The sequence below is a fragment of the Solea senegalensis genome, linkage group LG3, assembly GCF_019176455.1.
Source record: "Solea senegalensis isolate Sse05_10M linkage group LG3, IFAPA_SoseM_1, whole genome shotgun sequence".
NCBI classification, from domain to species: Eukaryota; Metazoa; Chordata; class Actinopteri; order Pleuronectiformes; family Soleidae; genus Solea; species Solea senegalensis.
Window position 1 is genome coordinate 21,632,614 of NC_058023.1, and position 71,697 is coordinate 21,704,310.

The 71,697-nt window shown below is 41.5% G+C and overlaps 5 protein-coding genes across 7 annotated transcripts; 3 read left to right on the forward strand and 2 right to left on the reverse strand.

Annotated features, from left to right (window-relative positions):
* Positions 1-12,284: 12,284 nt before the first annotated feature.
* On the reverse strand, positions 12,285-14,788 carry LOC122766227 (volume-regulated anion channel subunit LRRC8A-like). The gene is made up of 2 exons (XM_044020918.1): positions 12,797-14,788; positions 12,285-12,557 (listed from the first exon to the last, which is right to left on the reverse strand). The coding sequence occupies exons 1-2, from the start codon at positions 14,786-14,788 to the stop codon at positions 12,285-12,287; spliced, it is 2,265 nt and encodes a 754-aa protein (XP_043876853.1).
* A 1,857-nt stretch (positions 14,789-16,645) lies between these two features.
* Positions 16,646-19,245, forward strand: LOC122766228 (volume-regulated anion channel subunit LRRC8A-like). The gene is made up of 2 exons (XM_044020919.1): positions 16,646-18,601; positions 18,985-19,245. The coding sequence occupies exons 1-2, from the start codon at positions 16,646-16,648 to the stop codon at positions 19,243-19,245; spliced, it is 2,217 nt and encodes a 738-aa protein (XP_043876854.1).
* Positions 19,246-26,450: 7,205 nt separating this feature from the next.
* Positions 26,451-36,830, reverse strand: LOC122766160 (transmembrane protein 178B-like). Of its 2 annotated transcripts, none has more exons than XM_044020819.1 (3): positions 36,665-36,830; positions 27,744-27,887; positions 26,451-27,579 (listed from the first exon to the last, which is right to left on the reverse strand). In XM_044020819.1, exon 3 carries the CDS (start codon positions 27,208-27,210, stop codon positions 26,584-26,586), a length of 627 nt encoding a protein of 208 aa, XP_043876754.1. In that variant the 5' UTR covers positions 27,211-27,579; positions 27,744-27,887; positions 36,665-36,830; the 3' UTR covers positions 26,451-26,583. The 2 variants fall into 2 exon arrangements, with proteins under 2 accessions (XP_043876754.1, XP_043876753.1); XM_044020818.1 differs by having other exon boundaries at positions 26,451-27,583.
* On the forward strand, positions 31,244-34,669 carry mrps33 (mitochondrial ribosomal protein S33). Its single transcript, XM_044020820.1, has 3 exons — positions 31,244-31,417; positions 33,016-33,232; positions 33,846-34,669. The coding sequence occupies exons 2-3, from the start codon at positions 33,018-33,020 to the stop codon at positions 33,949-33,951; spliced, it is 321 nt and encodes a 106-aa protein (XP_043876755.1). The 5' UTR covers positions 31,244-31,417; positions 33,016-33,017; the 3' UTR covers positions 33,952-34,669.
* On the forward strand, positions 36,776-58,046 carry braf (B-Raf proto-oncogene, serine/threonine kinase). 2 transcript variants are annotated; one of them, XM_044020815.1, is made up of 20 exons: positions 36,776-36,946; positions 42,761-42,862; positions 42,945-43,232; positions 44,276-44,379; positions 45,868-45,970; positions 46,066-46,214; positions 47,361-47,480; positions 48,009-48,168; positions 48,352-48,391; positions 50,665-50,784; positions 52,405-52,541; positions 52,619-52,736; positions 53,238-53,322; positions 53,412-53,588; positions 53,957-54,003; positions 54,169-54,287; positions 54,565-54,696; positions 55,065-55,199; positions 55,724-55,877; positions 56,113-58,046. In XM_044020815.1, exons 1-20 carry the CDS (start codon positions 36,791-36,793, stop codon positions 56,133-56,135), a joined length of 2,469 nt encoding a protein of 822 aa, XP_043876750.1. In that variant the 5' UTR covers positions 36,776-36,790; the 3' UTR covers positions 56,136-58,046. The 2 variants fall into 2 exon arrangements, with proteins under 2 accessions (XP_043876750.1, XP_043876752.1); XM_044020817.1 differs by lacking the exon at positions 50,665-50,784.
* The last annotated feature ends 13,651 nt before the right edge of the window (positions 58,047-71,697 follow it).

The window sequence follows — 71,697 nt, forward strand, 5'->3', positions numbered from 1 at the left end:
TGCACTCCCCTCCCCAAACCCCCGCTTTCTTTCTGTCAAACCTTTCCTTTTTCAACTCACTCCCGTCTCCTCTGTTCTCCCCTCCTCTCTTTCTGCCCTTTCAATCTGACTTGTAAAAACGAATGATGGATCTGTGCGAGTAGTGAGCCTCAGCCTGGCACTAATATTTGTCCTTTAAGTCCCAGCATGCAGTGTTCAAAGTGCAGGAGGAGGAGCGGATCCTGGAGGCTGCTGGCAGACGCTGACACATAGTCACTATCATGGAGCGCAGCGTGGTAAGAACATTTGAGTGAGCAAATGTTCCTGCAAGTATATGCAATTTACATATAAACTGTGTGCGTGCCTGTTAGTCTGTGGGCTTGGATTTGTTCTTACGACATAAACACTGACTTTGCCAGGACCAGTAGTCCTCATGGAGACCAAAACCTGGTCCCAGTGAGGCATTTCTGAGGAACTGGTTAGGTTTTGGGCTTAGATTTGAAGTCAGTGCAGTGTCCTAAGAAGAATGGCGGTGTAAACCTGTGTGTGTGTGCATTTATATCTGGGTCTGGGTTAAGACTTGGTTTTAGGGTTAGGTTCAGAATTGGTTAAGGGTTTGGGTAAGGGTTAGGCATTTAGCTGTGATGATTAAGGTACAGGTAAGGGGAATGGATTATGTCTATGATGTGTCCTCGCTAAGATAAAAAAAAAACAAGGTTGTGTGTCTGTGTGTGTGTGTGTGTTAGTGTCTCTTCTGTGCCCTGAAGCTATTATCATGTGATTATAACAATATTTCACATCTAACATAAACAACACTAATATATCAAGAGAACTGGTCACTGTAAACACTGTCTTACAGGACCATAAACATAACCTCAATGTCTTTGTATTATAATTAGATATAGTACTGTTATTCTAGTGGAATGATTATAATGTCGCCACCCATCACCAGATAATGCTATTTGTGTAACTCATTAGTATTTTATTAATGTACAATGCCAGGATTAGCTGTTGCATCTAACATATTGCTCCAACAACCAGTCAACAACCAGTGCTGCGGGCTGACAGCAATCCTCTTTTTCCTGGCGTTTATGTCTGGATGTCTTAAGATAGCAGTGCGGAAAGTAGGACAAATGACAAACCATAAAATCTGCACCATTTGCCAGTATTTTGAATTAAAAAAATGAAAATAACATTGTATTATAAGCGCGGGCCTGTTGCTCAGCCTTCTGCTACTACTGTCAGCCACATTCAACAACCCTACATGACATCTTGTGCCTCCATGTTCCGACACCAGAGTGAATGAACACGCGTTTTCTTGATTTGAAGCGGATGCTTATACTTCGCAAAACAAAAGACCTGCCTGGCACACATAAGCCCAATGCATATGCCAACAAAGACTAGGACAGGAGAGAGCTGTAAAGGCATGTTTACAACCTTTCTGGTAAGTAAAGGCCACTTCCTTTTTTTTGACGCTCTTAGGAAGCATTTCATAAATTAGATGTCACTCATTGTTATACACTGGACCTTTTAAATCATCCACAACTCTGTTTCTGATTGTAACTGAAAAACGTTTTATTTTTGTCCAAAATTAACCCAAGCCTGAGGCAATGTGGTTTGCGGTACTTATCCCTAATTTTACCTTGGTTATTTCTTAAACTACCTGATTACAGGCAAGTGCAATGTAGTGACTGTCACAATACACACTTATGAAATAAAATGCATTTTACATAAAAGAATAATAAGCCCGGCCAAGACTGCACCAAACCCAAATAATGTGTAGGATTTCTGATTCTGATTTGTCTGAATCTAGTTAGTTAGGACTTACTGGGCTTGGTTCAGGTATCCACATCTCGCTCTATGAGGAGGTATACAGTAGAGACATTTATGGTTTGAATGCAAAGTGTCAATACACCTCAAACTGCAAGGCAGTGCCCAAATAAACTAATCTGAATAAACAGGAAGTCAAAGAGATAATGTCTTTTTTTTCAATTTTTGTAAGCGTCTCTTATTCACACATTTGGCTTTTGTTTTCACACATCTAATAAGCTACAGTAAAGTATTATAGATGTGCAAAGTCTCCGACTGACTTCCTCCCTGTGTTACTCCATACAAATTACTCTCCGAGACACCAAAACCATGATATATCCTCTTCTTCTTTTCTTGTGTCCCTTTAGGGGTCACCACAGCGGATCCTGCCGTAGAGATGCTTATTAAGACAAATGTACGCAGCCAGTCTTCCCTTGCATCTATACATCACACACACACACAGTGGTGAAGATGACGTAATTTTCCGACGCGTGCGCCCTCGCACTGGATGCGCAGCGGTGATTAGCGGTGACAGTCACAAACGGAGGGATGCAATGACACGTGTTGGCCCTGCGATTGACTGGTGTCCTGTCCAAGGTGTACCCCGCCTTTCGCCCTATGTCCGCTGGGATCGATTCAGCGCACAGCTTGAGTGCCTAACGCACTGAGCCCACATTGTCACAGCACGCCATCCTGGTAAGAGCGTAGCTCCACACAGCCGGTAGCTCCCTGGGGCGCTCAGAAAACACAAGACAGGTGGAGCCTATTAAATTAGTCACGTTGCCCTATCAGTGATAGGCTTCAGGAGCCAACTAGTTAGAGAAGCTCTCTCCCAGGACACATAACATCTGCAAAGACTTTTCAATAACTACCTAATAACCTTGAATTTACTCTTTTCCTAAAACCAATTGTTGCATTTACATATGTAATTTTCATCTAGAATTCTGCACTGCCGCCAAGGATGCCTGACTGGTACAGCAGAGATCAAGACTCAAATCTGAACCAAGACCCAAGCTGCTTCATTCGACAGCCAGACAATCTAATCTGGCAATAGCAATAGTTTTTATGCCAAAGAAATATAGTAATGCAGCCAACCAGCACAAATATAAATAGCCTGCTATCAGTGCAGTCAAACTCTGGTACAGAATAAAACCACTTCTTTTCTTTTTTTTACAATGACGGGAGAAGATAATTTATTTGTGTACTTGTGTGATAGGGAAGGGGGAGGAAACCAGATCTGCCCCAATCTTGGAACTTCTCAGCTACATCGTCTAGCAACAGATAAACCTCTTGGGGCAACTTTCAATGTTTATTAATATTAAAATACTGGCTGATGTTTAATCTTTAACCGTGTAAATAGCTGATATTCAGGCCAAGAGTTCCATTTTCTGTATGCTGTAAACAGTTTGGTGAGCAACATGAGATCAACAATTCAATGGGAAAATCCAGGGCCAGGTTTGGCTAACCTCCGTTAACATCAATCTAATATCTGAATGCAAATAAATTAAAAAGCAAATAGCCAATGTATTTTGATCAGTGCGCTCTCCCTCTTTTGCTCTCCGCATGAACCGTTAACCTGCAGACAGCCAAAGCTCAAATGGGATTGGTCAAACTAGAAAGGCTTTCAAGCCTTAACATGCAGAATCTATTAAGAGTCCAGTACCGGATGTGGTCACATCCACAAATAAGCATGCATCCATCATCAATGTCTGCCAGCTTCTTTCAACCAAACTTTTCCTGAAATTCTGGCTCAAAACAGGTTCTAAATGCATTTAATTACAACTACCATCAATCCCGTTGCTTCTATCTGTGTTGCTCCTCTGGGAGGAGGAATATGTGTCCTTTATTTTTAATGATGTGCTTTTGTGGAGCATACAACTCGCTATTTAACTCACTTTGGCCTCAATTTGTCCCTTTTGTCTCCCCGAGCACTGGGCTTCAGAAAAGGGAAAGAGGGTACGAGGTTCCTGGTATCTAAGCAAGGATTTGAGCATACAGTGGCAGTCATACATCTCCTGCCAGGTATTGTGATGCCAGCTGCAGTGGTACAGAGGAGCCTTCAAAAATGGCAGATCACTCCAAACCTCAGTGGGCTGTCAAGCAATGAGGAATTTTCGACAACAACCAGGTAGGTTTGTTTTTAAATCACTAAATGGGCTGGCAACTCAATGTCTGGCTGAACTGTTGCACCTGGTGCTTTGTGTTTTTTTTGCTTTTCTGTGTTTTTACTATTCTCTGTATCATTTTTAAGCTTTTTTAAGCTTTCTATTTTACTGATTTTTATTTATTTTTATTTACATTTTGGAGCCCAGTTGGGCTCTTATCCATGTTGATGCTAAGTTTCAGAATCAGAATCAGAATACTTTATTAATCCTCGGGGGGAAATTGTTTGACCCTCAGCCGGGCATACTGACCATGACTACGTGCCTAAGTGCACAGAGTTGTAAGGTGTAAATGAGAGGCAAATTGCTGGTACTGGAATGGAAAGTGAGATTGAGAGCACCTGCATGGAATACTAGACTGACCCTCATTTTAGTGTGAATAGAACCGCAATGTGTTGAGCTTCTGGAAAAGCATAGCAGCCGTCTGAGGACAAGGCACAGGAGCCAGGCCTTAGACGTCGACAAGTTGTCCATAGCTCTGTGTTAAATCAGGACACGCGTCTATAAGAGGCTGCACAGGTTAGCCAATCAAGTCACAAGGCAATAACTCAGCTGCCTCATTTTGCAAGCTCCTCCAACCTACAGTATACTGGGTTTAAAGCTCCACTGCAAAAGCTCCATTGTCCCATGTAGATTTCTGAGTATCACAGTTGCAAGAAACCAAAATCGTGATTGTTATTGATAAAAAAAAAGTAGTAAAAAGTAAAACAAAGTAAAAAAAAGTAAAAACGCGATTGTAAAGTCCTTCTGAATGTCCAGGTTTGTTTTTAGCAGTAGAATGCACACATGGAACGTTTCATGAGCATACCTTGGTGTCGTCAGCCGGACTGCTGCTGTATGACACTGTGTTGCTTTACTCGCCCTGTGTGCTTCTTCCACCTTGCCTGCTCAGCCCTAACGTAAAAAGCGTATGTGTCTGATGTTCTTGTGTGCACCAAGAATGTCACCACAGACACAAAAACAAAAAAAACAGAGAGGAACCATGTGCAACTTAATCAGCATTACAATCAACAGTTACTAACTACAGCCTTAATCATTCAAATGTTTTCTTTGTATCGGTTGGTAGGATAGCGGTCATACAAATCAGCCTAAATGAATTCTCTCCCACCGTTGCCCAATTCATTACACAGTTTATTATTCACTGATTGCTCACTGCAGTTCATTGTTGCCATACCGGTGACAATCAGTCACAATGCATTAACCAATTGTCGATGTTTAGCAGCCAGTAATGTACTTTATTTGGACCCCTTCAGTGCATGCGTCAGCTTTTGTCTCAGAAATCAATAGCAGATCAATGAAACCAAGAGAGTCACGGCTTCTGATATTAAACTGATGGATTAACCGAGTAAATGTTTCCCCTCTTGAGGTGGCACCTTAAATTCTTAAAATAATCCACAATAGCAGGAGGCGTCTACAAGGAACACATGGCGTCTGTGCATATCACAGTCCTGCTCAGACCTGCTTTGCACGCTAGACTGTGTTATCGATCCATACGTGTGAAACTGGGGCCTAAACACCTGGCGGACCTCCTTACAAAATTAGTAAACTGCAGCTGCTCTGATGTGTCTCTTTGATATTCCCATCCATGCCAGTTCCAGTGCCCGCTCACAAAGAGATGTGCACACTCAGTCAAAGTGCTGAACAATGCCCGCACTATTATCAAAATGAAGCTCTGTGCAACTTTTAAATTATTTAATAGCTATCAGCCATGTGTGGGTCACAGTCAGAGGAAGAATAATAATTTAAAAAAACCTCAACAACAAGTACAATCAAAAAAGGAAGATCCATCTCTAAATTTCAACTATGATCCCAAAGAGGCTGCACTCCAGGCTCGCTGAGGAAATGTTCTTCCTGGCTCAGCTGTGCCACAGGAAATGAGATGCAAATACACCCCCCAACAACTTTGTTTTTCAGCCCTTTGAATTGCAATTGAATCAGCTGTTGTAGTTTGGTACAATCTCAGTGCTGCACATGGATTAAGAAGGGCCATGTTAAAGCGGAATTATTATCTTATTATAGTCATTGTGATGGTTAAATGCCTTGTTCTGGGGAGATTGGGGGCTGTCTCCACTGCCTGTTAGCAGGAAACCAGCCTTGCAAGATCAGGGCCACCGACCTGGAGTCCTCAGAATCAGGAGGTCTCGCAAAGTCTCAGGTCTTGTGAGAAACATAAATTGCATAAATACAGTGGACAACAAAGAAGCAGAGAAAAAAACGTTTTCAGAAGAAGAGTGGAAGAGGAAACGACCGAGCGAGGGGCCACACATGAGTAAACAACTGATTCACACAGAAGCACACAAAATGGATGCTGAATGACATTGTTGCTGTTATCTTTGGGATAAACTCTCTGTCTTTATGTGTATTTGCTCTTTCTCTATGTTTGCTATTGCTGCTAGACCATTTTTATGAACACTGCCCTGTATTTGCTGTGGTTGGCTGTTCTTCCATCGGCATTAAAATGGCTCAGTTGAAAACAAATGCACATGGTCTGGAGAGGGGAACGGAGTGGGGAGCGTCAACGGCGAGTTATAACGACAGTGAGGACTAGTCAATGGACGGATGGTGTCGTAAAAAATATGCACTCCAAAACTGTAGGGGGAGCTCTGTAGAGAAAAGGGCATATAAGAGGTTTATAGAGGTGCTTGCATTTGATTCAAGCACTATGCATATTTCATTACAGGTCCAATGTGTAAGAAATAGCGAGAAGTTGTGACATCTAATAATGAGCGTGCAGAGTTCAACAGACGGAGTTCTCCCCCCTTTCCCATGTTCAGGGAACTACGGTGGCCTTCATTTGCTAGAAAGGATGTAAATAATCTTTTCACTCCCCCACTGTTTCTGCTGCTTCTTCTTCTTCTTCTTCCGTTTTTGCAGTTCACCATCGTTTGAGCAGTGAGCTCCCGCTTAGAAATGCGAACCCCAAATCCCTCGAGGCCGCTGTAGAAACATGTCGGATCAGGATGGCAGCCTCTGAGAAGCGAGCAAGTGACGAGCAAATGCGACATGAAATGTTCTCCTTCATCCAGCTGTTTTTGTGAAGAGTTGTGAAGAACACATATTTGCAATCACACAATTATGCTGTAATTGGGACAAGTCCCTCACCTTCATGTTTTCCAATCATGCGGTCGCGTGGCTGTGATTGTGCGACACAGTGTATCAGGGAAGCCAGTGTTTGTTCCCATCTGTCTCACCTTGTTGTCACAGCACAGGGTGTGTGATGAGGAAGCCACCCCGAGGGCAACTTGGCACGTGTAACGAGACCCGCGAGCCGACCCGGACACTGAGGCAGTGACACCACTTGGCACTGACACCACTAAGTCAAATTCCCAGCGCCTCACACACTAACACTGCTGTTCTTCGTGTGTGTAAGAGAAATAATCCCCAGTTGTCCCCTCCCCCTTGGAGGAAGGTGAAATAGGCTTCAGCAGCATTTGGACACTTAAGACAAACATTTAGTTGCTGCATGTTAATGCCAGTACAGCAGCACAATCCTCTATAGCCAACAATGTGCTCTTAAAATCAAATCTCATCAGACAAATAACCATTAAAAGCACTTCCCCGAGCCACAACCTCCAGTGGCTCTTATGACCTCTTGTTGATTTTCCATCAAGGCCAAGGGAGTAATGGAGAGCTTCTTATTCCCATGAGCAAGCAGCAAATTATTCCTTCAACACTAGCGGAATCGTGGGGAGAGGAAGTCGTTCTGACCTTAACCTTTCCTGTGAACTGCACACGTGTGTGTGAAGTACAGTATTTCAAACAGAGGAATTAAGAAGGCCAACAAACAGGGCGAGGGGTGCTAAACATCTGGTGGAGGTGCCCTGACAGCAGCCTGCCGAGCCGGTGCTGAGATGACCTGAGTGCAATTTTCCAGAAATCTATAGCATTGATTGCGAATTAGAAAGCATTAGCACAATTTAAGCTGATATTACTCTATTAAACATGGAGCCGACATCACGTATATCGTGCAAAGAGCACAGCGGCAGTCACTGACTGAACACAAGTGATTTTATTCATGTCTATATGTGTTTCTTAATGGCCACACATGGGCAGTTTATGTCCCCCGATAGGTCTGGGCTGAACATCGTTAAGGGAAAACAAAATGTCTCAACAGCTAAGGTGACCAACTTAATGGTTCCCATTATGGCATTAAGTTGAGACGACGTTCAGTCAATGCACAATATGGTAACATAAAATAAAGAGCCACGGACAATAATCTATTACTGTAGTAATATGTACTTCTTGCACCAAGTTGAGCAGGGTAATGTGTTTTTTTCTCATCATTCCAATTGGCTAGCTCTCACTGAAACCATGGCTGCCAGTGGGGTTACAATGTTATCAGCTTAAGGTGTGCGCTCACTCTCACACACCCAATTCCATGGAGAATTTTTTTTTAGCTCGCTAAAAAGATTCCAATCATCAAAGTCACAAAATAACACACTCAACCCTATTAATGGAGGCAGCGCGGATGAGCAATCCCCGTGTGCTGCTGGGATGTAAAATCTCTTATTCTCTCTATGGACTTTGGCATGAGGAGCGACCATTTTTAAAAAGTGACACACACGTCAGTTTCTTGTTGGAAAAGGCTGACTAATGGTGAGATACAGCCGTGAACATATATTTTAAGATACTGCAGCCTAAAGCTGGTATAGATTTTATTAGGTGAGCAGTTTATTAAGAGGCTCAAATCTTTTCTTTTTTTTTTCCTCTGTGTTCCCCCTGGCAAGTCTTCTGCAAGAGTGAGTCACCATGTCCCAGGTTGGTTCTTGCCGATGCTCGGCAAAGTAGGTACTAACTATATGTCAGTACCAGTAAAAAAAAAATGAACGATCTCTTTCATCTTTCTAGGATGAATCCCCCCCCAATGCATGGTGGAATTGGCTCCAGCTACAATTATCATCTTTGTACAAACAAATTATTCTTTAGAATCTGATTTTTTTTTTCATTAACATCCGCAGCAAGTCTAAAACGTTTGTTTTGTTTTTAGTTATCTCTAAATTGCACTTCCAATCTTGCATCTTTAACTCGCAATTGCTTGAAAAAAAACATGTTCATCCGATGGTTGTTTGTCAATTTAGTAGATTATTGTGCTATATTTAGTGTTATCACCTTGATCCCTAATATTTCCTGTATTTTCTTTGCTGGGTTAACCTTGATACTTGTATTCTAGCTTTAAAAAAAGTGGATTACAATCTCCCCTTCCTTTATCTCACCCTACACACCTGACTGAATCACTCAGAGCCACAGGCCTCTGCAGTGATAAAAAAGATTATGGAAGCTAGAGCAGTCATGGCAAGGCAGCTGAATTTCCCCACCACCTCACACTATAGCTTTCTTAATCTAATCTGACAATGAAGAAACTGTATAAAGGAGCCAAGTTTTCAAAGACAGGGAGGCAAATAGAGGAGAAAACTGGGAAGAACTGGAAATAAATAGAATGGAAAAATGTTTGAGACATTTTTGCTTACTGGCCTGAATACTTTCCAAAGCTTGAATGAGTCACTCTCGATGTCCAACGCAAGACAATAGTGCTCTTTAGAGTTTGTATTTGTCCCTGGACAATTGTTACACAAAGCAAAATGTTCTTTATGAGAGGATTTCTCCCTTTAGGCGTCACCACAGCAGATCATCTGCCTGCATCTTACCCTATCCCTTGTTTCCTCTTCCGTTCCACCAACTGTACTCCTGTCCTCCTTCATAAAGTTACAAAGTCAATGTAAAGATGGCGCTTTATCGGTATTGGTACCTGACCTTAGTGACTAAACTAAACCTTCCCCTGCACTGCCATTGAATTTTTTAAAATCATTGTTTCATCATTCAAGTTTGCTCTGATGTCAAATTTTTCTTAATTGTGGAAAAATTGCTTGTTGCTAGTGCCCCACCTCACATTCTCTTACTGTTATTAATGTGGCCCGAGGTCATTCATTTTCTTAGCAGAATAAATTCAAATTTACATAAAGCATGCATTACTTTAGTCACATTCTAACAATACCTGGCAGTATAATGAATGGAAAACTCATGTAGACTCCTTACAACCTCCAGTGAGCATACAAACACAGATAATGACAAACGTAGTGGATTCTGTTGCACAGGACACAGCGTAGGGTTAAGAATCAAGAACCTGGGTCCCTTAGGCTTCAAGAGCACCGTGCGGTAGAGAGATACAGAAATACACCATGTCTGCAACTATGCTGATGTAAAATTGCTTCAAAACAAACAAAAGTAATGAAAAGAATCAGATATAATGGAGCGAGGCAGATAAGGGAACCAAAGCAGTGCAGCGTGATTCATGAGGTGACTAGTTTAGCACTCTATCTGCTGCGGAGCAGAGTGTGTTCTGCATGTGCCGGAAGATCGCGGTGCAGCGCAGCGGCAGAATTCTGGAGCACGATGTCTATCTCCACCTGTCAGCCGACAGGCCTCAGCCAATTATTCAGCTGGAGATGGATGTCAGTCAAATGTTAGAGTCGTTCCATCAGCCTGCGGAGCTTCAGTCACATGTCGGGGCTTTTAATTAAAAGCGTCTCAGAGGCTGCGTGAATCAGGTCCTGTTACATGTTTGAATGTGTCCATGCGATGGAAATAGGCCTCACACAAGGCTGAAAAAGATCACAGTGACATCTAAAGGTTGACCAATAATGGGTTTTAAAAGACCAATAGAATAATGACTTTGAATAATGGGTTTGCATCATTTAAAAGGCCCATTGATTGGCCAGTAATTCCCTGACCATTTAAAAAGAGGATATAGTCTTGCCAATGTGTACAAATATATTGAATATCCTCAAATTGACAACTCTGGTTGCAAAAATAATAGAATTGTAATAGAAGTCAATGGGAAAATTAGCCTATTTCTTACTTTAATGGAAACTATGGAACAAATTTCATAGGAGTTAAGGGACTCCATCGCTAGTTTCTGGTCTTCTTCAATAGCATATGATGTCAAATTTGGAAAGTATGTTCCCATTTGGAGGAATATATGAGGTGAATATAGGACGGTGAAATTTCCTGTCACCGTAGTAATAGCATCTCTATCTACATGTTACAAACACAACACTGTTTCCATTCCCTGAATCCATTCCTTGTTTTCAGCAAACACCAACACATACGCAGCGTCTATAGAAGTATTTGGAGTATGTAAGCATACGTATGTAAGACGCAGCCCCGCTTCCCTTATGCACTGCAAAAGGCATCCAATGTGGACGTGGCATAATGGTCATGCAGCCCTTCTTTCCTTTCTGATGACACACGGAGAACACACCAAGGCAGTGGAGGTGTGGAAGGCTAGAAACAGTAAAGATGTTACCGTGGTAACCTGGCCACTCGTTTCACACCTGTCATCATCCAGAGCCGGAAGCTCTGATGCCCAATCTCCCGACATCCAGAGTGAAGCTGCCCGCCTCCTCATCTCCACCCACGCCGTGTCAGCTCATGACACTCATGAACATCCATATGAAAACTAGGAGAACGATTTGGACGTTTCTTGACTGTTAGGGAGCAGATGACGGCGATGACGACGTATGTATACCCTGAACCTGCTAACACGAGGTGATTAACATAACTCCCAATGCCAGTGGAGGTAGAAGCCTCAAACGTTGCACCAGAAATGACGCAGGAATTTGCGTCACTGTCAAAGATGAAGAAGAAATGAACATGTTCACTCAGATCTTGTGTTCCCACTAATGGCAATCATCGCCAAAGTTGGTAAAAATGTGTGCACTGCAGTCAGTGAATGCTGATAAAACACATTTCCACTTGTCAAAAACCCATTTGAGTGCAGGTTTGAAGCTTTTTTTCCAGTGGAAATAGGGTATAGGTACTGTAAACGTGAGATGTTATAGGCAGCTTTTTTCTTAACACGCAGCCACTTGCACAACTGTCCTTTTACAGGACATAATTCCTGTATTGTTCAGAAGTGCTGAGCACTGAAAAGGCATTTCCTTGTGAGGCAGGCAGCTGTGGCCACAGAGCTCGCCTTCATCTGCTCCTCCCCCCCCGTCTTGGTACTATCTTGGCTTGATTAAATGGGCCAGAGGAAGAAAGAGAAAGAGAGAGCTGCCTCTTAAAAGCTAAAAAAAAGTCTCCACAGTCTCAGGTCACAAGTCAAAATTGGTATTAAATCCCAATCCTTTTTCAAGCATTCAAAATAAGTTTTATTACAAACACATTAACAGAGGCGTAGCTTGAGTGTCCACTTCAGGGTGAATTTCAGCACACTATCTGCACCAAGATAAAATGGGCACTTGAAGACATTAAATGTCCTTCACACAAACGAACCCGTTCATTTGAATAAATACACCTTTTTGAGCCACAAGTCTATGCATTTGCGCAAGGTCCTTAATGAGCTGCACAGCGATTCAAAAACTGCTCTTTGACAGATGTTTCCAGCGTGTCAAACAGGTTGTTCTCCACCACTAGACCACTCCTTTTCAACAGATGACACTCGCCGAGCTCCACCGGTAGACTACTCAGCAAGTTCTCTCTCAGCTCCAGCTTGCACAACGCAGTAAGCTCGCTGATGCTTGACGGCAGTGTCTCCAGGAGGTTGTTTCCAAGATTCAGAGTGTGCAGCTTTTTACACTTGAAGAGCTCTGGAGGCAAAGTCTCAATCTGAAGTGGAAAAATAGTGACGTTACCAGTAAAATGCTGATCAGATAAGGCAGGGATCTGAAATAGGTGGAGAGGTCATTAATAAAAATGTGATTTTATATGTTACTCAGTGAAACAAAAACGCGATCCTGACCCTAGCAAAAGTACAACAAAATAAGAGCGAAGGGCTACGGAGAAAAGTTTATCAAATGTGTTCACATTAAACTAAAGACACACAAAGGAATATGTTCGATTCTCACCATGTTAGCTGTCACGGCAAAGTGCCGCAGATGCTTGAGGTCACCTATGTTAGCGTCAATGCTGGTCAGTTTGTTGTGACTCAGGTCTAACAAGCGCAGGTTTTGACAGCAGAAAAGACTTTGGGACATTTCCTCAATTTTGTTGTTGTTCAGATACAGCCTCTGCAGTCTGACAAGTGTTCCAATCTGAACAGGGATGTGGGCGATATTGTTGTGCCACAGTTTTAGACACACTAAGTACTTTAGGCTCTGGAAGCTGACGATTGCCTCTATCGAGGTCAAATTGTTGTCCTTAAGGTCAAGCTCCTGAAGCTTGTGCAGACTAGCGATGGAGGAAGGGATGGGATCAAGGTTGCAGGCAACAAGCTCGAGCCACATCAGGTTGACCATTTTCTTCAGGCTGCTCACATTTTCCAGCTTGGTACCATTGTTTTGGATGCAAAGCCGATAGAGATGCTCCCCCATGTTGATGACTGCCTGCGGCAGTGTCGTCAGATTGTTTTTTAGATAGAGCACCTTGAGCATGTTGAGATCTCTGAACTCAGCGGAGCCCAAGTTACCAGTTAGATGCAGCTCACTTAAGTTCTTCAGGCTGCAGATCCATCTCGGGATCTCCTTATTGTCAATGAACGTGACATGGAGAGTTCTCAAGTTCTCACTCAGGAAATCAAGAGCTTGGACATCTATTTCAGCTGGTGTGTGGCAAAGCCACATCTCTGTCAGGTTGGAAAGCTGGGAGATCTTTGATGGTATAATTAAGTCAGGGCTAAGCACCAGCTTGAGCACTTCAAGCTCTTTCAGCTCAAATACTGTGTTTGGAATCCCACTGAGCTTGAACAGTTGCAGCCCCAGCCTCCCTTTGGAGTTTTTGGTAATGTGCTGACTAAGCCTCTCCAACTTCCACTCATTGTCCAGGTTCACCTGCCTCAGCCTTTTCTCACTCGCCTCTGACAGAAAAACAGCGAAGCGCTCTGTGTACAGAGAGTCATACTGATCAGTTAGGTGTAGCATGAAGGCAAAGTCATTCACCATGTCAGGGATGTCACTATAGCAGCTCTCCTCCCGGATCGATTCAAAGGAGTATGTTTTCAGGGATCGGGTGCACATCCAAATTAAAGTATAAATGCAGCTCAAACCATACATCACTCCCAAGATGATGTAGGCCACAACCAAAATCCCATACGGTTTTGCTAACGTGTTGATGCAAGACAATGTGTTGTATCCTACGACGTTCAAAAAGCACACTACATCAAAGTCAATAAACCTTAAATTGATGACTGGGTAAATAATTACGAGTACAACATTGACTATTTTGATGATTGTCTGGCTTATATAGACAAAGTAGATAACTTTACCTTTCTCTACTTTGACTCTGAACTTCTTCACTTTCTCAAAAAGAGCCTTTGCCTTTTCCCCATCTTTTTTACCTAAAATCTTAGTTGCAATTTTCGATGTTGTTCGGTGATGCCAGTTCACGCCTACTTCGTCATTCATCAAAACGGTCATGTTTTCTGAAGATGTGGGGCCGCTTTCTGCCACCACAGTCTCAGACAAAGCCTTTGTGGTCCACGGGGAGTCAACACACTCGAGAAGGATGGAGACAAACTTGTCCAGGTTTGAGCTCGTGCAGGGAATCGTGAACAAGAATTTGCTGCAAGCCATGAAGATGAGGGTGTGGAAAAACAGTACATAAGGGGCATATTTGGCAAACCAATGCAATGTGGCCTCATAGCAGAAGGGACTGGCATAGTTTTCCCAAGAAAAAATGCCCTCATTCTGAAAATCTGTGGTCGTGTTTGTGTGGGGAAAGGTTTTGCATTGATTGTTGTCCACCCACTTGCAAGGCAGGCAGGTCATATTGTCCCGTGTAATTTGCAGATAAATACCAAACATTGGAATTATCATCAAGAAGAGTGAGATGTAGTCCGTCAAAACGTCCCACCATGGCTTCAGGATATGTTTCTCTGGCTTTGTGTCGATAGAAGGAAGCATGGTTTAACTAAACAGACAACTGGAATAGATGCATTTCCCCTCTTCTTCTTCGGGATTTAACGGCAGCTTGCATCCATTATGTTGCATCTCTGCTAATTTGCTGCACAAATGCGTCACAATGAGCATGGATGCTGACTTTGATGATGACTTTGACATCGCAGACATCATGAAAGGGGAAGAAGAAAGGCAGAGGAAGAGGAAGCAAAGAGATGAAGCAGTAATGCAACATTTCTGATGCTAACTACATTACATTACATGTCATTTAGCAGACGCTTTTGACTACTGTACAACACCAACAACAAACCAACAATACAGATGCAAAATCCAAAATGGAAAGAGTCTAAACTACAGTAGAAGCAGCTGGTCAACATCTACGGGCATGAGAGGTATTAGAAGTTCATATTCTCTTGTATTATTATTATCTCATGTGAACCACAGATGAAAGACTGTTTTGTTGTTCCAGATGACATCATGGATGTCACGATTTTTAATTTAACTGCATTAAGATAAAAACAATATCCAGTGCTTGAAGTGGGCAGTACCTCAGTACTGGCACATTCACCCAAGCTGCCACAGTTCCATTCATTCTCATGCACTGACTGCATAATTTCTACCCTAATCCTAACCCACATGGTAGTCACAGCAGAGACTGTCTGGTGTCCTGTGTGAAGCTTAAGTTCGGTGTCTAATAAATGTGTTTCTTATGGTGCTTTTCCGCTACATAGTTACAACACGCCTCAGCATGACTCGAATCTACTCGTTTTTTTTGGCTACCCCTGAGCAAGGTCCCCAACCCCCATTGCTCCCCGGGCGCTACTCAGTGTGGCAGCCCACTGCTCCTAATTCTAGGATGGGTCAAATTCAGAGAATAATTTCCCCTAAATGGGATTAATAAAGATAAATTAATTATTATTTAATTATTTTTCATTATAATTATTTTATTAATTATTAATTATTATTGAGGAGGTGCTATACTAATGGAAAACAATACCAAACTGAGTAGAGTCCAGCCTTGCCGAGCCGAGCCATGCTGTAACTGTATAGTGGTCTCACATGCCACCTGATCACTTCAGTAAAGATATGTCCAGATATTATTCGACTACATCATTTAGAATTGCACAGATCAGTGCGGTCGATCACTCATTTGCGCTTCTCATATCCGATGCTTCTCATGCTGCTTCATCCAGGTGGAGCTAAGCTAAGGTGAGTATGCACATTGTTCCTAACTTTGTCATCTAGGTCAGTGTTTCTTAATCCTGATACTGGGGACCCATTGCCCTGCATGTTTTAGATGTTTCCCTGCTCCAGAACACCTGATTCAAATGAATGGCCCGTTATCTGTCTGTCTGTGCATTTATTTCTTCTTCTGGTAATAATTTCTGGCAGGCTGTATACACTGAGAGGTGTAATGTTGCCCCTCCACAGTTCAAAGTTCTTAATCAGAGTTTGAAGGACTTTATAACATTTTTTATAATCTAATTTCATCACAGTTAAGAGTTCTTCAACACTGCTCAAATCACCCCCATCTCCCTTGACCCCCCACCCCAAGTATTTTGTTGCATTCAGTGGTTAGCGCTCATGCTATTGTCTTTGATGTGCGCTCTAGCTGCCTTTCAACCGCCCTCTCAACTAATTTCCATGAGTTGAAAGAAAAACTAAAAAAAACTGCAACTCTAAAATAGTCAAATATTTTGATGAAGAGAAGATACATTGGACTGTGTTAAAGAATTCTAATCTGTGTTGCCAAACTTTCAAATGCTGGAAATTATTGGAAGAAGAACAATATTATTAACACCACTACTAATTAGTTAACTACCAGTTTTGGTTTGTCCTTGTTTTTTTTTTTTTAGATAAACCATGCTTCCGGCAATTGACACAAAGCCAGAGAAACATATCCTGAAGCCATGGTGGGATATTTTCACTGACTATATCTCAGTCTTCATGATGATAATTGCAGTGTTCAGCATTTATCTGCAGATCACACGGGAAACTGTGACCTGCCTACCATGCAACTGGGTGGACAACAAGCAATGCAAAACTGTTCCCTTCACAAACGTGACCGCAGACTTGCAGACTGCGCGTGGCATTTCAAGAAGCAGATACATCAGCAACTTCTGCTACGAGAACAACGTACACTGGTTTGCCAAGTATTTCCCCTATCTGATGTGTGTCCACACCATCATCTTCATGGCCTGCAGCAAGTTCTTGTTCACCATTCTCTCCACAAGCTCAAAACTGGAGAACTTTGTCTCCATCCTGCTCAAGTGCGATGACTCCCCATGGACAACGAAGGCGTTGTCCGAGACTGTGGTGGGGGAGACAGATCCCACGTCTAAAATAATCAAGTCCAGAATTGATACTGTTCTCAGTAAAAAAGACGGGGAGCAGGCGAAGGCTCTTTTTGAGAAGGTGAAGAAGTTTAGAATCAAAGTAGAAAAAGGTGATATAGTCTACCGTGTCTACATATGTCAGACAATCATAAAAATAATCAATGTTTTACTTATAATTACCTACCCATTCTACTATATAAACTTTATAGACTTCAATATTGTGTGTGAGGTGTTTATAGGAGGGTACAGCACATTCTCTTGCATTTACACTTCAGCAAAACCTTATAGGATGTACGTCTGGGTATTCATCACCTTGGGAGTATTTTGTACTTTGATCTGCTTTTATACTCTGTGTTGGATGTGGACCCGGTCCCTCAAAACATACTCCTTCGAATCAATGCGAGAGGAGAGCAGATATAGTGACATCCCAGACATGGTGAAAGACTTTGCGCTAATGCTACACCTGACGGAACAGTATAACCCTCTTTACACCGAGCGCTTCGCTGTATTTCTGTCAGAGGTTAGTGAGAAGAAACTGAAGCAGGTGAACCTGGACAATGAGTGGACATTGGAGAAGCTAAGTCAGCACATCACCAAAGACACCCAAGAGAAGCTGGAGCTGCATCTGTTCAGTCTCAGTGGGATCCCAAATGCAATATTTGAGCTGAAAGAGCTTGAAGTGCTCAAGCTGGAGCATATGCACAACTTACATATTCCGCCAAATATCAGTCAGCTTTCCAACCTGACGGAGATGTGGCTTTTCCACACATCAGCTAAAATTGATCCTCCAGCTCTGGCTTTCCTCAGTGAGAACCTGAAAACCCTACACGTTAGCTTCACCGACATCACAGAGTGCCCCAGGTGGATCTGCAGCCTGAGGACCCTGATTGAGCTGCACCTAACCTGTACCATTGGTGCCACTTTCATTTCAGCCACTGAAATGCTTAAAGACCTCAAAATGCTCAAAGCACTATATCTAAGGAACAGTCTAACCAAGCTGCCATATACAGTGCTAGATGTGTCCGCCCACCTCCAGAAGCTCTCCATCAATAACAGTGGTACCAAGCTGGACTTAAGTTTCGGAAAACCAATTTTTACAAATCTGAGGGAGCTTGAGCTTGTTTCGTGCAACCTTAAACACATTCCTTCCATCATCTTCAGTTTGCACAATCTGCAAGAGATTGACCTGAAGGACAACAATCTGACCTCCATCGAGGCAATCCTCACCAACAAGTACCCAAAGTGGCTTGTGTGCCTGAAAGTGTGGTACAACAATATCACCCACATCCCACTTCAGATGCGGAAACTTGTCAGACTGCAGAGGCTGTATCTTAACAACAATAACATTGAAAATGTCCCCAAGGAACTTTTTGACTGCCAAAACCTGCGCTTTTTAGACCTGAGCCACAACAAGCTGTCCAGCATCAGTGCTAATGTAGGTCAGCTCCAGAAACTGCAGTACTTTGCTGTGACGGCAAACTGGGTAAGCATCAAAAACACTGCCTTTGTTCACTGTTGTTTTAGTGAGTTTATCTCATTTCCTGTCTCCGCAGTAGCTCTTTATCATGTGTGAATAAGATCAGATCAAACGACACAAGCCTTAACCTTAAAATTTTAGTCCTTAGCCCAGTCTTATTTTGATGTGTTTGATTGCTAAGGTCGGGATTGTGCTTTGTTTCATCAGGTAACAACTAAAAGCAGTCCAGTCAACACAATCTAAACAGCTACCTCTTTTTGTTATTGTTCTTTACACCTATCTCAGATCCCTGCTTTATCAGATCATGGCATATGGATAATACATAGAATTAGCATTTTACTAGTAACTTCTACCACTCACTGTCGTGATTCTTGTCCTCTCCACTTCAGATTGAGACTTTGCCCCCAGAGCTCTTTAAGTGTAAAAAGCTGCATACTCTGAATGTGGGAAACAACCGTTTGCAGACACTTCCATCATGCATCAAAGAGCTCACCATGTTGACTGAGCTGGAGCTGAGAGAGAACTTGCTGAGTAGTCTACCAGTGGAGCTCGGCGAGTGTCGACTGTTAAAAAAGAGCCGTCTAGTGGTGGAGGACAACCTGTTTGACACGCTGCAAACAACAGTCAAAGAACAGTTTTTGGCCGAGTGATAGGAATCACAACTCCGTTCAGCCTGTCTCACTCGTGTTGCATGGGTCCGAATTTAGGAAATGTTCAACTTCCCAAGCAGCAGTGCAAGTGTCATAGTTAGCCATGACAGAGAGCACCTTTGGTAGCTCCAACACCAAGCATCAGGCCCAACCACCAAGTGTTACATGTATGTATGAGTCTGCCCTGAGTGTTCATTTAAGTTTATTTATTTAAATTAGAGATGTTCCAATACCGATTCCGATACTTGTGCTGTGGGTATTGGCCGATACATAGTACCGATACTGATACCAGTGTGTTATAAAAAAAATATATCATACTACGCCTGCATGACTGATGATATGATTATCATTGGCGGTAAGGTTTGGTTCAGGTTAAACCCTCTGTAAAACATGAACGAATACAGCAAATGGACATCATTTATTTTTACCAGTGATATGTTATTTAGTTTTTCAGCTTGTACGTTTGTTTTGACTCTGGTCCAAACACCGCAGCACTGGCAGAGCTTCATGTTTCAATGATGACTGACTGGGAAAGGACGCGTGTGACATCATTTTTACATGACTCCAGATTGTTAAAATGAGTCTCTGAAGTAACGCTAAACTTTAAAAACAGAGGCATACATGAGCAGGACACAGGTACGCTGGTTAGTTGTAGCGCTGCTCTTTCCGTTTAATAAAAGGGCCGCTCCGGTTTGACCGTAGGCACGCTAACGCAGCTAACAACGCTAACGGAGCTAACTGGTAAATACTGCCAAACCGCCGACATGATGAGCTAATGTTAGCTCCTTGTCTATAGGTGTCGGGTGATCAGTTCTTCTTCACACCTCTAAAACAGCACAGCGCAATTGTTTCAAGAGTGGTAAAGAAGAACTGTGTCAGAGCTAAAGGAGCTCTAATAAATTATGTGGTATCGGAACGGTGCATGGACTCCAGTACTCGCCGATACCGATACTAACATTTTTGGCAGTATCGGAGGCATTTCTGATACTGGCATCGGAATCGGAACAACTCTAATTTAATTGTGCTATATACTGTATAAGGAGTCACATGAACATAGCCTAAAGCACCCTTTCCCATACAGAGGTTGCAGCACAAAAAACACAGACTGACAGGAGGGCTGGGCAATCCAGAAAAAAATGATATCCCAGTATTTTAAGGCTGACAAGATATGAGTCCCTTAGTATTTTACATAGATTTTACTTAAGTTTCTGAATTTCTGCACCTTTTAATTTGTGTTTCAGTCTCATGATGTTAGTCAAGAAGTTAGTTCAAGGGTGGTTTTAACACATACTGACACATAATCAGCGTGCTGTCACAAGCTGGCAGAATCCTGAAGAGTTTTGGTTGTCGTACCCTAGTGAACAGCAGCTTCTTCCTCATGTCTGTGTATGTATCATATGCGGTCACATTCACGAGACAACATTGGAACAGGAGCCTTGAGTGCATCATTCATTATTTATGTTAGATAAACCACCCTCGAGTAGGTATTATGCTTTTTTGTGTACATGCAAAAACAGTAAAAAGGTGGTCACCCCGCGGCTGCATATTATTCAGTGTGGGCGTATGTGTGTATGTGTGTGTGTGTGCGCGCGCGCGTCTATTTCTATGGTTGGTCTGTTGGAAGAGAGTCATCAAAATTTGATGTTGGCTGTTGTTGGGAAGCAACCTACATCATGCTTCCTCGTCCTCGTTTTTTGTCACTCCCTCCATTCTCCAAATAAATGTATAACAGACAGATAACAGATATTATTGTAACCCACTTTTTGTAACACTACTGTCCTCACATGCCCGTTCATTTTTATACCAAGTGCACAACGCCTTGACTGTCTGTATTTGACCAAATACCAATTTGGACTATCCAAGTAAACCAAGTAATCCCAAATCTGCAGAGAGGATCATCACTTGCATTAATATTTACTAAGATGTATTTTTGGAAGTCTTGGACACCCCGTGCATACTCAATGTGGTTAAGGTCTAGACGCTGTGGAGGCCAATCTATGAGTAAAAAAAAAACATGACTCATGCTTCCTGAACTACTATTTCACAATTTGTGCCTGATGAATCCTTGCATTGTCACGTTGGATGTGCCTCATCATTCAGTAAATTTAGCTGGCCTTTTTTTTTGTTGTTGTAGAACCTAGAGGCAATCCCTGATCTCCAAGGCACCAAGCCCCAATATATGCAGGCAGTGTAGTTTGCATTAAATGTTGTTTGTTTCATTCCAGGTGACACAAAGGATGTGAGAATTATCTTCAAATTGCATTTCCCGTACGTCATTATATGACAACCCAAGAACTGCATTTCGAGGCACCTCGGAGTATTTCCTATCAACCCTGAGTGTCAATACAGTCAGCGCTGCATTGCATTGTTGTTTCATTAGCATAATACGTAGAAAACAGGCATTCAGTCAGTCAGTCTCCTCGCCTGGGCTGCAGGCTGCAGTGGCACTAATGAACAAGGAGTGCTGCCATATGTGTCTGAATAATTTACAATGTTTCCAGGAAGACGTGAGAACCTCAGTGTCTGTTGCTGTGGCCACAGGAAGAAAAAAAAAAAAAACTCACACGCACATATGACCTCACTTTGGTTTACACTCAGTTAGGACAATTCCATTGGCACAGCATTAAACAGGGGTCCCTCAGAGAGCATTATATGTGTTAGAATTATATTATTGGAAGCTTGCATAAGTGTCAGTGTCTTAATTCAGCATTTAGCAGCTCCTCTCTATAGACACTTTGCATAGGACACACTGCTCAGCCAGAGTTTATTCTCCAAGGCGAATGACTCCATCAAATGTCATGCCCTCTCCAATTTTCAAATAAATAGTTTTCTAACCAGCATTTAACTCCGTCAAACTGACCTTAGCTGAGTTTGTGGTATAACGCGAGGACTCTTTGCATTTTCTATCGCACATCTTTCATACCATTGCAAGATGACACGCTGCTGCTGCCACAGCTGTCGGGAGCAACGTGAGGGTTAAGTGTCTTGCCCAAGGACGCATCAACATGTAGAACTACTGGAGCTGGGGATCGAGCGTCGAAAGTTGAAGATGAAACACGGGCCTAAATGAAAAGAGAGATGCACCACGGACTTCCAGCAGCAGGTCAATGTAGAACCTTCTTCCATGCGCTCATTAGATGAGCAGCTTTGACAGCAGGGTCATTTGCAAAGAATCTGCGAGGCACCTTTAACCTCCTGTGGTGTCTAATTTAGCCCTCTCCACAACAAAGGACCCCTGAGGGGCAAGGTAATCCAATCCAGGGCCTATCCCTGTCCTCTCTGCTGAGATGGAACCGTAAATGTCTTGATCAGAGCCCAAAGGTTCTTTTTCTACTCATAGAGCTACAGTGGATGGTGCAAGATGAGGAGCTCCTGCCTCCTCTCTGTAATCCTCTCTTTACATCCTTGGCTCTTGGCTCTTTGACTTCTCATCCTCCATCTCAATGCTACTTTTTTTTGCACCTGGTTTTCTTTTCATAGGATGCCTCGACAGCAGGAGGCCGACTTTACTTAGAAGGTCCACTTGCGATATCTGACACCAAGCTTACATAGACCACCTGTTTGAATTATCAGCCTCCGGTTGTACACCAGTAAATGAATACCAACAACAAGCGGATGAGGATATTGATGGCGCTCCTTTGGATCATCTCTGTGTTTGTAAATCAATAGTGAATTCTGGAACTTTATACAAACGGGTAATGTGCATTTATGCAAATGTAAGTGTAATATAAAATAAATGTGCTATTTACTCCAAATGCTTTAGAATGTATGTGAAATAAGCACCAGTCACTTTACATGTGGTTCTCTCAACCACCTTGAAACTAATGGTCTCTACATACATTGTCTTGCTACATCACATCTTTTATTTTGTTAGTAGTCTTTATTAAATGGAACATAAGACATGCTGTCTCTCCATATCTGTACACATATACAGTATGTTGTCTTATTCCACCACCGCGTCGAGGGACTACAGATGGCAGTAATCTGGCATATTTACATGTCGTGTTGATGTTCATTAATGTGCGATGTCCCCAGGCAAGGAACGACGAGGCAATTGTATTTTTACGGCACATTTCATGCAGTGGAGCGATGTCAAAGAGCACAGCAGAGACAACGCAGCGGGAAAGGTTAGAATGATTTTAGGGCATTGCAATAAGCACATTTTTAAAACAGTTTCGATTGGGATTAAAAACCTTTGAAATTAAACCATCTCATTAATATGTATCCAGGAATTCCGACGTATAGACCATATATCCGCCATTTTTTTAGTCAGTAGTTGTTCAAGGGGCACACACACACACACACACACAGATCGGTGCGCAGTGGGGGAATGTCACCACAGACACGAAAATGAAACACAGCTACACTCGGAGACACAGAGAGAGAGTTGTGTGTAGCTGATAGGCTTAATGAGCCTTGTGAACTCATTTGACAATGGCAAAAGTTACAGCTTTAAAGTGATGCATGCACATGAGTGCTACATGAAACTTCAACATTTAAATCAATAACATGGAGGATTTGGTGGGGGTTTTGGTGTGTGTGTGTGTGTGTTGACCTGTTTCCACTGCTTCTCTCCCTAACTCCTCCTATAATCTGCAGGAGGATGCAGTTTGTGATTATGCGAGAAGCCTCTGAGATGAGGAGATGAATGGGTTACGCTGATCCGGGCCATACTGAGCGCACATGTCAGAGAAATGGGCTAGCTTGGAGAAATCACTTCCTTCACCGTGAATTTAAAAGGGAAGGTGACTGATCTACTGTATACAGACATATGGGATGTGCTTTGGGCTTATGGGTCATTCCTGACACATAACAACAATTCACTATATTCTTATATGAGAAATACATGACTTTAAATAACAGCACGATGCTCATAACTGGATGAACCCTGTGATATAATTTTAGTGGCAACTTCGCATGTCAGGATAATAGGCCACACTCTTCCCACTTGTGTGTCTGTGATTTAATTTATTTAGGATATTACAATAGGACTACAACTAACAGTATATGTTTGGCACTTCTCAGACCTTTTACCTCCTCAAATCCATACAACTTTTGAATTATATACTTTTTCTGCAATGCATTTCTAACAAACGGGACGCTCATCTTTAAGGGGAAGTATCACTGGTGCGTCATCTCACTGTCATAAAGAGGCAGCAGTGGCAAGACTCAGGTAAGGGCATAGGTGGGTAGGTGTCATGTATGAGCAGCTGAGCATTAGCTCTAGTTGCTGATAGTAGATCACATGTCTGTACATGTGATGACAGAGAGATAACAGGTGCTAATCCTTATTGACCAATGTATGTGATGTTATTGTTCGACGCGCCGCGATGACAAGGCATGTTGCTGATGAGAGCAAGGGAGCTGGAAACAGATCAGACGTGTTCTATGGAGGCATTCATCTTGTCACTGAACACACTAACTGAGGGCTTGCCCATCATTTCAGAAAGAGGCCATTGAGGCACCCTCAAAGGAGGGCACAGCTGCAGCACACACAGACGCACACACACATGCAGAGGGCACACACGCTGCCTTGTCTTGCAGCTTAGACTCAGAGCAGTGACTTCCATCAGCCTTTGAACACACAGACAGCCTGTGCTGTATAAATAACTGCGAGTGCATCAGTGGAAACTTCTATTTGACTTTTATCTGAAGCAGATTTAGAGCTGCAGTGGGTAACTTCTTTGGATTTCTGATGTGGTTAATATTCTGCCTCCGTTTGGTCTCCTTCATCTGAGAACAGGCTCTGTCAAGCAATACTATCAGTCCTGTTTGTGTGTATATGCCACTAGAGCATTTATCCCATTAAGCTGCTGAACGACTTGTCATACTCCAACCTATTTGCAGCTGTTTCACTTCACTAGTGCCATGTTGGTGTAGCTTGGTGTCTGTCTTGACGTAAAACAAATAACTTCCTTCTCTTCCCCCGCCTCCCATCTGTCCCCCAAGTATCCTTTCACCCAAACAGGCTGAGGCAGAGGCTGCACATCTTTGAGTCTGTTTCTGCCAGAAAGTTATTCCTGTTAAATTGAGTTGTTGTTCTTTTTCTCCCAACTGACGCCAAGTGCTTGCTTATTGTGTGAAAGGTTTCTCTTCTCCTCTCTCTATGATAGTGCCTTGAGATAATGTACTGTATGTTGTTTATTTGGTGCTGTACTGATCTTGAAGAAGTCCAATGGTCTGCAGACATGTGCTACACTCAGTGTTTAAAGAAAACATGGAAACACAAATGAGGACAATTTCCTGGTGAGAAATCACCGCGACTAAAATAGAACGTGAGATTGAGTATGCACATGCTCGACTGACGCATGCCGTTGTATATTTATGAACAGAACCACAAGCATGTACGTACATGGGGAAATCTGAAGTGTCTCTCTGCAGACACTGAATGCCACTTACTTCCTACCGAAACTTCACAATTTCAATGAAGGTATATCAACAGTGACTCGTACTTTCATAACGCAAGGGGGGGTGGAAAAAAAGGAGAAAAAAAGAAAATGGTTGACAATTCTTACGATGAAGCTACCAAAAGTATGAAAGTTATAGGAAGGCAATATCACATAACTTGCCAACTTTAGTTTGAATGACCTTAATTTATGATTGTGTGAGTGTCTAATAATTCAATAAGAAATTTGTTTCAATCAGACAGTTCCCTTTATGTCTAAAAAAACAACACATTTTGTGGTTCTGCAATCAGTTACCTTCGATTTCAGTTTTTGTTTGTTATTGTAAGTTATTGTAGTGTTCAGTTGTTTGTGTCTTGCTGCCCATGTATCTGATGCATATGGCCCTTTTCCACTATGGTCCCAGCTCGCCTCAACTCACCTCACCACGGCACGGCTAACTATGTATTCAAAGTTGCTAATATTGCTAAAGTGGTGTTGACGGAATGTCCACCAAAAAACAATATATATATATATATATATATATATATATATATATATATATATATATATATATGTTTTTTTTTTTAGTAGGCCAACTTTCTTTTTTCAGTGTAGTTATAGGGAAAAAATAGATAGATACCCTTTGCTTGGGGACAAAACCCTTGGAACAATCTTGCTTGCATCCATTTGGTTGAGGGGCCCCTGTGTTTCCTTCACCCTCCTGGGGCCTCAAAGTCTCTAGAAAGTCCCCTGGGTACATGACACAGGACTCCACTACATAACACATAAATGTTTGTATATTTGCCTCCTGCATGAGGTCACTGTCACTCTCTAGGTGAATCTAGCCACACATGTCAGGTCTGCACACATACAGATTTGAAAGCTGAGCGGACGCTTCCTCTGTCTGACAGCCTCAGAGACACACACCAAGCCTATGCTGCTATTCAGTGTCCTATATTTTGCAAAACAGCACGATAACAAGCTGTCTACAGCCACAGGCTGTCCATACCCATGCACATATGGATGAATGTGTGTCTTCTGACATGAGAGCAACACAGCTCGATGCCCTTGTTCGCCCTTTGGGCAAATGAATAATCATGCAGAGCAGCCTTGAATTGATTTGTTTTCCCCCCCCTTCTCGTGATAAACGACATATAATGTCATGTGTCTGCAATCCTCTGGGTCTCTGAGTCTTACCTTTCCGGATGCGATCTTCGATTTCCTGGTCGAAGCCAAGTCGGTGGCACTTCCTCCACAGCCCCATGTTAGTAGAGTTGTACTGTCTGCTGCACTCGTCCGCGGCGCTCATGGCAAACAGCTGCCGCCGGTTCCGGGCCAGGAGCAGCTTCTCTTCCCAGCGGGGCGCGCTGCTCCGGCTGGCCCGCAGCGGCAGGCTGTTGTTGGGGATGTAGATGAATCCCGGGTCCTTGCGGCGGCTGGAAAAGCTTCGGCACCGCTCCTTGTACCTCCGGGCGTCGGTCTCGTACCAGTGGTCGGAGCACATCGCCACGGCCAGCATGGCCAGGGCGCAGAGAGAAAGCGAGAGCCCGGCGTAGAGCAGCAACTTCCCGGCAGCCATGCTCGCTTGTCACAGCCGCATCAGCACCTCAGAAGACGGACAGCTCCTCTGCGGCTCCCCCCCTCCTCCTCCTCCTCCACCACCACCACCACCACTCCGCCTCCTTCTCCACTCCTCCCGGAGCTCAGCGAGCAGCTTCAGCTCACATCACCTCTGGAGAGAGGCGTCGGGACCATCGACATCATCGTCACTGACGAGGCGCTTGATTGAAGAACAGAGCCCAGTATATTCCAGTGGTTTCCCACCACAGCGTGACCACGTCGTTCCCTGCGCGTGTTTATGTGTGTGCGCGACGGTGCAGCAGCTCGGCGGAGATGAGAGAGACGAAGGAGGCTTATCTCATCATCTCAGCACCGGATCCACATCCATCTGTCTGAGCAGGGCGGGAAAAAAAAGAAAAACATATGCCCAACCTATGAAACTACTGGACTGACAGCAAAATCTATACGTCACAGTAAACATGAAGCACCACAGTAACAACCCCACCCCCCCTACAAAAAATGATTGATGGATAGTTTAAATAGATGTTGTACCTGGAGAAGCCAAACAGATGCAGACTGCGGTCCAGCAGAGAGAGAGAGAGCAGCATACACACACACACACACACACACGCACACCACGTCTGACCGGATGACGACAGCTGCTACAGGCCTGTCCATGGACCAATCAGCAGCAGCCTGTGTGTGAGTACAGGAGCGGAAATATCATATATGACATTCCGTCGGTGTCTCCTCCACATTCATTCAGCTGCGGTCAGCAATTATTGACCACCACTGCTCACATTGAACGTGATGATTATTAATCATTTGTGCCACTATAATAAGATAATCATTCACACCAAAAATGCATGCCAATGAAATGAAACCAAATACACAATGCAGCAGCCACACCATGTATCAAAAATAAAATACTGTGTTTTAAACCATTGAACCATAAAAAGACGAGTAGAATCAAGCCGTGCCGAGTCGTGCTGGAACTGCGTAGTGGAAAAGCACCATTAGATATCAAAAGGTATCTAGATCTCTTTAAAATTACTATGTTTTTTCTTCCTAAAGTATCTTTATTTATTTTCCAAATATGTAGTAAAAAAAATGTCACAGCACAGCTGCATAATTTAGTCTACAGTTGAAACTGTCATTGGTTTCTAATTAAGCTACTGGGAAGCCAATAATTATGTTAAATTCTCATTTTTTCAAGTGGTCGGAAGTGACCTTGTCATGTTGTTCCCAGCACAGCACTAAGCCATTTGAAAGGATTGAGAACAAGTAATATAAATTAGTATACCTCCAAAGACTAAACATAAAATCTGCAGTTCATATGTTATCACTCAACATTTTACAGATTTTAAAAACACAAAAAATGCACAACATTGAAGTATTTTGATTGAAGAGATGAAGGCATTTCCATCATCTCAACAGAACACAAATGAGAAAATAATATTTCGATTTTGAAATGTATCAGAAACACTGCCTGTCCCTGAATAACTCATAATGCGTGCTTTACAGATGCAGAAAATACATCACAGAAACAACATCACATTAAAAAAAACACTCTCAATAAAAGCATGATTTAAAAAAAAACAAAAAACAAAAAAACAAGTATGGGTTAAGTATCATGCTTTTAACAAATTAGCTGTTAATGAGTCATTTGTGCTGATGCATTTGACCACACGTTTCAAAACAGACATTTGCAGCCCTCACTCACACCCCAGTCACATAATGGTGGTGGCTGACAGCTCTGCTTCCAGCAGGTTCCATGTGCTTAAAGAAACATTTACACCATATTTAGGATTTTTCCAATGGTTTTCCAATATGGGATCCAATGATTTTGGCTGGTATAAGATAAGATAGCCCTTTTTTTGTCGCACAATGGCGAACATTTACGGTGTCACAGCAGCAGAGACATTAAAGGTGAAGGGAATACATAGTACACATGCATTTGTATGCATGTAGGGGAGACTAGGTGTGTACTGAGCAGAAAGTGTCAATAAGCACCAGCTTCAACAACTGAACATAGGCCCAAAGAATGGCCTTCAGGTCTTAGATTAACATTTGAAGACAAAAAAAACAACAACAATATAATGTGCAATTGTATATTGTTTATCCCTCTCTTGTAAGTCACTTTGGATAACAGTGTCTGCTAAATGCTTAAATGTAAAAAAAAAAAAAATCCTATATTTTCTTTGACGTATGCTACACGGTGCTAAATCTTCAGTACTTATTCTAGTGCAATAACTACTGAAAAGAGCATGTGGAACATGAATCAGGTAATTCCTAACCTGTTCCTGTAACCATCTTCGGTCTCCTCTATACAATACAGAAGATATTGACTATTTAATGATAACATATAGAATAGACTATCAGTATACAAACATTTGGGTAGTGTATTCTGATAAGTGGCGTGTGCATGACCAGATTAGGTCATGTAAAAATATGGGGGGGGGCAGCTGCTTCTTCACATTGACCTACAATAGAGTTGTAATTTTATTTTCAGTGACACATTAGACCTTAAAAACAGTTAATTTGGGATATCAATAGCCAACAACATACAAAGGCTTTCTTGCATATCTTCAAAAGACACAGCACTTTAAAAAGCTGCTAGAAAACGAAACTTGAACTTGAACAAAAACATGTGAAGGTCCATATAGAGGTCCAAATGAAGTTCAGTCCCGAGAGCCAGGCTGCACTTTGGACAAGCCTGTGTTAAGGATACTAGTGGTGCCTGCCCCACCGGTGCCCTTTTAATTTCCTTCCAATTGTCACTTCTGCCATATAAACCCTCCCAAATGTTACAGACTGGGCCTTTAACTGCAGGAATAAACTCTGAATTCCAACCCTGCTTGTGGCAGACGTGTCCTTTATTCCCTGTTTGCATGTCCCCACTGGAGTCTGTGTTCATGGCCCGTTTATTCCTAGCGGATGCTGTCTCAGGCTGGATCACTCAGCTATGCCAACATCCTTTGAGAGTCAGTGGCTGCAGTTTTGTTGTATCTGGCGCCCCCTTATGTTTGTAAATTGTAAAGACACAGTAGAAGTACACTAACAGCTTTATCTTTCAGTGAATCATTAAAACGTGGAAAATGTGTAAAACAAAAGTTGGTTTTCTTAAAAAACGAAGAGGAGGAAATAACAAAACAAAAAAAATGTATTCAAAACAATACACATTAAACACACACACAAACACACACCACTTTCTCTATTCTCGACTATTTGCCATTTACAACATGCCATTTTTCTCAGATGGACTTGAATCCACCATACAATCTAGGCCACACAAAAATCACACCCAATTTTAATTACAGAAAGTCTGCAATACATTTAGTTCACTATCAACTACAATATAGGTTTTGAACAGTATTTTATCACAGATACAGAATCATGTTGAGCACTTTAATGATCCCATTGACATCTATATGTAGGCCAAGGTGTGTCAAGCACACATAATTTCAAGTGTAAAAAAAGATGCACATGACACCAAATCATTAAATACATTTTGAGATTAACACAATAAAATAAAAATAAAACTCCACAATATTTGAGCATAAACAAACCAAAATAAAATTCAACATGAAATGAACAGCCATTGAATAATTTCAATCATAAATTGTGTGCTTTTATGTATTTCATTTAAAAACCTGAACAACTTATGACAATTATTTTTTTACTCAATTTCCTTAACGAGGGTTTGAGTTTGGTTTAACTGAATAAATTATGTATATTAAACAACAACTGAAGTAAAGTAAGAACTAGTGCAAAAAACTTTTTTTAAAAAGAGTCGTTCGTTGAAGAGTTGTACAAATTGTATTTTCCAGCGGAACGTTCGCGCTGCTTCTCTGTGTTCGCACGGCCCTCTGAGCCACGAACTTCAACTTCCGGTCTGTTCTTGCGTAAAATAACATTTAAGACACCTAAAATAGCCGCATGTCTGTATTAAATGTAGTTTTTAGTTGAGGAAAGCATTTGCATACGTAAGTTAATTTTATTCAACGTGTATATAGAAAAATAAAATTTAAATACACAGGAAGTGGAAGGACCGAAGCACCACGAGTCATGCGCACTGGAGCCTGAGCTAGTATGGTGTGAAGGTTACCAAAGAGATTGTAGTTTCTACATTACTTCAACTAAATGGAGGTACATTTGTCGTTTTAGAAGGGTTGAATACAGTTTAGTAGCGGACATAAACCATCCCTCGGTGACTACAGACTCAGGTAAGATGTCATGTTGTTACTGTTAAGAAGACACGCTGTCATTCGTGGACTTACTACACTGCTCACAGTGCTAACAGCTAGCTGTAATGTGACAACTAACACCAAATGTAGTCATTTATTTGTGGCATGGATTCCACACATATGTTAATTTTACCACACATGATCTATTCGTTTACAAGATAGATACAGCAGCAAAAAATTAAAAATAGCACGGTTGAACAATTAGCTCGAATGTAATGTCATTCACCATTATGTGAATACATTTTATCTTATTCAATTTTCTAATTAGATAAATCAATTTCCATGTCATTATTGCACATTAATATATGGCTATGCTTCCCTTCCAGAGACTATCTAGGTTACCATCATTTTTTGGAACCGGAAAGACAAAACGATGGGTTGAAATGAATACATTTTGTATCTTAATATTAAATATATTATCATACAGAGGGTGGTTAGAGGCAGTGGGGGTTGTCTGCATAGCAGCTGTAGAATCAGCAGAAGGGGTGCATTTGGTGAGAGCATGGAAGTGCCAGGACATTAGCAGGCTCGCTGCTGCAAATTATCCAGACCCTCTCAAAGTACACACACACCTCATTCAGACCAAGCCCCCTCGGACAGTCTCTGGAAAATCAGACTTAAGGGCATGTCTGAAAACAGCTTATGTTGGCAGATGTGAAAAACCAGTATGGTGAAAAAGAATGGCCATTTTTTTAAGTGTCTCCATTATTACTTTTAACAGACATTGTCACATCAACCCAGTCCAACTGATCTTCACTGACTCCCTATTTGTTAAAGAGTTAATTTTAAGATTTTACTTATCGCTCATATGGAGCTGGCCCTTACCTATATTTCAGAGATGTTGACCTATATGAGCTGCCCTAGATCCTCAGGTAGGGCCCTCTGAGCAGATGAGGCTGTGATGTATTTTAAATCACTTCCTAAAACCCATTTCATAGGCTGGCATTCTTGTGAGTTATTTATTATTGATTTATTTGTATACACCCATCTCTGACCCTTTATACAGACAGTTATTAATATTTTAAATATCTAAACCTTTGTTCTCAATTCCTTTTATTTTAATCTCTTACTACCCTTATTATTGTAGTTTCATTCCATGTTGTTAATTTTGTTTGTCTAATGTCTGTCGTCTTGTTTGGCTTTCATTAATCTGGTCTGCGAAAGCACTTTGTAAACTCTGTTTTTAAAAATCTGCTATATAAATACAGTCAGTATATACAGTATAAACATATTACTGTGTAAAAATGTTAGTCCACCATTAGATTTTTTGTTTCAGCAATGCTATAATGACCATACAGTATAACTATTTTTTCATTGGAACATATAGTTAATCTATAACAGTCACACTGTTGCCAATGATCGCACAATATACACACAAATATGGACTGTAGAGAGAGCACAGGTAGACTGACATGTGTCTACCTGTAATGTTTGAAAATCGTCATACTGTATTCCTCAGGAAAATGTATTCCTTTTTTAGAAATATTTTTTTGTGTTTTGGACCCAAATGTTTAATCTTAATGAATCAATTAAATAATTTTCCAACTATGAAACGGCCTCCCTGTCCTGTTCTGCAGCTATGGCCGGTCTTTCCAATTACGCTGTCCGCATGGCCAGACTGAGTGCGCAGATCTTCAGCGGGGTTGTGCGGCCAACAGACTCCAAGTCATTGAAGGTGGTCCAGCTATTCCAGGAACCTCCCATGGCCAAGAGAAAGGAGGTGTATGACTGGTACCCAAAACATAAGATCTACTACGCCATGACCCAGAAACTCCGGTTTATGGGACTGTTCAGGTAAGGTGGAAACTCCAGACACGGGTGGTGACTTGTGGCTTGAACTTTGACAATATTCTCCTTTTGAAGAATTTAATTAAATTGTGAATTTATTTAAGTCGGTAGTGCTACTGGTTATGTAGGAATAATGCTGCGTTCACACCAAACACAAATCTTTATGTATGCAACATTATCAGCCGATTGTCCTGAGGCGTCATCAGCTTCAACAGCCGTTCAACCCGAGCCCACATCGCTGGCATCATCTATTATTTGCTGACTATTTACCAAGCTCTCTCCTTTGTTTTTGTCCCGGTACGTATAGCAACTTGTGTCATAGAATTTCGGTTGCCCACGCAGAAATTACAATTTTCTCATGCATCTGAGTCTGGCCGCCAGCAAGTACGTGATGTCATCCGGAGAACCTCAAACCTGATAAGCCAACGTGAATTTCATGTCTACTCGTGTATGTGCGTTAACTTTGTATGTAAACTCTGGTGTGAATGCAGCATAAGGGAGGGGAATGCTAACAAAAGCAACACACAATATCACTGATAGCAGCTTTAAAAAAAACGCACGTTAGAAATGAGTAAACATAATGATGGTTTTCGTAACTTGTTATTGTTTGTCTTTTCAGAGATGAGCATGAAGACTTCAAAGACGAAATGCGTCGCCTGAGGAAACTAAGGGGGAAAGGGAAACCGAGGAAAGGGGAGGGAAAGAGAGCGACCAAGAAGAAATAAGCATCTGCATCTTTGTACAGGACTTTTAGTTTTTTTGTCTGGAGACGCCACGACACCAGAAGACTGCATACACCATCCTGCCCTGTTGCTTTGTCTAAACCTTTACCTTTCATGAATACTTTATTCTTAAATGTACATCAGAACTGGGCGATGTGGCCAAAGCCTTTGTCACAATACAAATGTCCATATCATTGATAATTATACACAGTTATCACGATAAATAACAGATTTGTGATCCCAAGTAAAAGAAAAAAAAAACTGTTACTGTTTTCGGACAGAAAAAGACAAAACGTGTGTGTTACATGTCAGTGTGTTTGCACAGTCTATAACCATTATATCAATTGAATATTGCATTTTCTTATATTGTCATTGATGATGGTAGATGCAGTGAAAACATGCCGATCACCAGTTGACAGTACAATAAGCCCATATTGATTATTTTCCAAGGCTCGTGGAGGACATGGTATTTTACTGCAGGCAGGTATCGTACTGGACCGTTATTAGCTGGTGCTAGTTTGACTGTCAAAGAAATGGATGGCAAGTTATGTAAAGAGGTTTTCAGAATAAAATCACAGTGAGAAATATTGTTATGAAGCTCAGACTCCTGTTTAATAAATTAACAATTGTGTGTAATGTGTAACGATATCACTAGTTTCTTGGTCAAATACCTTGTATACAACTATTTTGTACATTTGATAAAAGTGTCCATTACAATTTGTTATCTTTGCAGAGACTAGTGTCAACAAACGATATATATTTTCTTATTCTAAGAGCAAGATGTATGGGTCATTAACTTTGTGTAGTATTGCAGAATTTCATAATCATGCTGTTCACACACTTTGTCTTTATCTGTGTCTGTCAAGTTTGCATATTGCACAAATTGGGCAGCCCTAGACTATGAGCATGGGTTGCGCACACCATTTATAATGATTCTTGGAATAGGCATAAATTCTGAGGGTCACCTTTTTGATTTGCATGAAAGAGGCCTGATAGGTTCTTTTTCTTTTTTGAGGAAGCTTCATTATAAGCTATAAGAATGCAACATTACCTTATCCAATCCAACTGTATTTGTAAAGCACTTAGCACACTTGACCCAAGTGATGTACAGATTAATAAATAAAAGATGTAAAATACATAAAAGCTCACACAAGGCAATATATTACATCTAAAAAACAACAAAAATAAGTTAAAAGATAAAACATGGGTGGAAGTAACAGCCATACAACAAAACACAAAAAGAACTAAAATAAAATAACCTTCAGGCAGGTTTTGTATTACACTTCACCTAGTCTAATTTGAGCCTTTATGCTTAAAATAACAATAGCACTTAACCATACACTAGGGCTGAATCGATTACTAAATTAATCGTCAACTATTTTTATAATCGATTATTCAGTTTGAGTGCTTTCAAATTAAATTATTAAATTAAAATAATTTAATTTCTGTGATTTTTCAGCTTCCTAAATGTGAATATTGTCTAGTTTCTTTGCTCCATATAACTAAGAAATAATTCAAACGGAATCATTTTGGTTTGTGGACAAAACAAGACATTTCTAGGTTTGACAAACAACACTGATCAATATTTTTCAACATTTTATGACATTTTATGGACCAAACGATTAATCAAGGAAATAATTCTGACTTAACGCCTGTCTAGCAAACCCTTGGACAGTTATGCAATTAACAGACATATGCTCCTTGCTTTTATGTATACTGTTTTTATTTAGAAAAAATGAGTGTAATTGAGTGTTGTTGATGTCATGACTCTGTTTTGTCTTCATGAACAAAAACATTGTATTATTTATTTCATCTGAACGTGGGCTTGGTCAAGCAATCCTAGGGGGCGTTTGGGTGTAAACAGCTGCCACATTTATCCCATTAAACAGTTGAGGGACAGTTTTTTTTTTGTTTTTTAAAATAGGAAGAATTTACTTGCTAAACTTTTCATGGATGCTTCTTAGTGTTTCTTCTAAGGCTGCAACAGTTATTTGCTGCAATTATTTCATTAATTGTTAACTAAATTAATAATAAAAAAGTTCTGCACTACTGCATCAAGTTTTAAAAATTTGAAAAGTTTCCATTTGTGGTTATTAGTGTATGTGATTTTGAGACTTTGTTAAACAGTACTTTAAAAACAACTAAACAATTATTCGATCACAGTCTTGTAGAGCTGTGGTTCACAACATTTTTATGACAGACTAGCTACAGACATTTTTCATAAATTATCTTATACCTCTTCCTCATATATAATTCAGACTCTGGTATATCACAATTAGATTAAGAAATTCCTCAGCTCCACTCCAATCACACACCCTGGTATATTCATCAGAACAGTAATTCTGAATTACATAGACTGAAGTACCACTAGAGGAAACTTGTGTACCACTGATGGTACACGTACCACAGTTTGAGAATCATGGTAAGAGTATTCTGGCTTAGAATAAATTGAGGACCAGAACTCTAAATTAAAAGAAAACTGCATTCATATTCAATCTCCTTGAAGAGGTTTTTTTTTTTTAAATAGCATCACGTGGTTTATTTTAAGTGAATATTTTTAACCTCAGTTAATGAATTTCACGTTTCCGCTATGCAATGGAAATTACACAGCGGGAGTGCATTTCAAAAACCTATAATTACCCGAGCCATTAAAATGAAACCATGATAATAATAATAATAATAACAACAGTGATTACATATTTTTATGGCAGCTTACCAATAGTAGTGGTGTTGCCGCTGCCAGAGCAGTCGTGCGCTCCTGCGTCTCTGTCTCCCCCTCCTGTCCTCAGCACCAGCCTGCGTTTCCCTCTATTATTTTCCACTCACTTTCTCGCAGTTCAAAATGGCGGCGTTGAGCAGCGCCGAGTCCCCACCGCCCGTCTTTAACGGAGACACCGTGGAGAGGGAGCCGGGCAGGGAGCGGGGCCTGGAGGAGCCGGGCCCCGGGCTGGACGCGTCCTGCTCGCCAGGGATGCCCGGAGGTCCACAGGACGAGGAGGTAAGCTGCTACGGCGGTGGGTTAGCGGGTGTAGGCTAGGCAGGGGACACGGGCTCTGAGCGCTGGTAATTGGATGTAAATGTTCAGGAAACACCGGCTGTTAACATGGACCGTGGGGGCTGCAGTGCAGGGGGCAAAAGACGGTGGGCTAAATGTGAGCTAGCCACCCGGGTGCTGGTGGTCCCCACAGCCCGTGGGCTCATAGCGGACACAGTACTGCGACAGAGCCGAGGGAGCAGGAGGGGAAGGCTTCATTCGACCGAGCCTCTTGTTTATTTCGGGCCTGCTTTATTCCATTCGCTCCTGGCTTCATTTCCCAGGCTCGCTGCAGCTGCAGCCTGGTGCGCCAACAGAGCGAGCGAGCGCGTGCACGCACACATGCACGCATGCACATACATACACACACACACGCGCAATTACAAAGACACACAATTACTCTGCTGTACTAATGCAATTCTTTTGCAATCTAATGTGGCCCTAGCTAAATATTTGCCAGAGGTTCTTCACCTCATAGCTGATAATGATGATGAGGATGGTGATGGAGGTGATGGAGCCAACTGAGGAACATAGGCTACTTTTTTATTTTTAATCACAGACTTTACAAACACCCAGACTGTGTTCTTATCAGTTAAAGATGCAGTGTGCAACACCTGAGAGGAATTATTAGTGGCAGAATTGAATATACCATTGGTAATTATCTTTATGTGTAGTTGCTTTGAAATAAAAATATGGTTTGATTTATGTAGCATTAAAATAAGCGTGTTATACTGTATGTACTATAGGCAAGGCCCTTGCTTTAAGGAGGCTGTCATCTATAAACTAGGACTGCAATTATTAGTCGGTCAGTCGATTACTAGTTTGTAACTAAACTACTCGTCAACTATTTTGATAATCTGTTTAGGTGTTTTTTTCAGTGATTAAGACAAGTTTCAGATTTTTTTCAGCTTCTGTAACTTAATATTTTCAGTTTTCTTTGCTCCATATCACAAAGAAATCATCAAAATGTCAAAAATCTTTATTTCCATGTTTGTGAAACACACTCGTCAACGTTTTACGGACCTAACAAGTAGTAAATTCATTGAGAAATTAAGGCGGCTTAATCGATTATGAAAATAATCATTCGTTGCAGCCCTACTATAGACAAATTAGAGCAATGTCCATCATAGATTTCAACCGTATTTGGGAAAGGAAGGGGTGATAGGAGGAGCCTTCTGTTTAGGGCCCGACATTTAGACGATGAATCAATTACTAAATTCATCAACTATCTTGATAATTGATTAATTGGTTTGAGTGTTTTTTTTGTTTTTAATGATTAATGTAAGTTCTCATGTTTTTGCTTGTTAAAAATAAAGTATAGAACAAAAGTATCAAATACTTTTATCACCGAAACAAAACGACCGGAACAGGTCTCTGTGATGACGCGTGCAAAAATTGCGGCCAGTGATGCGTGTCTATACCCGCTTAGAGTGTGTCCAAGATCAGTTTGCAACGCCAATAAAACGGTTCCAACAGGATGTGAGTTCACGATGGAACAGCTCCTATTAAATGCTGGAACGTCTCTTTTGCGCAAAAGCGACACTTGGCTGCATACAGCGCAGATTATGAACTCCCCGCGACATTCACTTCACACCAGAGAACCTTCTCTCTCTTCTCGCCCCCTTTGAGCAGTTCACTAAAGAGATCAGCTCATCTGATGCATCTGTTATTCCCTTAATTGCGGCACTAAAGCGTCTTCTACACAAAGGTTGAGACGGACCACGAAGTGAAAACAATGAAAAGTGCGCTCTTAAGACTCTGTCAACACGTTTTACTGAGATCTACTCGGATCCCCTGCACTTCATCGTGAATGTACACGATCCTCGTCTTAAAATATTTTCATAGATTCTTAATTGATTTATTCTTGACAGAATATTAATATATACAATTGCAGTGCATTGACTTTAGTGAGGTATGTACGCACAGTCCCAGCCATAACAACAAAATTAGATTTTAAAAATCAATCATACAGAATTGGCATAATAATTTCGGCCAACAATTTTAATTTTGAGGTTTGGCAAACAGATTTCTTTTTTTTCTAAACATCTAATCGATTACTGGAGAAAATAATCGACAGTTGCAATCTCACCAGTAGATGTCACATTTTCTTCCACACTGGTCCTTTTTTAAAGTTGCTTGTGCAGCATTTTGCCTCATAAGATGACAGGGAAACAAATATTAACTGTGTAAATATTTATTGGATGTCTTGAGCAGAGAGTGATGTCACACGCCTTCTGTTTGTGTTTTATTGGGGCGTCTGTCTTGGTAGCTGGTCCGACGGTTGCATTTGCGTACCACAGGAAATGTTACACCCTGTATAAAAATATGCTGCATCCATTCCAAAAGGGTTTGTTTATCATGTTAACGAGAGCCCATTTGAACATGTCCCCTTGTCATTTTCACGTGAAAGCTTCAAGTTTAGGCGGTATATAAATAATGGATGTAATCTTTGGTCTGAAAAGTGAAGCCTAGGAAGAAAGACTGAAGTAGAAGTTAGCTATTAGTGGGCGACTCCGATAGTTGCAAAAAGAACTCTATTTGAGTGGAAGTCTGTGGGAAAATGAGGCTCCCTCTCATTTCATTTGAATTACATTTTTCCTTAGGATTTAATCATCTCAAACACGAGTTTCAGGTCTTCTTCGATAGCAGATGGTGTCATGTTTGCATTTAGAGGAAAATAGACAATCAAACACATCATATATTCGTTGTCAATGTGTGTTTGACAGCGTGTATCATCCGATGGGTGCGTGGTTGCAAAAAGTGACATTGCGGCACCGGATAAATCACAAATCACAGGATTTTGTTTGGAAACCCTAAGACTATGTCTATGTTGATGTTCAGTCTATGTAAACAACGTGTATGGCGTGATTATAATTTCACAAGCTGCTTGGTAGTGGCATAACTTATTTCAAAGCTTTCAACTGAAGGCGACCCTCTGAATTTGCCTGGCTCAGCTGAACAATTTAAGTTCACGCTTTAGTTCAGTAGTCACTGCATTCTAGATACAATGTGATTGAGCAGAAGACCTATTTTGGCTCTTTCACTGACCTTTAAGTATAAACCCTGGGTCAGGTAAGCTGCATAAAACAATTAATTGTGCTACAAAGTAAGGCTGAGCAGTATGGCTTATACAGTTTTGTTTTTTTTTGTTTTTTTAGACATGTTTCTTTTTTCGGATAATATCTTGTTTATTTTTTGTCTTTTTTTGTGTTAGAACAATGAAATTTACTAAATATGGTCCTATCTTATATCTTATTTTGTGATGCATATATTTTTAAATGCATATATTTTGTTGAATCCATGTATTTATAATTAATATTTATAATATGTAATTCATAAATATGATGATTATCAATGCAACACCCTTTAAAAACAGGAAAACATGCCTTATCACAAGATGACGATATCCAAACTCTAAGACCATATCTTGTCTCCCATTTTAAGGCCCCATTTTAAACCCCCCAAACTACTTTTAGCCTCAGTGGTTATGAGTTTATTTGACGATGTGTCAAGCCGGTGATGGCATCAGAAGTCGTCTCAGGACTCTCACTGTCATCACTCATTCAAGTCAATGGAAGTGATCTTGCTGTAAACATGGGTTCATTTTATCAGTCAAAGTCGTGTTCACGAAACAAGCAGTTTGTCGCCACGAAGGGTTTGCTTACCCTGAATGGAGATCTCCGTCACTCCTCTATGCGTCTGTGGTTAGACCAGGACATGCGACACACGGGAATTCATACACATAAAGTAGTTTTTGCTTAATGTTTTTAAAATGTAAATAAATACATGATTAAAAATAACCTGTAAGTCCATATCATCAGACATATACTGTATAGACAGAACCTAACCTCTAGAATTAGTTCCCACATTTAATATTGAGTTACATGTTATGCAGTTTCGGAACAAAATGTTATTTATTTAAATGGTAAAAACGATAAATAGTTTGTATTTATATAGTGCTTTTCTAGTCTTGATGATGGCACATGGCACATCGCCATGTGAACTAGCGGAGCTGGGAGTCAAACCCACAACCTTTGAGCTGCACCACTGAACTACCGTGTTTCAAAATATTAAAAAACAAACTATTTCAGTATGTTAAATGTGAACGTTTAGGTTCATGTGTCCCTCTATGACGGTAAACTGACAATGTTTGGTGGATTAGACATAAAAGTGGGGATGCACAATATTGGACTTTTTGGCGATATCCAATATGCCGATACCTTGGGAGTGTTTGGGGTGATAACCGATACCGATATACAGTCCTTTATAATAATTTATTAGACCACCTGTCATAAAAAAAATTGTTATGAAAAATGTTTATTTGGTAAATAACAAAAATTAATTCACCTTTTTATACCCAAATTTGAGCCCGCTGACTGGGCTTATAACATTCAACCACTAAAACAAATCTTTCTGTTCAGGAAAGAGGTTATGATAACAATAATAATTATATTTTAGCATTAAAAATACAATTTAGGTTAAAGAGCTTCTACATACTGGTACTGTTTAATTCAGGGCAGCTGTGGCTTTGGGTGGTGGTCTAATAAATTTGTTTAGCACTTCTTTATTGTGCCAATAATATTGTGCATCCCTAATTTAAGGTTTGGAAGCAATGACCAACCATTAGGTCAAGAATATGATTGTAAAATTAACCAATAATCAACATTGTTAGCATCAGCCCTAATATGTGCTTCTAATAGGTCATGAACTGATGATCAGTGACACAACAGACAGGTTGCTGCAGAGGTTGAGACATTCTGACTTTGTTAGCTTCCAGTAAGAACCAAGCTCTGAAACCACTGATCCCATTAGGTAACAACAAATGTCAGTTTTTTTGTGATCCCCAGTTTGCAACATAAACTTCTCTAAATAATCTAGTTTCCAGTGTTGATCTTGAAGGGTATTAAAGAGATAGTCTTTTTTTTTTGCACCGTAGTAGTAAGAGATACTGATACACCATTGATTTATCAATCGATTAATAATTGATTAATCATTGCAGCCTGAGTTGACAGATTTTTAAGGCTTTGTTTGCCACGTTAATCCCCAGGGGTCAGAACGGCTGGTCGTAGAGCTGCACGACAGTGCCCCCACAGGCCCGCAGCACTTCCATTATTGAATATGCAGTTGCTTTGGGATTTGTGTGTTTTTGGTTTCGCGTCGTTTTGTTTTTGCAGCATGTTTCTGTTGATGCATGGGTTTTGGCTCTGTACAGAAAACGTTTATTTCTCACGTTGCATTTGTTTCTGTTTCCGTTTGTGAATATGCAGCTTTGTTTCTCCTTCTGCATGTGTTTTGGGTTGTTGCGGCGTATCACAAGGTGACAGTCCGAAACTAATTATTAAATACGCACGTACCAGGTCATCAAAAACATCTAAACTCTTCTAACTTACATAAATGAGTAATAATAGGCTGAATAATAGAAATACTAAAAAAATGAGGTCCATCTCTAAAATGTATCAAAACTGAATGCAGGGTTAGGTGATGGTGAGCTGTTTGAGAAGATGAAGTTTCCTTACTTCACCACCAGAGGCCAGGCTCAACTGTTTAAGCCACAGACTCCACTGTAGTGAATGGCAATACACTTGGCCAAAGTTCATTAACAATCCGATTGTTGTTCGTAGAAATACCTTTTTGAAACGAAGCAAACAACTGTCGAGTTAGAAAATCTACCTCCAGCGTGTGACAGCTGCTTTACTATGGACACAGCTTACTTCTGTTAGGGGGCTAAAACTTGCAATACTGACCTCTTGCCATTGTTGTATTGTGTTCTCTCCACAGATCTGGAACATCAAACAGATGATAAAGTTGACACAAGAACACCTAGAGGCTCTACTAGACAAGTTTGGAGGAGAACATAATCCTCCTTCCATTTATCTAGAGGTAAGAGTGCCGTGGCTTTTGTGAATATATTGTAGTTTTGAAGCAGCTAAGTCACGTCCCTCTGGTGTGTCACCCCCATCAGGCCTATGAGGAGTACACCAGTAAGCTAGATGCCCTGCAGCAGAGGGAGCAGCAGCTGCTGGAGGCAATGGGGAACGGCACAGACTTCTCCTGCTCGCCCACCACCACGCCAGCCCTTCTGGAGGTCAAGATGGGAGGTTGCAGCGCCGGTGGTGGAGCCCAGGCCTTTCCCTCAGCCCCGAACACCCTAGCCGTCCTGCAGACCCCCACAGACACCAGCCGAGCTAACCCTCGCTCACCACAGAAACCAATCGTCAGGGTCTTCCTGCCCAACAAACAGAGAACAGTGGTAAGTTTGACTTCCACTCTGTCAGGTTGCAAAATAACCAAAATGTGTTTCATATTAATTTACAATGTTTATTTTGAAGTTCTTATTTCATGCACAATATTAAACCGACATTTTGATGCACTGCAGCAGATTCAATCCTAGTCACATTTAAAATAACACAGACTGAAAAAAGTGCATGTAATTCAATGGATCTCTATAGTCAGTTTTCCACTAAACAGTTGACAGGAATTGCGATATGATTCACGATATCAGAGGGAATGGACATTTTTAGGTCATTATTCTCATTTCTATTACTGATATTTGTGCAAATATGCAAGAAACAAAGATGTTAATCTAATCTAAAATTATATTTTGACACACATTTTGGCTTTGACAAATATTGTGCCTCTTGTTATTCGAAAATTGCAGTCGACAAAAATTTGCAATGAGCTTTTTATGGAGTCATTGGCTCATGGTTCACTTACTTTTTCCAACCTCCAGTTTCACAGTTTGAATGATTTATACAATATGGTCAAAAGTTCTCTGAAAATCTGTTTATCTTTCGTTAAAGGAGACCGTGTTTATTCATCAATGTGACTTACATGTTTTCTATGGGAATTAAACATAAATACAGAAATTTCACAATGACAATAAGCACAACTGTATAATATATATATTAGGAAATGGAAAAGGTAGGAAACCATATGTGATATCAGTTTGAACTCACATTTTAAATCTCATATTTGAATATAAATTTCAAATTTCAAACAAAAAGTGACAACCCTACAATCTACAGCCAACCAACTGTAAACAAGAATGTGATGTATGGTTTCAATCAAATGACACACAGCCTCGCTTGCTATATGAGGTTTGAGCACATCAATGCACATACAGCAAGAATCCACAAGAGGGGATACCTTTTGGTATTGCAATATCATTAATTTGTCAATATCTTTATGTCCCTAATGTGAGTAAGGAGATGAGTTGACAGTCTGTGCATCCAGCCCACTCTGCCGTATGATGTCACTTCAGTGAGCGTTTTGTGTGTGTGGTGCTGCGTTCAGGTTCCAGCCCGCTGTGGGATGACTGTGAGAGACTCGCTGAAGAAGGCTCTGATGATGAGGGGCCTTATCCCAGAGTGCTGTGCAGTGTACAGGATACAGGATGGGTAAGTGTGTGTGGTAATAATACATAGTGTGTCCACTGTAGGGGTGGGAATCACAGGGTACCTCATGATACAATATGATTTATGATACCAATAATATCACAATAGGATTCTGTGATAATCAATATATTGCAAGACAATCACGATGAAAAAAAAAACCAGACAATTACATCACAATATCTGTCTCGCTGAAGAAAAGAAAACGTCCGTCAAAAGGCGCATTGATTATTGTATTGTAGAGGAAGGAATAAGGAATATTTTGATGTCTGCTCATCCCTATGATATGTTAAGACAATTTGACATCGTTTCAGACTAAAAACTGATGTTTTTCTTAATCTTTCCCTGTCTCCCACACCAAAGTCCATAAAGGAAATTGGTGATTTTACATCACAGCACACAGGAGTTGTTGAGCCACTGCTGCCTCCATCACTAAGTCAAAATGTGTTATTTTGTGACTTTGTTGTTTGAAAGCCTAAAGTAGTGGTTAGCACTCTCGCCTTGCGGTTCGAGCCCCGGTTGAAACAAGGGCCTTTCTGCATGGAGTTTGCATATTCTCCCCGTGTGTGCGTGGGTTCTCTCCGGGTTCTCCGGCTTCCTCCCACAGTCCAAAAACATGCAATGTGGGGATTAGGTGAATTGGACACTCCAAATTGACCATAGGAGTGAGTGTGAGAGTGAATGGTTGTTTGTCTCTATCTGTGTGTGGCCCTGCGATGGACTGGCGAACTGGGTGTACCCCACCTATCGCCCGATGTAGCTGAGATTGGTACAGCACCCCCCGCGACCCTCTGGTGGAGGATAAAGCGGTAGATGACTGGTAGATGACTCAAACTTATCAAACAAGGCAGCATTAGGGCAGCAGCCCACTGGGTCCCAGAGAGCCAGAAATACTGATTTTCTCTATGGACTTTGGTGCAGAGGAGTTATTGGTTTACAAACTCCTGTTCTCGCTTGGCAAAAATGCAGTGGCATTTTATCTATGATTTCATAAGATATCATATGGATGACATAGTTTTTTGTTCTGGAGCCTTTTTTAGTGATTCAAATCAGTTTATCACTGAAAACATGATGTGTACCTCCATTTCTTTGCTTACTGTTCCTGAGTAGAGCTGCTGCCTCCTTCTTTGTTTATTTCATTTCCTGAAATATCATCAGTCTTTTTTCCAAAGGGGTTTTGTATTCCATCTTTTTGCCCCCAAATCCCATCCGTCACAATGTATAAATGTACAAACAATTGAATTAAGAAGACACACTCTAATACTAATACTGGTAAAGAACTGATACCGTAGCATGTTGTTGTGATATTTAGTTGAAATCTATTCTAGAATGAATTCTATCTATTTTCAATGTCATTTAATGTTGTGGATTTTTGATTTTTTTGGGATTTTATTTACCCCTGCTTTGCTTCATCAGAATGCTGCCAAGTAACACAATGTAAAAAAAAAAAAAATGAAGGTTTATAATCATGGGAACATTAACTTCCTATTTCAGGGAGAAGAAGCCCATTGGCTGGGACACGGACATCTCGTGGCTGACAGGAGAGGAGTTACATGTAGAAGTGTTGGAGAATGTTCCACTCACCACACACAACTTTGTGAGTGTGTCTCTCTTATCGGCACTTAGCATGCTGACTGACTCCATTGCCAAGCCTTGTCTGGTTCTGACTGTAAGCGTGTGTTTGATTGACAGGTGAGGAAGACATTCTTCACGCTGGCCTTCTGTGACTTCTGCAGAAAGCTGCTCTTCCAGGGTTTCCGCTGTCAGACCTGCGGCTACAAGTTCCACCAGCGCTGCAGCACTGAGGTTCCTCTCATGTGCGTTAACTACGACCAGTTAGAGTAAGTCAACCATGACGGCCCGGGTCATACTGTCTGTGTTCATGGGAGCAGCTTTGGATTTCCACATGTGCATACATGCTATACGTAAGATCCAGGTTTAGTTTTCCATGCAACTCGATTCGACATTGCATTCACCAGGAGTTTGCCCAAGTTCTAAGTATAGCAGACCTCTCCATATGACTTCAAACAAGCTTCCATGGTAACCGTTTTTTTTGGGGGGGGTTTTGTGCACTCTCACAGATGTGCTTGTATTTGTCTGCATGTGGTCCGCACAGACCACTGTGGAAATTGTGAAATTTAAGTCACATGGACCCTAACAGAACTTGCTGGACATGTGAATGTAGAAAGTATGAGCCAGGCCTGAGGCTGTAACCAGTTTGGGCTTGGACTGTCCGGAAAATGGGAACAGGAGAATGTCTTTTGTGATCTTGTAACTAAAATAGAACTGTCCTGCTTTTTATAAGCCACAATGTGCATCTCGGCAGTTAACCTTTTACCATAATGTGAATCAAGTGATGTGAGAACAAGCCTTAGTGTTGAATCTGCTCCATCACAGTCTAAAGCCAAAGTTATTCAAAATGCTTGAATTTTAGTCTTATTTTTTAAGGATTTAAAGTACTTGAATTTTAGGGAAATTGCTAAGAATAACAGCAGCATTTCTGGTGCAACACATATCTATTTGACTAAATTGTTCACTTTTTAGATTGGGGAATACTAAATATATCAGGTTTTCTCTTAATGAAAGCCGCTCTGCCTGGGCCTGGGCATGTGATAATAAAAAAAAAAAATCAGATTTTGGTTGTTTCTAGTGTAGCACTATCTCTCGGCATAGTGAAATAATCAATTTGAGCATGTTTATATTAATTTAAATTGACCACTGGAAACAGCTGAATATGCATCAAAGAAATCTAAACCAAAATAAGATTTAGTACATTTTACTTTGTTCACCTAATGACAAGAGCTCAGGACGGAGAGATCACATCCCAAAATGGTAGTATTTTATCAACCTGCAGATGAAGCTCAACAATGAAGTGTTTTTCTAGCAATCCTGCCTACTGCAGCTTTAATTACTTAAGGCATCCTGCTATTACACCAACAATGTTCTTGTAATATTGGAGTGTAACACCGATGATGTGTCTCCCGCAGCTTATTGTTAGTATCCAAGTTTTTTGAGCACCACCCGTTCACCCAAGAGGAGGTTTCCTCAGAGGGAACCACCCCAGTGTCCGAGGTCTGTCCGTCACTCCCTCCATCTGACTCCATGGGGTGAGTTGTCCACACTTGCAGTCCACTTCCATGTCTGTTCAAAATCTGTGTCTGAGGTGTCCCATGTTTTGAAAATCCTCGGTTGTGGGGCAGGGGTAGGTCTTACCCACTAATGTTTTCATGACGACTCGCAGGGTAACTTGGTGCAATTAGTGATCCATGGCATGAGATACTATCATGATACAGTACTTCTGGTGTAATTGGTACATATTACAAGATACACAAGATTATAATCATATAATGATACATCATAATGTCTGTACAGCAGTAAAATACAAAATGCTCCTAAAATGGAAAAGAGTATTAGTGAAGTTGTTTTACCAGTGTATGCCATTTTCACCTTGTCAAATTCTTGGGGCAGTTAAATATGTTCACTTTATTCTCATATCTGTGAAAAGCGCAGTGAAAATGAACTAGTAATGCGGGTGAGTCAAATTAGTAGAAAATCCGTTTAGCAGCATATTTTTATTAACCGTCTCACAACGATGTTTTGCCGCCCTGATAATGTGTCCCGTCCCTTCTCTCAAGGTCTATGTGCCACAGCTCTGTATCGCCGTCCAAGTCCATACCCATCCCACCCAGTTTCCGACCCAATGAGGAGGACCACCGCAACCAGTTTGGCCAGCGGGACCGTTCGTCCTCTGCCCCCAATGTCCATATCAACACCATTGAGCCTGTCAATATTGATGTAAGTCTACTCAACCTACTGCTAGAATGATGAGGATAAATGTGTTTTAGCACTTGTTGAGTAGTGATACTACTAAATGTCATTACTATGCCAATACATTACTTCCAGTCAAGATGTAAAATGAATCCACAAACAGCCATTTATACTTTAACTTATGATGCATTGTTTCTGCCTGTATTTCAGGACCTGATTCGAGATCAGAGCTTACCAAGGTCAGATGGAGGTACGGTTAAAAGAAGCAGACTTCTGTGGCTTCTGTTCCCACCATCCTGCGTCTTAGTCTTTTGTGTGTGTGTGCCTGTGTGTGTGTTTATACATGCATGCTTGTGTGTAAGTTTTGAGCCTAGGAGTAGATTTCTGTTTAGTCCTGCAGCCTGTCATTAAGGGTAAAAATATTTTTGAAATATTTGCAGATCTGTGGATCAGGGTTTTTGGAAAGGACATATGGTGCCTTCAAGTGGGACATGGGAAGTTTTGAAAATGACATGCTTAGTGATAAAAATAATAAAGAAAGAGAACATAAATAATTCTGAAGCTTTTAAGACTAAAATTATGTTGCGCTCAGTAGCTCCTCGCTGCTCTCTGTACTTTCATTTTGAATTGTAAGAGTTTTTATTGAAAATATCCATAACATCCTAAAACTAAAAGTGTAGTCATAATGAAGTTGCAGATATGTAGTTATTTGTGTGCTCAAGCAGTATAGATATGTTATTTAAATTTGTCCAATGTTTTGTTATTTTCTGAAAAGTAAAACCTGTTTAGTGTCTCATTTGGTCCACATTATATTAGTTAAAATGCTTGAGACATTATACATTTAGCTCTGAGTTAAAACTTATTTTGTGAATACACCGTAGACGGGGCAAACCTTTGAATTTGCTCATCTCGTTTACCACAGTAAACATGATCCCAATTGAAGGCACCAAAAACCTTCACTTGTGCAGACCAGCGTAAGAGTTGTTCTGCCAGGTCAGGTGGAAAACACATAGCTAATTCATAATAATTACAAAAGTTTGAATGGAAATAAATTACCTGGAGAGTAAATGTAAGGGACATCGTAGGCCATTTCCTTCCTCTATTCCTATCACTGACATGGACTAACATCCATTTCAAAGTAGTACCCGTAAAAATGATTCAAAATAATCATAAAACCTTGGGCTGTATGTATACACTTGCAGATACCCTGACAAAACAGAGCTAAGCTATCATGTTAACACCTGCAGATACCCTGACAAACAGCTAAGCTATCATGTTAACACCTGCAGATGCCCTGACAAACAGCTAAGCTAGCATGTTAACACCTGCAGATGCCCTGACAAACAGCTAAGCTAGCATGTTCTCACCTGCAGATACCCTGACAAACAGAGTTAAGATGGTAACACCTACATATATACATATATATATATGTGTGTATATATATATGTATATATATATATATATATGTGTGTGTATACATACATATACCCTGACAAACAGAGCTAAGCTAGCATGTTAACATCTGTGTATATACCCTGAGAAGCAGAGCTAAGCTAGCATGTTAACACCTGTGTATATACCCTGACAAACAGAGCTAAGCTAGCATGTTAACACCTGTATATACCCTGACAAACAGAGCGAAGCTAGCATGTTAACACCTGCAGATACCCTGACAAACAGGGCTAAGATATATACCCTGACAAACAGAGCTAAGCTAGCATGTTAACACCCGCAGATACCCTGACAAACAGAGTTAAGCTAGCGTGCTAACAGTGTAGTGCGTTTAGAAGGGAGGCTCCCCCAGCCAGGAGCTCTGCCGTGTCTAGGGTTGCCAACTTTGTCACTATGAAATAAGGGACAAAAGGTGACAAGTATGGTTTTGTGTGAATACACACTGTATTGTTTTATGGCATTTGTCATAATGATAGCAGTTTTGCAGAGGAATAAAATAGCAGTGACTCAGAATGTGCACCATCTGTGTGTGGCCAACTGAAAATTCCCTCCGACATAAAGTGCAGAAGGCTTTCGTTGAGTCACCACTGACGGGCTTACCCCACGTCTTTTTAACTTCCCATAATTAGTTGTAGCTGCACAGTCTCTTCTTTTTTGCAGGTTTATCCATTGTAGTTTAACTGGGAGGAATTTGCGCGTTTTCTTACAGTATACTGATCATGTGCGACTGATGCGGGACTCATAGCCCCACCTCGTCTCCTGACGCTAGGTGGGACGCCGCCTGTCATCATCACACTGTGATTGGATGATGACAGGTCTCGTCGATAATTCTCAAGTGTCGCGATCAGCGCTGCTGCTGTCCATCATTCAGTGGTTAGCTCAGCGTAGCAGTCAATAAACGGGACAAGAGAGGGCACGTATGGGACAAATACATTAGGCCCAATATATGGGACGTCCCGGCTAATACGGGACAGTTGGCAACCCTAGCTGTGTCCATGGACAGTTAGTCAGAGGCGAGAGGGGCCCGGGTGAGTAGCAGTGATGGTCTGTCTGTCTCTCTTTGCCCTGCAGCCCCCCTGACCCACCCCGCCCGCTGCTTGAGGAAGCACCGAACACGGACCTCAAGCCCCCTCCTATACTCCTACCCCAATGACATAGTGTTTGATTTTGAGCCTGAGCCTGTTTACCGAGGTAGTTAGGCCTCTGCGTGTTACCTGTGTCCTTCACCCATCTAACTTCCAACCTTCCCCTCACATACTTCCTCCACCGCCCTCCCCCACACACCAACACCCAGCCCTGTGTCACATCCACGACATCCTCTGTGTGTGCCCCGCCCCCTTCCACTTTTTCTTTTCCCCCCTCTTTATGTCCACACTTGCTCTCTCTACCACACACCAGACATCACACAGTGTACACAGAAACTTGCACTCTCACCTGATGAGACACTTTTGATGCTTTTTCATTATACAGTTCTAGCACTACTCGGCTCTACTCTACTAGACTATACTCGGTTTGGTATCGGGCACGTTGTTTTCTGTTACTTCATAGTCGACGTGGACGGCATCGTCATAGCACGGCTGCAGGAAACTGCTAATTTGTTCATTAAATCGTTGAGTACTTCCTGCATGACCAAAGCACACTCTTGTCTGACACAGTCACTGAACTGAAATACGCAGTGCTGTTGCTAAATATTGAGATTTTCAGAAATTCCCTTGCTTAATGTTGGAAATTAACACCTTTCGGGAATTTTAAGTCTTATTAACTGATCTACAGTTCGGCGTTGTTCGTGTCGGACGTTGCACTTACGACCCTTCCAGTGACGATAAGTGGCTGGCAGTCTGTTGGCGTCACATTTTAGTATCGGCTCAGTTTGCCTGGAACCTCGCCAGAGCAAGTACCAGGTGCTAAAAACAACAAGTAGAATTGAGTAGAGCTAGAACTGTGTATCGGAAAAGAAATATATAATACTATGGATGGTGGTTTGTTTGCTAAAAAGTTTTTCTTTGTTCAGTTATCGGTTCAACTTCAGCGAAGTCTTTATCAACACATTAAAGACTGACTTCATGTTTGTGCACTTGTAGGCCTGCAACTAACAATTATGTTCTTGCATATATACATGATACATGGCCCACAATAATTACCGCACAGTGACTTTGCGATGTTAGATATATTACAAGACAATCATATACCTATGCATCACAGTATCTACAGATAAATTGTTTTTCAATTATGTATTAGCGCAGTGATTATCAAAGACTTTATCTAATATTTAATGTGTATATGTTGTGAATTGTATCCATAGAATTAAGTTGTAATTTATTTACAACATCTTTTTGCTCAAATTTGCTCTTGTCACCATTTATATTATGATTTGGGTCACCAAACTTGGCCATCTATATAAAGCGGGTCCCCATATAAGAAGTTTGGAAACTGTATTAGTGTATCTTCTATCACTATTATGCTGTGCAATCAGTTTTAACTTTATAATAGTGAGTTTAAGCCAAATAGTTGTCTCGTCTCGCTTTAAATTAAGTCACATGACTCCCTCTGAAAGGTGTTGTTAGTAACAGTGATGTGTCTGTGACGTCAGGAGTATGAGACCATTAACCACCATCCTGCAAAGCACCCCACACTCACTGTGCATGTGACCAGACTCACACAGACAGACACGCACACACACAACTGATACAGACGCCTCAGTCCCTGTCCTCTCCTCCTCTGCTTTACCTCCTCTTCACTTCCACCTTGTGTGTTTTTCTCACTCTCTCCTATCTCTCTCTTCTCTCTGTCAACCCCGTGATCCCGCTCCAGGCTCCACCACGGGGCTGTCGGCCACGCCACCCGCCTCCTTACCCGGCTCCCTGACCAACGTCAAGGTTCCACAGAAGTCGCCATGCCAACAGAGGGAGCGCAAGTCGTCGTCCTCATCCGAGGACCGCAATAAGATGGTAAGACGTTGATGCAGTGTTTAATTGTGCGGTTAAATGTGTGTGTATATGTGCTTACTGTGTTCTCTGTGAAACAGAAAACCTTGGGGAGAAGGGACTCGAGTGACGACTGGGAAATCCCAGAAGGTCAGATCACTCTGGGTCAGAGGATAGGCTCTGGATCGTTTGGAACTGTCTTCAAAGGAAAGTGGCACGGTAAGAGCAACAGCCGCTTATAACAGTGAATGCCACAATCCTCAGTGATCAAATGAAGTGTTATTTTTAACCAACAGGAGGCAGCAACTCACCTGCTTATTCTGCTTGACTAATAAGAGGATAAAAAAGAAATCAGAGCAGTCAAGATCTCAGACTGCATTTAAAAATGGATGTAGTCTTAGTGAAGTGAAGCCGAGGACGTTGGGCAAATATAGCAGTTAGGCACCAGGGGGCGACTCCACTGGTTGCAAAAAGGAATCTGTCTGAAGTAAACAATTTCCCATGTGATTGACAGCTGGTATTGTCCAATGTGACTGGTTGCAGGCGATGTTTGTGAGTTTCCGGCTTTGCTGCAGATCTTGAGGATCCACTATAGCAATTAAGCTGTTTTTTGTGTTCACTTTCTGACCTTAAAACTGGCAGTACAGTACATGCACGATGGGTCCCACAGTCCCACCTTACACCAGTGCACAGCTTAAACATTTCCTCTACTCCCGTCAGGTGACGTGGCTGTGAAGATGTTGAACGTCACTGCGCCAACACCACAGCAGCTTCAGGCCTTCAAGAATGAAGTAGGAGTCCTCAGGTAACGTCTGCTACAAAAACCAAAACACACACGGATACATAAAGGTCCAAGGTCTAGTTGTGTTAAACTGCGTGTTTTTCCTCACCAAGGAAAACGCGTCACGTGAACATCTTGCTGTTCATGGGCTACACCACCAAGCCTCAGCTGGCCATAGTGACCCAGTGGTGCGAAGGCTCCAGTCTGTACCACCACCTACACATCATCGAGACCAAGTTTGAGATGATCAAGCTGATCGACATCGCCCGGCAGACTGCGCAGGGCATGGAGTGAGTCCAAATACACAGACACACTGGACCTTGCACAATCAACCTTCATCATACTTTCACAAGATGCACACATGAGTTGGCCTTAACCCTCCTTGTAGTATCCACGTGACGTGCGGTGTGACCATACTAGTAAATCTTAACCCTCAGAAAGCCGTATTCATTTGGGAGAACTAGGAAAAATGTCCTTTCAACAAGTATCGTTCACTGATGTGTGTAGAAATGGTTTTAATCTCTAGTTAGTGCAACATCGGCTAGTTTGTTTGTCACCAGCTTGCTCACATTACACTCGGTTGAAACACTTAAGAAGCGGCGTCAAAACTTCACCGCGTGTTATAGGGTATTCTAATCTCCTTTGTCTCCCTCCTCAGCTACCTGCACGCGAAATCAATCATCCACAGAGATCTGAAGAGTAACAGTATCCTTTTGGAAACGTTTCACCAAGTCGACGCAACCTTTAGGCCTCGTCTTTGCTGTTCCGTCGCCATGTCAATGAAAGTGTATGGCTTTTCTTTCAGTGCAAATAGGCTTGATTGAGATCATGAGATGCTAGAGGTGTTTCCATGACAACCTCTCCTCCCAGATATTTTCCTCCATGAGGATCTAACGGTGAAGATCGGGGACTTTGGCCTGGCTACAGTGAAGTCACGTTGGAGCGGCTCCCACCAGTTCGAGCAACTGTCTGGCTCTATACTGTGGATGGTCAGTTTGCTTTACTCCTGTGGCAGTTTAGTTTGGTGTAAACAATGTAAACAATGCACATGGCCTCGTTCCGCCATAGATTGACATGTTATGTTTTTGAAAAAAAGAAATTGTAAAGGATATAAAGTTTGAAACTCATCCATCGTTCACACCACATTGAGCTTGTCGACTCTGAAATAAGCCGCGCTGGCTCGGTGCACATGGGTTGGCAGCTGTTTCTATTGGTCGTGTTCTGTGGGTCACGTGACAAAAGCTTGTTATTTTCGGTCTCGCTCAGGCTCCAGAGGTGATCCGGCTGCAGGACAAGAATCCCTACAGCTTCCAGTCAGACGTCTACGCCTTCGGCATCGTGCTGTACGAGCTCATGTCCGGAGCGCTGCCCTACTCCAACATCAACAACAGAGACCAGGTGAGAACGGATACACCGCCAAAGAATATGTGTCGTTACAAGGAAAACAAGAGAAAAGGTCATAAATAAGGAAAGATCTTTTTAGAAGGAAGATTATACCCCATGTATTCATTTCAAGGTTTTAATTGTTGGATATTTAGTGCCAGATAATCTACAACAGGGCTGTTTCCACATTAAACAACGTAACCTGCAGTTTTACTGTTCATTGACTTCTGAGTTTGCTTTCCTTCTCGTTTTAAAATGTAATTATTTCATCTAACGAGAAGTGAACATTCTGTTTGTGCAAGACAATACGTTTTATATGCAATATGTTCAGATCATCAAGTCACTTCACAATGACGCATGTTGTGCGTCTCCTCCCGACACAGATCATATTCATGGTGGGTCGAGGTTACTTGGCTCCCGACCTCAGTAAAGTACGCAGCAACTGTCCAAAGGCTATGAAGAGGCTGATGGCCGACTGCTTGAAGAAGAAGAGGGAGGAACGACCCCTTTTCCCACAGGTCAGAAATAAACACGAGGCAACAAATGCATGTAATTTGGGGACACTAAAACAGGAGAAGCCTCCATTTCCTTCCCGAGAGCTTGCCTTAATAGCATACACTTCCGTACAATTCATAATTATTATCACTGGGATTTAATTAGTACTTATATTTTTTTATTTATTTACACATTTATTACTCTACAACTGGTTTGCTCCTCATTTGCAAACTGAAATAATGTTTCCTCAGCTCCCTTTTGTGTGTGATTTCCATTCTTAATTATCTACTCGGGTTTCTATATGTGAGAGTGTGAGAGTTGTGTGTGTGTGTGTGTGTGTGTGGATGAAGCTATTGTTGGCGAACAGTTTCCCAGTTAAAGCCTCTTATTACCACCGAGCACAGAAGGCTTCCCTTCTTTCTTTTCTTTTCAATTCAAATGCTGATCTGGTGCTTTCAAATCCAGCTCACAACATGTGTCCTGCCTTTAGTTGCTTGTTTGTTTGCTTGCTTGTAGTAGTGAATGACGGTTTCTGTATTCCCGTCAGATCTTGGCGTCCATCGAGCTGCTGGCTCGCTCGTTACCCAAAATCCACCGCAGCGCCTCGGAGCCTTCGTTTAACCGAGCCGGCTTCCAGACGGAGGACTTCAGCTTGTACGCCTGCGCTTCACCCAAGACCCCCATCCAGGCCGGAGGCTATGGTGAGCTCATACACGAGTACTTCTGTCTTAGCAGCTTAAATCAGACTGTAAAACAGTGGTTCAGTAAGGTATTAAATCCAAGGTGTTGCCTTATTGTCTGAATAACCACATAAATGTCATAAGATCTGCTTTTGGCCCCGATTTACATGTTTAAAAGTGGAAATGGTTCAAAATAGCTTGACCTGTGTTTACACACGTACTCATTGTCTCCCTGTCTTTCTTGTTTTTTGTACAGGGGAGTTTTCGGCCTTTAAGTAAGTGCTGCCGATCCCACTCCACTCCATTCCTTGTCACTTTTCAGTCTTGTGTCCATGCGGTGGATTCATTCATCACCGGGGGGAAAAAGAAAAAAAAAAAAGAAAAGAAAAATTAGTCTCAGAGAAACGGGCTGTTTTCTTCCTGTATCAACGTGAAGAAGGAGAAACCGCAAGCTGTCCAGCAGGCACACAGCCACAGCAACAGACACAAAAAAAACTGAATTAGGGGGAAAAAAAACTAAACCCAAAAAGCAACTGGAATGAAGACAGTGAAAAAAAACAACAAAATAAATCCATACCGTAAACCATTTTCCTGCCCGCTTTGAGGGGACAAAGATGAACGCAAAAAGGAAAGGGGAGACGGCAAAGCAACGTCAGGAGAAGTTGAGTTTTTCAGACGGCTGCATTTCAAACGGATGGCGGCAGAACGCGGCCTGTGGATGGAGACGCTGCTCCTCCGTCTGACACGTTGAAATGGAAGTTCAGGCATCGGCCTGTTCCCAGCAGGAGCTGGAGGTCACTCAGCGGGGGTTAACCCCCTCCTGAAGAGCGATGACTTGAAAGATAAAATCTATTTTTACTTTTTTTTTCTTTTTTTTTTTTAGTTCTCAAGTTAACTAGCGCTTGCTAGGAATGAGCTTCTTTTTTTTCTTTATTTTTTTTCTTTTTTTAATTAAAAGTAAACTTTCCTCCAGGTCATGCAGCACAGTCCTTTTTTTTCCTTTTTTCGTTTTGTGGGCTAAACGCTGACCAAATTCTGCAAAATACTGTGCTTTACCTTCTTTTTTGCCTCCAACAAATACGACACCAGTGATGAAGAGGCTGCCGCTCGTAATCTCTGCAAAGATCTTTTGTACGCGAAGGCGGGAGAAATAGGTTCGCAGTGGAAAAGTTTTGGGAGCTGTGTGGAGACGAGATGACCGGTGGCGATGTGAGAGGGGTTTCTTATTCCCTTTAAAGAACCTGGTCTGGTGTCGTTTTTAACGGAAGCTTTAGAAGTGTTGGATATTCCTACATTTTCAAGGGACTTTGTATTTATGTGAAAGCAAGAGAAGCGGATCTTTCTGTAGATTTCCAATTTTGAAAGTGTTGGGAGTGTTTTCCACATTCAGTGGAGTTTTGTCCATGTGACAGCGTAGTCAAAGGCTACATCCATACTAGCACACCTTCATTTGAGAACAGGCTTTTCAAACGAGAATGACATGAGTTTCGGCTCCCACATCACGTGACCATTCAGGCGTAAACAGGAAGTTGAAACCTGAGAAGAGCAGCAATTTCTTTGATTTGGACTGAACACGAGGTCACATTTAGAAGGGTGTATCAGAACTTTACGACCCACGACTATGTTTTTGTCGCTGTTTAATTGCTTTAAAGTCGAAATAGTTTTGGTTTTTGTAGCCTTTTTGCAACGTCCTGTTTGCGCAGTATCCCAAATGGACACATTAGCAAAGTCAAGCAAGTCGTATCGCCCACAAGAACTTGATGCATGAACCAACTTTTGAAACATGTGTTCATAAGAATCTCATCAGCTGACGTAGTTGGCACTCTTTATTATGTTATATTCTTTGTGGTAGACAGACACCGTCATAGTTCCAGACTGAAGTGCAGCACCAGATTTTTTTTTTTTTCAATAAAATATGAAGCCAGAGTTTTTTTTGTTTTGTTTTTTTTTTAATTTTAGTGCTCAAAAGAAAAGGTAGTGTGGATGACTGACGTATCCGTAGCAGAGCTGATGCCTTTCAAATTGAAAATTGAGTAGTGTGGATGTAGCCTAAGTCGAGCTGCTGCTCGGGGCTTATGCTGAGCTCAGGGGCCGATCACACAGAGATACAAACGACGGGAAAAAAACACCTCGGGAAAACAACAAAAAAAAGAACCAGAAGTGCTCCTTTGACTGTGCAGACAAGTAAAAGATGGGGGGAGGGGGGCTGGAATTAAGTTGACAACTAGCTGATACTTGGGCTACACACGGTGGTGTAGTGGTTAGCACTCTCGCCTTGCAGCGAGAAGACCCGGGTGACCCTCTGGTGGAGGATAAAGTAGGATGATGATGATGATGACTAGCTGATACTTCAGTTTGTTGAGGAAGGGAGGGAAAGTCCATAATGTAAAGCCGGTCTCTCTGCTTGATTTGATTAGACTGCCTGGGTCAAGTGTGATATTAATGAGAGCCGAGGCTACGCTGAAAAGTTGCAGATTCTTGTGCGTCCAGTGATGCGCTGAAGTGATCATGAATCCATTACTAAATGGATTGTCAACTACCTCGATTGTTGATTAATGGGTTTTAGTTCTGGATTCTTTTCCTCCACATACCAAAAACGCAAAACGAGACATTTAAGAAGGTTTGGGCAACAGCAATGGACATTTTATCGAGGTGATTCATCGATTTACGAAAAGAATCATTAGTCGCAATTGGTTTTGATTAACAATGATGAACTCCGTGTGATCGGCCCCTAAGGATTGTGTACAGGAAGTTGTTGCACAGCATCTCCCCAACTAAGCTTTTCATTCATTTCTCATTGTCATTTCTGATACTTTCCCCACCTCAAATTTATTTTGTGTCACCGATGTATGCATGTCATATTCTTCTTTTTTGGATAAATATTGCACTCTGCTTACGATGGGGACCTTATATATGTCGCTGCAGCGTGACACGCGGTCTTGTTCCGTCCCATTTCGTTGGAACCTCCTCTCCACACATGCACCTGCATTCCAGCGCGTGTCCTTAGGCGCTCTACACATTTCTTGGTTTTGTTCTCGTCATCGCCTTTTTTTTTTTTCTGTACAGGCAGGCCTGCAGATACTTTATTTCTTATTATTTATGTGAATCTTTTTTTTTTTTTCGTTGGACGGATTCATTCTTCAGAACTGCTTTCTTCAGTCTTTCTGAAGACGCTTGTTTTAGTCTTTGTGACTCGTGTACTTGCACTTTGTAGAGATTGATTGAAGCAAACGAGCGACTTGCCTTGACTTTTTTTTTTTATTATTATTATTATTATTATTGTTGAAGAAATAAATAGCGACACACAGAGCTAAGAACTCCAAAATCCACCCAATGAGTCACATGCAGGGCCTGTCGTGTGAATCCTCTGCTGGAAATGACTGTGTTTTGATAAAGACTTCCAGAGGTGAGGATGTCACCACACCTAGTGTGAGGAGAACTGAGAAGATGAGAGCGTTGGCTTCGATGGATGGACGTTTATTTTGGGATCGTCCGTCCAAATCTGGACGATCTGGTTCCTCATATTTATCACGGAGCGCGTACGTCTTTTTTTGTCATAAACAAACAAAAAAATCCCACCCGTGCTACCTTTTCATGGAACAGTCCAACCCATATGAAATCTAAGGATATCTCCTACACGTCCATCACATCTTTCAGGGAGACCAGTTTAGCTTACCTTGGTGGGATGGGTGGTCGTTACCATCCTGGATCTAAACCTCTCTCAGATTTGGATCTTTTTAGTCACTGAGCAGCTTATGAGACGTTAAAAAATGAAGCCTATTGATGATGATGATGTGCATACCTGTGCAAGTTTTTTACACAAGTCGCTATCACATGACCCCAGTTTAACGATGGAAAACAAAAGCAGGAGGAAAGAAGACCAAATATGGATTTAGCTGGATATTTAGTGTTGTAAAGGAGGCTAGTCTGGCATTAAAATGTGCCTGTACCACTTGTGATCAGATCTCACTTCTTCCCCATCGCTGTATATTAATGCATACGGATGCCGTTTATTTTGATAACAATACGACTTTGTAAATCGCCAAGATTGCCCTACACGGGCTCTTCTCTTGTCAAAGTGCGTCTTCTCCTTTGTTCCGCGTTACGTAACCTCCTTTCTGTTAATGCTGAGGAGTTCCTTTCGATACGTGGCTTCGCGAAACACTGTCGCGAAAATGAGCGGAGGGACGACAATGATTTTAACTTTGAGTCACTAACTACAACTACTTCCAACTTCATGGTCAGGAACTTCTGAAAGCCGATATCACGGCTAGGCTGTGCGGAGGTTTGGGGTCATGTGGTAGGCAAAAGGTTCTGAGATGAATCGTTGGAATTCTCTCTTTGAACTGCTAAATTCTAAAACATTTAATGTGTACTGTAGGCTACGGACTTAATAGTTCATGGATGCACATCTGAAATCACTGGGCCAGTTCCGCACAAAGGGCAGTTCGGAGTCTGGAGTGTGGCAAGAATGTAAAGTGGATGTGTGAAGATTGGAAGCTACGACTCTGAACGACATCCTCAGAAGAATCTAAATTCTTACGGAAACGAATATTTCTCTCACATGTATATTTTTGATATTTGTCTCGGTTCCTCTTCCGCAGGTGTCCAGTAGAGTCCTTCGAAGACCTGTATTATCAGATTTATCAGAGAGGCTGTTTGTTTAGCTTTTTCGCCCGTTTTCAGACGTGCTCGTTGTTAACGTGACGGGCCCCCGGACTCGTAGACATCAACGCAAAGACGTCTCGCCGTAATAACTTTCTACAGACATCCTTATCGCCGCTGAACTTTCTGCTGTAGGAAACTGAAGCTCCCTACTCTGCTCCACCTTCTACTCTTTTTCATTCCCCTTCTTTTCTTCTCCAACATTCCACACTCCTCATCCACCTTGCCTGCACCTTAAACCCAACAACTGAGAACTATCATGAAAAACCACACACACACACACACACACTTTACAGAGATTTGTTTGCTCTGTTTTCTTTCGTCTCACATGTAAATAGTTGTACAAAGGAAATACTGTCAAGTTTGCTAGGAGGCATGGAGACTACACATGTAACAAAAATGATAAAACTGTTTAAAATAAAGACCCAAAGATTAAAAAGACATTTTTTTGATAGGCAGACTTCTGAGACAAAAGGTTGGGTGTAAAAACTATTTAAGGCTGTATCATAAGAAGAAGAAAAAGAAAAAAAAGCTTAATGTATTTGTTGTGAATATGGAAAAACTGATATATTAAAGAAGTGCATGAAAACCGAAGCGGGGTTTTTGTGTCATTTGTATTGTGGAGTCGTGTAGTTGTGTCTTGCGCCACACGGTGGCAGCACCTGCTGCAGTAATGTGTCGTCTACTGTCTGCTGTGCACATGCAGTCCATTCACAGTTCAATGTAAACAAGCGGTTTGAGTCGGAATTGGAGGGCGAACGTTGAAAGTGGATGGAGAACTTTGAACTACTTCGATAAAGTAGAAGAAGTGTTGATATATAATGAAGCCCTCGTGTCGTTTGAAGGCAGAAGTAACCATAACTGTTACAAGTAGGGGCGGAGCCTAACAGAGTTTGTCCACTCCACATCCGCTTACACGTGCAACCATGCGCCAATTGGACAACGTCAACCGTCACAGACTCACAAGACATGGAATTCTTAAATGTTTGAAGGCCCCCTAGTGGCCATTTTGAGCACTTTATGGACCTTGCCTGAGGGTATCACCTACAGTGCACAGCGTGTGGTTATTACATAGGTAATAAGGTATAAGAATAAGTTATTCATTTAACAATTCTTGTTTCAACAGAAAGTCAACATTAAAAATGTCCCAAACTCGCCAAATTAAGGGACATTTTTGGCACCATCAAGGTTAAATGATGTGGTGCATTATGGCTTGTCAGGCTTGTGTTTCTTGTGTTTGTATATTTTTGCCTGCTATATTTATTGTGTTTATTTTGAATTTAATCGTTGGACCGATAACTCCTAAAATGATTTGTTCTTTTTCCCCCCTGTGGTTTGACCTCTTCTTTTTTTTTGTGACCATATTTTTCATATTGTTGGTTCTATTTATCTTTTTTAAGTGGTAGCGAGCATTGCACACAATACGTGGGGCGGGTAATACAGACGGAACTAACAAGGGGAACAAGGCGAGGGATAAAGACAGAGAAATCAAAACACCATAATTATAACCTCTTATTTTGTCATCTTTATGGGACAATCGATCATTATATTTAATCAAATCTATTTCCTTTATTAGTGTCTGCTGATGATGTTTGATCAGCAGTTTGTCGGCCCACTGCATTAAACCAACAAAGTGGATGCTGTGGGCTCCTAAGAGCACTTGACATGTCTCACAAGACAAGGCAATTGTGGTGTTGTTGGTAATCCTAAACATGCAACATTAGGTCAATAGCTTGAAAACTAATTTGACTGGTTGTGAAGTGTCGGTGGTGCAAAGGAGGATCAAATCAAATTCTTCTCCGGGCTCCGTAAAAGCTTTGTTTTTAATGGCGCACTCCATCGCTGCGTAACACGAACACTTCATTTAATGGTCTTATTATTTCCTGGAAAGGTACGCACACTTGTGTATTGAAAAAGTGGACTTTAATCTGTGCCCTCTCTGTTAATTAGTTGAAATGAATTGCTGATGTAACCCAGCTGAACACGCAAATGTGAAATTCAGAAACCTTATATTAATGGCTCCCGAATGAATCGGATTAATTGACCCTTTTTAACTTTTTTTTATATATATAAAAAAAAACAGATTATATCTGGTTCAGCTTATTATGTTGGAACATGGGAGGTTAACACAGGTACCCCAGTTAATGATGGTATTTGTTGCACCTATGAACTTATTATTATTATTATAAGTTATTGCAGAGGCCCAAAGGATCGGGGTAGGTGGACGTGTTGAGATCAGATTCAAGGCTGTTTTACCAGCAGGTAGCTGTGCTAAGCAAAGCAGACGATTGCCTGGAGCAATTAAATATCAATAACTATGTTTCTACTGCGAGAAAACTATGTGCATTTCAATTGCAGGAACCAGGAACTGAGTGAAAGTGCTGAGTAAATGTTTTACCCATGTGTGTACATGGCTTTCTGAGGCCATGTACACACGTAGCTGGGTGTATATATAGAAACAAACACTTTCCCACCCAACTTTTGAATAATAACATCATACACACCCACACCATTTTTTAGAGAACTTTTCGTCTACACAAACCTGTGGAAAAAGTGGAACTGAGTAGGAGTTTTACTAATAATTTAACAGCTTCGGAGTCATTCGCCGCGTCTCATTTCAGGGTCTAGATTCTGTGAAGTGTGGATTCGTCATCCGTTAAGCAGCTTAACCAGGTTTATTCGACCTGGTCAAACCTGTGTTTGTTTTAATAGTTCATGTCCAAAATGATCCGCTGTTAATAATCAATAATTATAGAGTCGAGCATAACATATTGTTGTGGAAATGATGTGTCGTGAACTACGGCAAAGCAGAACAAGGGACTCAAACGCAGGATTCGGGACACGATTCAGTCAGTAACAGAGTTTAATTCTCTGTTTCAGGTTCCTGTCTACCCCGCCCCCTTCCTCGTCTGCGTGCACCTGTGTGATTTCAAAATAAAACAGGGAGCCAAGACATGGAACATGAAGGGAGAAACAAAACAAGATACTTAACAGAAGTGACAGATCCTGACATAATGTTTCTGTTAGATAATATAATAATATTAACGTGGGCTACACGGTTGGTGTTAGGGTTAGGTTAGGGTTCGAGCCCCGGTTGGAACAAGGTCCTTTCTGCATGTAGTTTGCATGTTCTCCCTGTGTGTGCGTCGCTCTTCTCCGGGTTCCTCCCACAGTCCAAAGACATGCAATATGGGGGTAAATTGGACACTCTAAATTGACCCTAAGTGTTGAGATTGGCACAGCTCCCCCCGCGACCCTCCTGTGGAGGATAAAGCAGTAGATGATGGATGGATGGATGGATGGATGGAAAAAGCAAGACCAGAGCTGAGTTTGGCTCAGATCCGGCGAAAACTGGAGGTGAAGACAGGTGGGTATTATTAGCAGGTGGCTGACTGGTGGCAATCAGTCTGATGCGCGGCAGGTGTGTGGGGAGGTTGGCACTATCAGGAATGTAGGTCAGCCACGCTCAGCAGGCAGCAGGGAAAAAGGAAAAGTCTCTATGTACGATTTAAACCCTTGAGTCCCGAGCCCTCACAAACTTAAATGACGTCAGAGTATAAGCAGGAATGGGACAATCGAGTTAAACAAAATGTCTCAGTACGGAATGGTTTTGTTGAACATTCCCATGATGCACGTAGAGTGACGCATGTTGCGCGAAACACTGTGATTATGGCCTGCCGCTAACAGGGCGCAAAGCAAATTCAATTAAATGAAGTATAACAAAGCCTCTAAGAGCTCAAAATACCATATAAAGACAATGAATAAGTAAAAGAATGTCTCACACACAATTACTGGACCGCTCCAGTATTGCACATAGCAATGCAATGAAGCCTTATTTCCCTATATTTCAAATGTTTCCCTATATTGGCTCGAACAGTGTTATTTTATTTTATAATGCACATTTAAAACGTGTTTTTTATGAAAAACACTTTTTTTTGGTACCGATCGCTGCCTGCCTGTATTTTATTTTGTTAATTTTTACCCATGCCCTGTGCAGGACTCTGCATGTGCCAAACAGACAGTTGCTGCTGTTCATTGCAACATGCAGCTCCAACTTACTAATAAGTAAGTAATGTAAGTTAAGAGACCGATATATGATACATACTGTAACTTTCAGATGCACTGGCAGAAGGTATAGCTGTCTCTCTATCTTGACTTTAAAGGGTTTTTTTCAGGGTTAAGACCAGGTTTTAGGGTTAGGGTTAGACTTGTGTTTAGGCACTGAGTTGTGATGTTTAAGGTTAGGGGGCTAGGGAGTGCATTCTGTCTATGATGTGTCCTCACTATAAAATAAATAAATATAAGGTTTTGTTGGAGTATAATTGTTGTTTGTAGGTTTGTCAACCATTTTCTTTGACTGATTTTACCATTATCTGGCACCATGGTTCTCAAACTGTGGGAGCTTGGGGGAAAAACTACACAATAAATTAGATTTGCCTTATCTCTCGCTCCATCTTAATCTTATTTCACGATACCAGTGAATGAAGTAAATGTGAGGAAGAGGAGGATGATGAGAGCGCAAATGATCTTATTGGGAATAAATCTGCCTCCTGTGAAAAGTCTGTTGCTGAATTTTACTCGACCTATTTACACCACTGTATTTTAACGTTGGCGATAATGGTGGTAATTCGATAGCTCAATATTTTCTCAGGTGGTTCTTGGTATAAAAAGCCTTTCTATATTCATAGATATGGAAATGCATGTTTTTTTTGCCTCGACCATCTTTGCCGCTGTGACACTGTACATTTCTCACATTATGGGACTAATAAAGGCTTATCTTATCTTATCTTATTTTATTCATGGGATAAGATAAGATTTTATGATAATTATTATCCAACCCAAAAAGTTTGAGCAATAAGACACGGAAAGGTTTCTTTGGGGGGGAAAAACAATGCCATTCCAGAGCATGATGTGAAAGCAGTTCTTCACTGATGCTGCAGGAGTCACCAAGGAGCCGCAGTCCAAGTGTGAGTGACTGTGAACACACACACACACACACACACGCCCAGACATAAACACTTATCCGATAACTCGGAAAACTTGGCTTGTGAGTGAAATTGTGATCCAGGAAAAAGAATTAATTCCACATCATCTCAAATCCATTCACCTGCATTAAATACTTGTCAGACAGAAGTTATTACTTAGGTGAGTTCATCAGTGGCTGCGTCAGGATCTCTCTCTCACACACACACACGCGCACACGCACACACACACACAGTTTGAGTCATGCGGCGTAGCAGATAAGCAGCTTAGCATATGAACACACTCAACCCTGTCCTGCTAGAAAATTAAGTTTAGATTCCACTAAACTGCTGCAGCAAACATGTTTTCCTGTGGGAAAATGAAACAAAAGCGTCAGAGGCATTGTTCAAACGAATCACTGAAGTGCTACACGTGTTAACAGGAATAAAGGCGGTTATGGAGGGATGACGAGTGTAAAAAAAAAAACTCAGACTGGTTCACATTCACCAGATTCATTTCAATGTAAATAAACATGTGTCTTATGTCAAACTGTAGCTGTTCCTTGGTAAATAAAAAGCAAAAAAAAGTGGAATCAGTCATTCCAATTAAGGCTCCATGATCCTTAATGCAGTCATTTTCTTTTTGCTTTGATTCTTCAAGCAATTCACATCTCGACTTGAAAAAGCCAAATTATGCAGGATTGTTGCCCCAATTTAACAGCTTCATTGTCACTGTGATGGTTAAATGGCTTGTTGCAGGTAGATTGGGGACAAGATCTGGACTCCTCCGAATTTAGGAGTTTAGGAAAACATCACGGCACCACACACACGGCCTATCCAGGCGCCAGCTATAAGATCAAGGCAGCATTATTTTTAGACATTCATCACGACGTCAAGAAAACTGTTGTCGGAGGAAGCGACAAAGAGGAAATGACTGTCTGACCGAGTGAGGGGTCACATAGGTAAACATCAGACTCAATTCAAATGGCGAGAATTGAAAAACACAGGAGAATACAAAACGGAGGCTGACTGGCATATTCTCCACAGCAGTAATATGTACTCTGGAACTATAGGGGGAGCTGTGTAAAGAAAAAGCAAACAGACTTGCAAAGGTTTGCTTTAAAAATGTCATGGAGCGCAATCATGACCATGACAAACCTATAGGTGGCAGTGTACTGGAAGCTATAGCCGCGCTAGCCAATGAGAATCCGGGAAAAAACCTTTAAACGAAATGCCTTTTTTTTCATTTTCAGTGCCCTTTTTAAAGCGTTTTTAAAAAGATACCAGATACCCTGCTATGAGTGTACGTAGCCCGTAAACCACACATGTGCTTTAAAATTACAAATACATGTAACTGTAAAAATGACCACTCCACACATGGAGGAGTTGAAGTCACTTGAATGGAGTGGAACATGGAGAGACATACCTTGTATGGACAGACCTCTACCGCCACCCTCTGACTTTATTCACCAATGCACCTTGCTGTTTCTGTCTCAAGACTACCGTCACAGCATTTGCTGCCGTATTGATTATTTTTTGCTATATTGATTTTTTTTTTTTTTCTTAGCATAGTCCTAAGCAGCAGACAAGTGGCCAAAATGTGTGATGTCACTGGGATCCGTGGCTGGTGCCATGTTGAGGTGTCACCTGCAACCAGACTCCTATTGGACCTTACCAACTGTCAATTAAACATGTGCCTTACTTTATCATGTCTTTTCCTCTAAATGGGAACATAATTTACAACATCAGGTGAGACCAATGAGACCATTAACTCCTCAGTAAAATGTTTATTGGTGTAAATCAAGTAAGAATTGGGCTCATTGTCTCATAGACTTCCACTCGAACTGACTTCCTTTTGCAACCAGCAGAGTCATTCCTTTGGTTTAGTATTTTTATACATTTTTACATCTGCATTTTGTTTTCCCTGGGAGAGTATGAACACGCCCATCCTCACACTCTTCAAAGAAATAATGTACCATGAAATGATTTACAGGTTTGCCATCGTCTTCCTCTCTATCTGTAACATACTGTATCTCCTGGGCTTCCGCAAACCTGGGGAGGAGGTAAATAATTACACAAACAGGGAACGACTACTCCAGCAACACCGTTAACAAAAAAAAAAAGGCATATTTCAATGTACTTAAGATATTAAAATGCTGCTGTATGTAAATTAATGCAATTAATTATACATGACAATAGATTAAGTGCAATTCTGAAAATTTAGCTCACATGTCAGTATACAGACAATACTACACTGTTTGTCTGCTGATATGTTTACTCTGTGGATGTGATGTGTGCATAAGGTCAATTAGGAAAATGATTACCGGGATTATTCACGTTACTGCTATATAATTGCCGGCGTCACACCGGCATTAATTAATGAGATTGCAAACAATCGATAGCTTACAATCAGGTGTGAGGTACTGAGACGTGAAGATGTTAGAGCTACTTTGTGATTTAAAGGTAGGATGGGAGCATCTTTTACTGTATTGCTTAAAATCCTCCTCGAATGCATTTTGCATTGACAGACCTGTAAAAACGAAATAATGAATTGGATAGTGACCAGCATGCACTAATCGAGCATGCTCAGAAGACAACGCCAGAGCATATGCTAGCTTGTGAAATCGTGTTTGTTACGCATTCCTGTGCTCCGGAGGCGTAGCTTCGGAGGGAAGTCTGCAGAAAGGGGCTTGGACTTTTGAATTCAAAACTGCTCCAACAGTTTTTCCAGGATCTCCAACCCTACCTTCAAACGGATAGCATTTCTGCTGCTAAATCGCACAATGAATTGGACTTCTGTTCATTTGTAAACGCGGACGTCACGGAGTAATTACGTTCAGTCGTATTCGTTTTCTCTATGGATTTTGGCGCGGTGGAGGGGGAAGCCTCGAAAACGCTCTCTGACGGTAAGATAAAGAGGCAAACGCGTGTTTGTGTGTGGCACGCTGATCCACAGAAACATCATTTTTCCAAAGGAAGCTAAATGAGTTCTCTTCCTGCATCGCCGTGCCGCACATTCATTCAACCCCCCCCCTCCACACACAGTTGCAACGGGAACCATTCACTGCCGGAGTATGAGTTGCAGCTGGGGAGTCACCACATCATACAAGGGCACCTCCAGTGTAGATGAAGGTTGGGGGCAGAGGGTGATTCATTCCCCCTCCCTTTCCATATATTCCTGCCTGACAGATGTTTCATATTGCTGCACTGTGTGGGAGGATTAGGATCTTATAGCTATTACACACTGCCATATAAATAAAGGTATCCACAATGTAACCGCGGCAGTGATGAATGGGGAATATGATATGAGAGACAAGCAGTCTCTGGGTTTTTATGAAGGGTTGTAAATATGTTTAATGTCGTGCACTGTCATATTTCAGCGGCGTAGACAGCCTGAATGCTGCTAGATAATGTAGATAGAAGTCAGGGCAGAGTGTGATGCTGTGCACCACTACATATACAAACAAACATGGCTCACTTCCATCCTTCCTCATACAGTGTGCTGTTTCTTTAAAGAGTGTTTAGACGCCTTCTTATACAGGGCGCTTGGTCTTGTATGCGTGGAATTTTGAAATGCTGTTTTTTTTTTTTAAGACCTTGAAAATTCTGTGATTTCGTGTGAAAGTCTTGAAAAGGATTTTTGACGGCAAGGCAAGGCAGCTTCATTTGTTTTGGTTATTGATTTGACTGCTGAAGGTCAGGTTATGGACTTGGTCTTTGGTTTGTAGAGACCGTGGCTCCAAGGTATTTGACAGTGGAATTTCCGTGTCCGCACAAATGCACAAAAGCATTTTACAATGCGTAATGTATGAAGAAAAGCGAATAAAAACTTGGTATGCTTTTACTAGCTGGTCACTTAAAGGCGACATAGATTGGAAGCTCCAATTTTCTTTTTTTATTTATTTATTTATTTTTTTTATTGCAATACGGTTACAGTACAGAAGTGATAAAAGAAACATACTGCATTAGTGAACAAACAAGCAGAGTAAAGACAGAAGAAATACAACTTTGCCAGGGTAGCTAATTAATTATTAAAAAGAGGACCAAACATTGACAGTCTTAATTGCCTTTTTTTTGTTAGAGCCAGAAATCAAAGAAATATAATGCACAACTTCATGGGTAAAAGGGACAAAATTAGTTTTTGTACCACTGAATTTACATTTATGAATATGGAATTTTGCCAATAGAATCAATAAATGTATGAAGTACATATTCTCTCTATTTTGAATTCTATAAAAGCAAAATACCACATTCTCGCACAATAAAACAAAGTCTTTAAAGATATGGTCAATGATAAATCTGCTGAAGTTTTGCCAAAATGATCTGGTGTGTGAACAAAAGAGGACCGGAAGCTCCAATTAACGCTGCGTTTGTGTGTGTATCTGCGTCATTACCTCCGCAGAAGAAAAACTACTCTCGTTGTAGCTGCTGAGATGCAGAGCATCCACCGTGCCACAGGGGGAGCTGTGTATCTGAGAGCCGGCCTACCATTTACGTCACTTCCAGGTACCTGGCCAATCACAGGACAGTGGGAAAGCGAACGTTGGCTGGCCAATCACAACACAGTCCACGTTCTGGGGGTGTGGTTTTGGTCTGAAACAGCGCGGAGGAGATATTTTGATCGGCTTTGACCATGAAAACAAGTTAATATATGTAAGTAGACCTCCATAACTAACATATTTGTGTGATACAAGCATGCTATGTCACATTTAAATGTGCTGGAGTGATATCCAATCATATGTTACATGTTCATGTGGTTTGAGGAGAAGTAAACCTCCCACTTGTGTGAAGGATGGCAGGGTACACACACGGCAGCCGTGATATGTCTGTGTCGACAGCAAGGACACGTATGTGCATTTATGATTTTTTGTTGTTGTTTTTTTGTTACACATCATCTCTTTTAAATGAATGACACACATCGCTGCTGCCAGCAGATATGGGTTGTTGCATGTTTTCAAACATATGGCTTGAACATCCAAAGTTAAAAAACTTGGACCACACCGGACCCTGAGTTCATAAAGAATTCATTCATAAAACAATCTATGAATGAATATATAATTATAAATTATAGCGTGTATAAGTTAGTACTATAGCTTGATGGACACTCACAGCTGCTCCGAGTGTCTAAATGTGTTGCCCGGTGCGGATACCCTTGTGGGGCGGGACACAACGGGCTGGATTAAGTGACAATAGCATACATCTGTCTGTCCACACAGCGGTCACAGTGGTAAAAGGCTGACCAGTGTGTGTCAGACATCCTTTTCTCCTCCAAGGCGTTCCAGCTTACCATTGAGAGATCCTAACGTGTTCCCTGTCCAGACGAGATATGTAATCTCTCCACAGGTTCTGGGTCTGCCCTGAGGTCTCCTCCCAGCTGGTCATGCCTGAAAAACCTCCAGCAGGAGCCATCTGGGTGGAGCTGTTGGTGTGAACCGTGAGCATAGATGTGGTCAAACTCCGCTTTCACACACACACACACACACACACTGAAAACTAGGCGCGTGGAACCACCTACTGTCTCACTGAACCTCAGCCTCGTCAGCGACTTTGTGCAGGAATCTGGAGACTCGACCCTCTTCGATCTGGCGAACTGTCGAAGTGGCAACATTAACGGCTGGATGCTGGAGCTAAATGAATTCATGGAGCATCTCCAATCTGTGCCCACACCGTGTGGGGACTTCAGTTCTGTAACGGCGGCTGAGAGAGACCTGGAAGTTCAGCGTCAAATCAGGTACACTGACCTCAGGTCTGGTAGCAGCAGTGACCAGTTTAAGCATATCATGTAATAATATAATATATAATAGCCTATATGGGGCAATACACAGTAATAATATACAGTAAAAGACAACACAATCGAGTATGCAGCAGTAGTTAGTGTACATTCATAAAGTGCTGATGCGGAATTGGGAAGCCACTTAGTCATTTGATGATTCTGCAGTGAGAGCTGTTGAGGAAATGAGATGTAGTAAACTTAAAGACCCTGTGTCTTTCCCCCTGAGGACAAAGTAATGTTGGCGTTATTTCCTTTTAAACTTTAACAACCACCCACGCACACTTCACACTCCTGCTTCTTATACTTTCTCATGATTTGTAATAATTAGATGATAACCCCGTAGTTTATAGCCCTCGACGTACTGTGCAGCGTTATTGATGCTGTTGAAACATGGAGCGCGGGAGACGCGACCCTCATGTGGAGGGAAAAGCGCTGGACGATG

Coding starts and splice junctions, on each gene's coding strand:
- LOC122766227 (XM_044020918.1), bottom strand. CDS start 14,788: ATGCTTCCTTCTATCGACACAAAGCCAGAGAAACATATCCTGAAGCCA. Junction 12,558..12,796: donor TTGCCGTGACAGCTAACATG/GTGAGAATCGAA, acceptor TTTCCACTTCAG/ATTGAGACTTTGCCTCCAGA.
- LOC122766228 (XM_044020919.1), top strand. CDS start 16,646: ATGCTTCCGGCAATTGACACAAAGCCAGAGAAACATATCCTGAAGCCA. Junction 18,602..18,984: donor TTGCTGTGACGGCAAACTGG/GTAAGCATCAAA, acceptor TCTCCACTTCAG/ATTGAGACTTTGCCCCCAGA.
- LOC122766160 (XM_044020819.1), bottom strand. CDS start 27,210: ATGGCTGCCGGGAAGTTGCTGCTCTACGCCGGGCTCTCGCTTTCTCTC.
- mrps33 (XM_044020820.1), top strand. CDS start 33,018: ATGGCCGGTCTTTCCAATTACGCTGTCCGCATGGCCAGACTGAGTGCG. Junction 33,233..33,845: donor CGGTTTATGGGACTGTTCAG/GTAAGGTGGAAA, acceptor TTGTCTTTTCAG/AGATGAGCATGAAGACTTCA.
- braf (XM_044020815.1), top strand. CDS start 36,791: ATGGCGGCGTTGAGCAGCGCCGAGTCCCCACCGCCCGTCTTTAACGGA. Junction 47,481..48,008: donor CCTCCATCTGACTCCATGGG/GTGAGTTGTCCA, acceptor CCTTCTCTCAAG/GTCTATGTGCCACAGCTCTG. Junction 54,288..54,564: donor CTGGCTCTATACTGTGGATG/GTCAGTTTGCTT, acceptor GGTCTCGCTCAG/GCTCCAGAGGTGATCCGGCT.